This window comes from Rana temporaria, chromosome 5 (assembly GCF_905171775.1).
Source record: "Rana temporaria chromosome 5, aRanTem1.1, whole genome shotgun sequence".
In the NCBI taxonomy this organism is placed as follows: Eukaryota; Metazoa; Chordata; class Amphibia; order Anura; family Ranidae; genus Rana; species Rana temporaria.
The window spans coordinates 369,169,809-369,241,897 of NC_053493.1; the positions used below are offsets into that span (position 1 = coordinate 369,169,809).

Below are 72,089 nucleotides of genomic sequence, written 5' to 3' on the forward strand. Positions count from 1 at the left end.
TTTATTTATTTTTTTAAACGCCCCTATCCCCGGTAGCTCGCACGCAGAAGCGAACATGCATGCAAGTCCCGCCCATATATGTAAACGCCGTTCAAACCGCACATGTGAGGTAATGTCGCGTGCGTTAGAGCGTGTGCAACAATTCTAGCACTAAACCTCCTCTAACTCGAAAATAGTAACCTGTAAAAAAAAATTAAAGCGTCGCCTATGGAGAGTACCGAAGTTTGGCGCCATTCCACGAGTGTGCGCAATTTTAAAGCGTGACATGTTAGGTATCTATTTACTCGGCGTAACATAATCTTTCACATTATACAAAAAAAATTGGGCTAACTTTACTGTTTTGTTATTTTTTAATTCATGAAACCGTTTTTTTTTCCCCCCAAAAAAAGGTGTTTGAAAAATGATTGCGCAAATACTGTGCGAGAAAAAAAAGTTGCAATGACCGTCATTTTATTCCCTAGGGTGTCTGCTAAAAACAAATATATAATGTTTGGGGGTTCGGATTAATTTTCTAGCAAAAAAAATTTGATTTTTACATGAGAGAGAGAAGTGCCAAAATAGGCCCGGTTGTCAAGTGGTTAAATTATAGGTATTGGAATTTATTTTCAAATTTGGCTGTTATAGTGAACGTAACGAATATGAATGTATCCAAAGTTACAAATTATACAGCCAAATTTGAAAAAAAATTCCAATACCTATAATTTAATAGTTAGTAATAGTTAAGTTATTACTTATTATTTCAGGATTTTCGAATTTTTGGGTATTCAAATTTATGAATTTTAGAATCTTTGAATTGACGAATATTCGTCAATTTGGATATTTCCAAATTAACAATTTTTTTGTTAAAAAACGAATTCGGAACTAAATGCAATAGGCTGCACACACCTATGAAATGGACACAAATCCATTAACACCTGCCAGTCCATAGAAATACATGGGGCCAGATTCTCATACATTAACGTTGCTCCTGGGCAGCATAATGTATGTGCTGTACGCTACACCGCCGCAGGTTTACATCCTGATTCTCAGAACACTTACCTGTAAACTTGCGGCGGTGTATCGTTAATTCGCTCGGCGCAAGCCCGCCCAATTCAAATGGGGCGGGCACAATTTAAATTAGGCGCGCTCTCGCGCCGAGCATACTGCGCATGCTCCGTTGGGTAAATTACCCGACGTGCATTGCGCTAAATGACGTCGCCCCGATGTCATTTGCTTAGACGTTTACGTAAATAGCGTCCAGCGCCATTCACGGACGTCTTACGCAAACTACGTATTTTTTTTAAACTTCGACGCGGGAACGACGGCCATAGTTAACATTGGTTGCCCCTGCTAATAGCAGGGGCAATCTTACGCGTCGCGTACGCTATGGAAACAACGTAAATTCTCAGCGTCGGACGCGCGTAGGTTCGGGAATCTCGCGTACTTACCTCATTTGCATAGACGACGGGGAAAACGACGATGCGACACCTAGCGGCGGGAAAAAAAAATTACTTTTAAGATCTGACAGCGTAACAGCCTTACGCATGTCAGATCTAATGGGTATCTATGCGCAACTGATTCTAAGAATCAGTCGCATAGATACCCGGGGCCAGATGAGGAGTTACGACGGCGCTAATGGTGTTGCGCCGTCGTAACGCCTTTGAGAATCTGGCCCATGGACTATATAATCGAGTCCACTTGAAAAGCTGACAGGCGGACCTGATCAGATCACCCATGTGAAAGGGGCCCAAGACCCATGCTTGGGATCATGTCACTGGCAATAGTCCAGTGTCAGGAGCACAAAGTTACAAAGTGCAGGGAGAAAAACCCACTGAGCCGGATTCAGAAAGAAGATACGACGGCGTATCTCCTGATACGCCGTCGTATCTCTGAGTCCGGCCGTCGTATCTATGCGCCCGATTCATATGAATCAGGTTACGCATAGATATGCCTAAGATCCGACAGGTGTAAGTGACTTACACCGTCTGATCTTAGGCTGCAATTCCAGGCCGGCCGCTAGGTGGCGCTTCCGTATCTTTTACGCGTCGAATATGCAAATGAGCATTTACGCCAAATCAGAAATGAACGACCGCCCGGCGACGTCATTTGGAGCAATGCACGCTGGAAAAATTTGCGGACGGCGCATGCGCTGATCGGTGCGGGGACGCGCCTGATTTAAATTGTACACGCCCCCTAGCTGCGGAATTTGAATTCCGCCGGGGGATTTACGATACGCCGCCGCAACATTAGAGGCAAGTGCTTTCTGAATAAAGCACTTGCCTCAAAAAATTGTGGTGGCGTAACATAAATCAGATAGGTTAGCAGGTCTTTAGATCCGCGTAACCTAAATCTAAATCTAGCCCACTGACTTCCAAGGTTGCTCCATTGCTGGCCAGGTGAGGGAGATGATGTTCTTTGACCAGGGGTAGGCAACATTGGCCCTCCAGCTGTTTTGAAACTACAAGACATTGCAAGACCCTGACATTCACAGGCATGACTCCTAGAGGCAGAGGCATGATGGGATTTGTAGTTTCACCACAACTGGTGTGCCGAGGTTGTCTACCCCCGACTTACACAAATGCTGCAGAATGTCACTTGCCAGTAATGGAGATCTCTGGATACAACCAATCCTCTCCTCTGCCATGTGATCCTGAATCTCAAAAGGTGACATGGGCCTCACTGCAGCAGAGACCAATCAGCTCACCAGGTTGGCTCTACAGTGTGACAGGGCTGTGTTCATCTCAGGACTGGATTCACTCAAATTTAAAGTGGATGTAAACCCACTCTCATCCTTTCTAAACTACTGCCATAGTGCTGATCTATAAGGATATACATACCTCCTGCATGTATCCTCACCTGTCAAATGTCTCCCCTCTGTCTGTTATGAGACCCGAAAAACTGCAGATTATGTGGGTGGGTCTGTAACTCGGTGGGTGGAGTCATGTCAGTAGACTCCCCACCCACCTCTACACTCCCCTTGTCAACATGCATTTTCTTTTGTGTATTCCTTACACTAAATTCTGCTATGATCCCAAACATCCAGTCAAAATCCAGAAAAGTAACCACATAAATTCAGAAAAGGAGCGGGGTGGGAATTAAAAAATAATGCCTGTCTCTTGGCTAGTGCATGAGATATGTAAATAAACTGACGTTGCAACTGTGATCATGTGACCTCAGACACACACACACTGCAATATAACAATCAGATCACTCGAGCTTCTCCTCTGCCCAGCTCTCACTAGATACATCTAACCTAAATCAGATCACTAGTCTGTGTATATTCTGCTTTCTGTTCTGTGTTTTCACTGCAATATACATGCATTTCCTCATCACACACAACTGTGGATCACACCCCATGATGAGAAACATCCAGTCAAAACACAGTAAATGCAGCCAATCCTGGGAGAGCTGGAAAGGAGAGAGGGATGTGAATTGTGAACTCTTTACACAGGATGTGCCTCTGTCTCAAGCTAGTGCATGAGATATGTAAATAACCTGTCACTCACAGCAAGGGGGCGGAACAGGCTAAGGTTTTTCTCTGCAAATCCGTTTTATTTCACTGAACAATAAAAGAGGATTGCTCAGAGCTGGATTAACTCTGTGTGGCAAGACTGGGCACAGATGATAGGAAATCTTATACCCTACATTGTGACATCCACTTTAACTGTCTGTTTTTTTGTAAATTCACCAGCTATATATATATATATATATATATATATAAAAAAACAAACAAAAAAAAACACACCTGTATACAGAGGGCATATAAAATTGTTCTTTTATTTTATAACATGTATAAAGTACAACTTATATTGAAATACTGTGCAAACATATAAAAAAGTAGTCACAAAATGCCTCATACATTAATGATCAACATTAAACCTGCTTAAACCTGTGCATATGTCCCATGGAAAGAATGGATATTAAAGCTTTAAAATAGGGATCCTCAAACTACGGCCCTCCAGCTGTTGAAGAACTACACATACCATGAGGCTTTGTAACACACTGACATTCACAGACATGACTAGGCATGATGGGAATTGTAGTTCCTGAACAACTGGAGGGCCGTAGTTTGAAGACCCATGCTTTAAAACATCAATGATGATGATGTGGTCAGCCATTTTGTTGGAGACCTAAAGTCATGTGGCTTTAGGTAATGACTTCACCAAGAGCTAGTGGCATCAGCAAGTTGTGTGAAACTTGCAGGTCCCTCTCGCCTCGGAGGACAACTCATTATGGCTGCCTCTGAGGATTTACTACACAAAAATAGATTGTGTATTTGTCAGGGAATTAGCTCTCTCCCTGCCTTTCCAAACACTTGTGACCAAAGTGCAGCTTAAAGAACAAATATGCATACGTAAAAATGTTGACATTATAAATCAGAGATGCACTTAAAGCAACTGAAACCTGCAGCTCCTTTTCTCACGAAGTACATCAAGTTAGAAGTAGACCTATATTTATCCACCCCAGCAAAGACTTAGACATCTGAGTATAGGTCTGACTTAAACAGCAAGCTCACCTAGTGCTGAGATTTCTTTTTTGGATAGTCGCTGGCAGCTGCATTCACCCCTTTGCTTCTTAAACCTCCCAGGAGCTACAACAATATGATCTCTGCACTTCAGCCCCACACGCCTGTTCCAGCTTTGGATACAAGCCTAAAGCCGAGATAAGGGTTGGACACACAGGCACGATCCAGACATACCAGGGGTCTTTTTCTAAAGCTCACTTTAGCATGTATGTTTATACTGCAAAGCAGTACAAAGAAACCAGCTGTACCAGCATATCTTAGGAACAGCAATCAGACAAGCTTTTGAGTTGTGTCTGACTGATGTTCCCGCTTCAGATTAGCTGGTGGCTTTGTTTGGGTGCCACCGACTTAAAACTGTTGCCAGATCAAGGGAGGATGCGACACTAATGAATGTTCAATTTCCCTATTGTATTGGCAGCTACAGCGGGGAAGGCTGAGCGAGGGAGACTAGTGGGGAGATCGCCCTGTAGTCCTGAGAGTCCAAAAAACAAAAAAAAATAAAAAGAAGAAGAAATTCAACCCACCTCCTATAGCCGATATATAAAATTTTCCCTGAACTAAACCCCTAGGCTTAATTCACACTATGAACCGCATATGAATTGCACACAAGCAACCACATTGCATTCCTCTTCAATTCACATGTGGTTTAGTGCAGCGAGATTTGAGCCCATTAATTTTGAATAGGCTCAAATCGCGCCAAAAGAAGTGCGTGCAGCAATTTCGGAACCACACTGCAATCGGACCGCATGGTGGTTTTGTACCATGTAATCCGGTGCTGGCAAACGCACTGCATTTGCGACCTGCATTTGGGGCTTTGTTAAGATTGCACTGACACCTACTGCGGATCGCAAGGGCAGTGCAATTTAATTGTGCTGTGGGAAACGTGCACCGATTGGGGCATTTCCCGCACTGCATTATTGTGAACCTAGTCTTAAGTAATAAAGGATTTAGTAAACATTGAGATGGGACAGAAGTTGTTCCATTTACCCTATAACAGTGGTCTCCAAACTATGGCCCTCCGGTTGTTCAGGAACTACAATTCCCATTATGGTATGTGGTAGAAGTGCAGCACTGCTCATCTACCACATACCATTGTAGATTGACTCCAAAAGTATTGTGCTAGCTGCTGTCTTTTAGGTCTTTATATTAGCCTAAGCGCAATAGATTTTTTTTTTTTTACAATTCCCATCATGCCTAATCATGTCAGAGTTTTACAATGCCTCATAGAACTGTAGTTTCGCAACAGCTGGAGGGCTGAAGTTGGGAGATCCCTGCCCTATAAGAGGTTTTAGTTGTAAAATCCTGTACAATCAGTAACGTTATAAATGTGCATACGTGTATTTGATTGGATTATATGCACACAATTATGATACAAGTGTTATAAAGCTATGGTGCAGTAGTATATTTCTCACCCAACACCCTGTGGCCTTTACACATTTCTACAGAGCTCTGCAAACTGGAAATGCTACCAAACACTCAAATGCCATTTCTTTTTTGTTGCTATTCAAATAATAACACTGAATATCATCCAAAACCAAACGACACCCGAAGGGAAAATGGTTAACTTAAATAAAGTGAAAATATGATCTGAGTGCAAGTGAAAGTATTTTTTTTTTTTTAGACATACACTCCCAATCACTATCGACGTAAAAAAAAAAAAAAAAACACATGGCAGCAAATTGTTCTATTAAGCAAAACGGTGAGGTGCAACTCCCTTTGAATATTTCAGTTAATCTTTGTTGGAGAACCTTATAGTAAACTGCTGCAAAATGAGAACTATACCTGGCCAGAAATGTTCTGAAAAAAAAAAAAGTAAAAATCCCAAACATTTTTATGAGGAAATCGGAGACTGGCCAGTACACCCTTAAGACATGGCAGTGATGGAATACTTTGTACTTGCAAAAAACAAGGTTTAGGTTGCCTGAGAATCATTTAAAGCTTGCATACCAATTTTTATTTTAGGTATAGGTTCACTAACAAATGCCAATAAGCTTTAGTAGATATAAGGTTTTATACTATTGTCCAATAATAATAATAATAAAAAAATTGCCAACTTTTTACCAAATTTAAAAGAAAAATCCTACATTATAATGTGCATAGTTTTTTTTTTTCTTTTAATGGAATGGCATTAGCATATCTGCACTTTTGGGATACTGATACTACTACGGTGCCTTGTAAGCCCAAAGTTAACTATTGCACCTCATACAAAATTTGAACTAAAAGTAAAAAAAAAAAAAAAAAGGGAAACCTTTGTGGGATTTAAAAACGGAAAACTAATGATCAATAGAAAACAGTCACAGTTTTCTGGCATGTCACATCTTCTAGTGCAATGAACGGTAGACACGCTACAGTAAGCTCAAAAACTATTGCTGTGTCGGTCATACAAGAACTTACCTAAGGAAATATAATTTGATAAATATAAACTAACTTTTAATGTACTAGAATGGTTAGTAGATCAGGTGTTTTTTTTTCCTATCTTGAGTCGGGTACAGCACCCCAACCTAACTTAGTTAATTACAAATCAGGCACCATATAAAAATCGCCAAAACAAAGCCACTTTTACCAGGTAGTAAGCTTACACAGCTTTGTAAGCGGTACTAGTAGCAAATTGTCTTAATTTATAACACGCACACTGTCCTGGCAGCGCTACCGACAGCGCCACACAAGAAAACCTGCATTCAACCATCTTCTCCAGTGCATAACAACAACAATTACAGGAATCTGAGTCCTCGTAAAAGTCTTTCAGTCACCGCCGCTGTTGCTTCACAGACCGCATTTCCATTCGGCTAATCAGACTCGCATCCATCATGGAGTGAAGGCGACTTGCCATCATGGTTTTCACCAGTGACGTGCCACGAACTTTTCAGTAGAGTGATACAAGCTCTACTGGGTACATTCACTGGACAGGAGCTGAGGATTGAGGCAGAGCAATGTCGCTTAAGCGGCTGACTTCCATCTGCCAGGTAGGTAGCTTTTTGTTAGACAGGTGGCGCCTGGCGTGCTTGGTCAGGTGGTCGCTGCGCATAAAGCGCCGGTCGCATTTTGGACATGCAAACTTCTTTTCTCCTGTATGCGTGCGACGGTGTCGGGACAGTTCATCAGAGCGAGCAAACTTTCTTTCACAGCCTTCCCAACTACAATTGAAGGGTTTCTCTCCTGTATTTAAGAAAAACACAATAGAAAAAAAATATATATATTAAATAAATTATTCTAGTATTGCAGTTCAAACCTGATATATAAAAGCGCATATAATGACAAAAGCAAAAAAAAAAAAGACTATACTCCTGCCAGGCACTCCAATATTGCCGATATAAATAAATCTTAATGCAATGGTTAACCCTTCCCCACCAGCATAACGCACATATGCATCTGCTCCATGGGTGGGCCTTAAACGCCGGCTTTATGCATCAATCATCTGACGGTTCTGTGCTGAGCATGCGCTCTCAGCACAGAGACCGAGTGGTCATCGACAGATCCCGATCACTGCTTATGCTCAGCAACAGGTAGGCAGGGTTTCCAATTTTATATATAACATTTCAAAATCACATAATTAATGCTTCACCTTAACCCCTTGGCACCGGCTTCTGCCAGCCTTTTAAAGGTGCTCTGGAAGACTGAAGGTGGAGGCAGATTTCCTAATCATTTAACTGCTGTGATTGGCTGTTGCAGCCACATTATCAGGAGATCTGCTTTCACCTCCAGTCTTCCAGAGCTCCTTTAAGGGCCGATCTAAAATAAAAGTTTAATAGTAGAAATAGTTTTTATTAAACTGAGAAAAAAATGGGTTTTATTATAATCATTAAAAAAACTGACCAGGGTTGATTTACTAGAACTGGAGCACGCAGAATCTGGTGCAGCTGTGCATGGTAGCCAATCGACTAACTTCAAGGAAAACAAAACCTTTTTTTTTTTTAAATAACATACATGTCATACTTGCCTCCTCTGTGCAGCTGGTTTTGCACAGAGTGGTCCTCCTCTTATGGGGTCCCTCAGCGGCGCTCCTGGCTCCTCCTCTTCTCAGGTGCCCTGTTGGAGAGCCACTCTCCCTCGAGGCACTTGTGCGGGCGCGCTTCCATGTCCTGCTGCTGTGCCTATTGACACAGAGAGCAGGACTCGGCCCCCCGTGTCATTGAATTTGATTGACAGCAGCGGGAGCCAATAGCTGCACTGCTATCAATCTATCCAATCAGGACCCGAGACACTGGCTGGAGCTTGTGTGCACGTTCTCGACGCTGAAAAGACCGGGCTCAGGTGAGTAAAAAGGGGGTGGGGGTGCTGCACTACGGAAGGTTTACAAGCCCTTTCAGCTTGTAAAATTAAGCTTTGAAAAAAAAAAAAACTGGAAGCTGATTGGTTTCAATGCAGAGCTTGCACCAGATTTTGTATTCTTCAGTTTTAGTAAATTAACCCCAGTGTGTCCTTGGAATACAGCAATTTAGGAGGAGAAAAAAACATAACAGTGGGAAAACAACAGCCTGATAAGGATTAGTTACTAAAGGCAATTCAGACTTCCTACCAAGGTTAAGAAGAAACATAGGTCTACCAGTTATTCACATACCGGTGTGCGTTCGCATGTGGGCTTTCAGGTGAGAACTCTTGAAGTACGTCTTTCCACACCCAGGTTGGTTGCAAACATGGCTTCTTATGCGGGATGCATCCATAGGAGGGGGAAACTTGGCCTCTGAAGCAGAAACTCCTGGTGCTGGTGCTATCGGAGACAATCTGGAGCCGCTGGCCCACACAGTCTTTGTATTTTGCATTACCGGCTGGGGCATCACAAACATCACAGTCCCTTTAGGCACCTGAGCTCCCATGTAGAAGACTGGCTGCATGACCGCTTGGGTCTGGGCAGGAGTGCTTGCCATCACTGTTGTCACCATTGAATTGCTTGAAGAAAAGGGGACCATTTGGCATAGGACTGGCACCTGAGGCAATGCATTTGGCGTTACTGGTGTGGGCAACAACATTGGGGGTGATGGGATCTGCATTGGAATAACACAGGTGTCAGGGGAATTGGGCATGCCATTACAGGCCTGAAAAGGAACACTGCCATGGTTACTGTTTGCAAGCAAGAAGGAAGGCAGAACCTGTGTTTCAGTCTTGATGTGCTCAGGAAGAGGCACTTTATTTTCGGCAACAGAACTTTGCTGGGGAGTACCAACGCCTGTGTCATACACGTCACAATTCTTTGGTGTAAACAGACGCTGATTGCAGAACTCTGCGTCCGCAGTATGGCGGATAACACTCGTTGCCTGGGCTTTTTGCATCGGGCTCAGTGCATTGTTAGCTGAAGTAGCTAGGGTTTTGCTGGTGACCAGCTTGCTCTTCTCGATACATGGAGACACCTGGTTGATGCTTGGGGAATGTGACAGTTCAAATTCGGAAGGGCTGTACGGTGGGGTCAGGCACTGCAAACATCAAAATGAAAGGCTTGGTTAGTTCATGGCTGTACGTTATTTAATACAAATTCAAGTTTCATAAAAAATGTAAAAGACAATATGGGGGGTTCAATTAAAGAAATGCAAAAAGAAAAGAAAGAGGAAAAAAAAAAGAAGGGGTCTCTTAGCAACCAAAATCTTTAAATGGTTGTAAACCTCTGATATGAAATATGAAAAAGGCATATCCATCTATATTATGTACTTGTCTCAAACCAGAGCACCATGTGTCTTCTCTCTCTGATCAGCACAAATCACTTCTTACACCCAGGAGAAAAAAAAAAAAAAAAACACACATGACAGGGCTGGGAGCTTCAGCACACAGCCTGTGATTGACAGCCTCAGTTCTGTTCCTATGTGAAGAGAGGTGTGTCACTTCCCTCCAATCAGGGCTCTACAGAGTAACTTCAGCTCCCAGCCTCCCGCTTTTCAGAGCTGAGAGATGCTGTGTAAATCCTGCACTTTCAATGGAGGCAGAGTAGAGAGGGCTGCAGATAATGGGTACAACGTATGTAGGAGGATTTGTTTCATGTCTGTACCACCTGCAGCTAGTCAGTTCACTGGGTTTACTACCACTTTGAAGGACCACTGGTGGGGCAATATCCAGTAATGAGATGCTTTGACACATATTTCTCTCCCCCCCCCTCCCTTGTTATTCCCCGCACATGGAGTCTTTCTCTGCTATAGTCTTTGTGATATAAAAAAGTGTCAGCAAACCCCAAAAAAATTAAAATAAAAATTATTGATTCTAAATATACATTCCCTGAAAATCTTTTAATAAGCAATATTTAAGATGGGTAAAGGGGTGAAAGACCAAGTGGTCACGTGACCACTATTAAAACCTATATATTTACAGCTATTTTTAAAGCGTCAACTAACGGCATGTTTATGCAATGTGTAAAATTTGATGTTTGATATACAGTAGCTTGATGTTCCTTATATTTAAAAAAAAATGTAAATAGTGAAAGAAGACGTCTACTCTGACTATTGGCTATACATTAAAAATGCAAAGCATTGTAAAATGCATTGAAGAGTTTAAAAGGACAGACCATAACAAGACACTACATATAAAAAGACATTGCATGACAAGTCCCACTTACAAAAGCCGGTATGGCGGCAAAGTCAGCTGTGATGGTGCTGTCTTCGTTCTCGGAGAAATCAGACGCTGGGGTGATCGGCCTTAGATCAATGAAGCTTTTGGGCTCCGGTTTCCATCGGCTGCTCATGTACATAAGAGCTTCCACAGCCTCCACGTCGCTCTTCTCTGCTGTGGACTTCCAGGGAGCTCCCCCAAATCGCTGAAGACCACATATGTCCATTCTGTCCATCTAATAAAAAATAAAGAAAGAAAAAAAATCCACATTATTTACTTTCTGGTATTTACTGCAATCAAAAAAAACAGGAACTCAAACAATAAGCGCTGCACTGGATCCTTATTTATTTTTCTTAAAGGAGAAGTCCAGCCTGGGCTTTTTAGGCTGGGCTTCTCCTCTGGGTCACAGGAGTGCAATTCGTTTTGCACCCCTGTGACCCGTTTTCAGCGGAGAGCGGTCTGAAGTCCGCTCTCCTCTGACGTCACTGCCATCAGTCGGGGCAGCGCGTCATCACGACTTCCCAAGCGTCACAAGTTGCCGAAAGAAGCCGAACGTCGGTGCGCAGGCGCCGTATAGCGCCGACTCGCCGTTTGGCAACTCGTGACGCTCCTTATGCGACGGGGTGAGGTTGTTTTTGTCATCGCGTCAATCACCTGCTGAATAGGAACGCCCACTCCCGCGGGAGTCCCGACACGGAAGCCGGGGAAGAAAATAGCTGTACGAGGTATGTACAGCAAAAAAACAAATGGCATACGGTCAATGTAGAGAGTGAGCTGGATGTAATGTTAGAAAATCGTTTTTAGGGTGAACCCCCGCTTTAATGGCAAGCCGCTGAGACAGCCTCTCCCCGCCCCTCCACGGCTCAGTGCTCCAATGAGCGTGGAGAAGCAGAGAGGAAAGAGGCTGACTGACAGTCGGTCTCTTTCCTCTCGGGGATCTGTGAGAACCGAGCCAGCGGCGGTGTTCGGTGGCTCGGTTCTCAGTGCACAGACGCCGGGGACAGATGGAGCATCGGTCTGATGCTCCATCCACCGAGGCAAGTATAAACATGGGAAAAACTAAATTCCCATACTTCTCCTTTAAGATTAATAAAAAGGAATTTTTAGATTTGAAGAGGATCAACTCCCCCCACCCTTCCCAAATCTTATCTATAGCTGGGTTCTGAAGAAAAAAAAAAACCCACATCCACACCCCAGGCTGTAAGGACCCGATGCTGCTCCAGACCCAGTTCCGCGCCTGTCACACTCCCAAGGAGGCCATGTGGGTACTGTACGGTGCATGCACTACAGCACATCATTAGGAGCACCTCTGTCTCTTCCAGGTTGTTGCAGCCAACCCTGTGATGACAGGCATGCACTAGAATGCGTCAACGGATGCTGCCCCCTTCCCTCCTGATGTGTGCATGCACTATATGGTGCCCCATGGCTTCCTGGAAAGTGTGAAGCGGGTATTTAAGGAGGCAGCACCCAACAAATACATCATTCTCACCTAAATGAGAAACCAGGATCTGTTCCACGAATAAAAAATATTAAAGTGGTTGTATAGGGCCAGATTCCCGTACATCCTGCGTTGGCGTCGCGTAAGCTATTTACACTACGCCGCCACTACTTACAGGAGCAAGTGCCGTATTCTCCAAGCACTTGCTCCGTAATTTGCGGCGGCGTAGTGTAAATGGCCCGGCGTATGGCCGCGTAATTCAAAGGGGGGCGGCTTGTATTCAAATTAAGCGCGCCCCCGCGCCAATCGAACTGTGCATGCGCTGGGCGGAAAAATAGCCCAGTGCGCATGCTCCAGCTCACGACGGAAAATGTCAATGACGCCGACGTGAGCGTCATTGACGTAAAGTCCTATTCGCGGACGACTTAGTAAAACGACGTAACCGACGGAAAAATAAGACGCTGACCCGACGCCATACGGCGGACTGGCGTAAGGTTACCCCTCATATAGCAGGGGTAACCTTACGCTTACGGAAACTACGACTACGCGATGCAAATTCGTTCGGGAATCGGCGTATCAGGCTCATTTGCATAGTCAAATGAGAACTGAACGTAAACGCCACCTAGCGGCCGGCGTCGCATTACATCTAAGATCCGACGGTTTAAGTGACTTACACCTGTCGGATCTTGGCCGTATCTATGCGAAAATTATTCTAGGAATCACTCGCATAGATACCCGGGCTCAGAAACAGAGATACGACGGTGTTTCCTGAGATACACCGTCGTAACTCTTCTAAAGAATCTGGCCCATAGTCATTTTTTTACTTTTACCTACAAGTAAGCCTAGTATGAATGGGAGTTAGGGACCTTAGATTGTCTCCTTGAGGGCAGAGACTGATGTGAATGTACAATGTATATGTAAAGTGCTGCGTAAATGCAAATAAAAAAAAAAAAATTGTAAAATCACCCATTATGTGTCTGAAGAATGGGCAACCAAAATGTAGCAGAGGTCAGATGGGTAAGGAATTATTTCCAAAATATCCCTTCCATTACACGCAGGGTTCAGGGGTCAGTCACAGAGGCTGTTCCTCAAATAAGCCCTTGGCTACTACTATTGTTGTTTGTATATGGGAATGAGAGAAGGCGGACGGGGAAGGTGAAGGTCTATCTAAAAACCCAACTCCAAGTCAAATGTACCCACCCATGATGGTGCTGCAATGCCCAAAGATGCAGTATGCCAACCTCTTAATACAAACGCATGGCACAGATCGCTCACGCCAGTAGGCAGCAGTGTGTTGCGTTAGGGTGTCTGGGTGCTATGCAACCCGCTACACATATTGCTGTGCAATAACGAAACACACTGGTGTAATAAATAAATAAAATGAAATACACGGGCGAAATGAGTATTGAACAGCCCAGCTTCCTGTGTAGGAAGAAGCAGCTTATTTTTATCATGTCTGGGACTCCTGTAGGCGGGCAGCCCTTGTAACCCGAGTACACAGGAATCCCAATGATATAAAAGAAGTTCTCTCCCCCTCCCCCAGTATCTGAGATTCCTTTCATTTGGAGTGACCCTCTAAAGTACAATTCCTCCCCTCCTCTCCATGTCAACAAATGGCCAAAACCTGTGTGGACATTGAGGGGGGGGGGGAAGAAGACAGTATGTGAAAACAAAAAAAACTCACAATCACTGAAGAGTTAATGTTCTACTACAGCATTCACTCAGCTAAGCGTCTCTAACCCCCCCCCCCCCCCCTTGTGACTTGTAAGGCACAATGTATATACCGTATTTATCGGGGTATAGCGCGCTCCCGCGTATAGCGTGCACCCCTGAAGTTGCCCCGAATTCCTGTGGAAAAAATAGTTTTTGTACTTAGTTTTGGTGTCTTGCGCAACGTCCATCGGCGGCCTCGTCAGGTCCGGCGTCCGTCTGCGGCTTCGGGTGTCCTCTTCGTCGGGTCCGGCGTCCTTCCCGCTCGTTTCCCGTGCCGAGTTTGAATACTGCGCCGACATATACAGAGCGCAGTACACTCGTGCATAGTCGGGCAGGCTCGGCTACTCTCACGCTGACGTCCTGTACATCAGCGCGAGAGAAGCCGAGACTGCCCGACAATACACGAGTGTACTGCGCTCGTTATATGTCGGCGCAGTATTCAAACTCGGCGCGGGAAAGCGGGTATCGGCGTATACCGCGCACCCACGATTTTGCCCTGATTTTCAGGGCAAAAAAGTGCACGTATACGCCGATAAATACGGTATGTAGCAGCAGCAAGAAAGGGGGGGGGGCTTTAACTCCCAGCAGCAGCACATAAGCAACCAACGCATGCTTGTGCCCTGGACAGTTCCCAGTCAAGGCGTCTGATCAGGAGCTAACCACTGCGGTCACATGATTCACAAGTTGCTCCGCCTCCCAACTTAACACAAATGCACTGCATCTGAGCTCCACAGTCCAAAAATGCCATTTAATTCATTTTTTAAATTCAAAGCAAACTCCCCCATCCATCCAGGTCTGCATTCTCCACCCAAAAGGGGAATTACTACAGATGCCAGCTGATGAATCAGCTGGGGTGCCCACATTGCTGGATCCCTGGACAGGTAAGTGTCCTTGTATTATAAGTCAGCAGCTACAGTATTTGTTTATTTTATGTCCTCTTTAAAAATAGTCAGTTAATTAAGCCCCCGGTCACAGCGACGCGACTTGTCATGCGGTTTGCCAGTCTCAAGTCGCATGACAAGTCACACCCCGTTGTCCCCAATGGAAGCGGTCACATTTTGAAAGTCGTTCCTTCACTATTTTTTTCAAGTTCAGGTGTGACTTGCATAGACATCTATCTGTGCATGAAGTCGCACAGATGTCTTCCAAGTCGCACTGACTTTGAAATCCTTCTACTTAAGGTGAAGAAACAGGATTTCAATGTCGCAATCAGTGCGACATGGGGGAGGAAGTTCCGCTTTAAAAGGAATGCCGGGAGGCAAAAGGTTTGTTTATTTATTTAAGGGTTTTGCACAGAGTGGCCCCGATCCTCCTCTTCTGGGGTCCCCAGGTGGCGCTCCTCTTCTTCATTGGGTGCCCCCACGGAGAGCCGACTTCAATGGGGGGCACCCATGCGAGTCCTTCTGCTTCATCTATTGACACAGGCAGTGGGACCCACCCCCAGTGTCACAGGATTTGATTGACAGCAGCATATGGCTCCTGCTGCTATCACTATCCCAGGGATATGCAATTAGGGGACTGCCAGCTGTTGCCGAACTACAAATCCCATGAGGCATAGCAAGACTCTGACAGTCACAAGCATGACACCCAGAGGCATGATGGGACTTGTAGTTTTGCAACAGGTCCGCTAATTGCGTTACAGAGACAGCGGCTGGAGCTCGCTGGAACGATCGGGTTCAGGTAAGAAAAATACAAGCCAGCCTCCTTTCTACTGGGCTGCTCTGATATAACAGACCCCGCCCACCATTGCCAACAACACTGCGCATGCGCAACCAGGGCCGTTTGAAGGAATTTGGGGGCCCCAAGCAAAATGGGGGCCCCCCCAAGCACCCCCCCCCCGCATGCAAAGCCTACGTTAGCGCTACACTAAATGTTTTCCCTATTCTTACCTCCCCTTCTTCCCTGTAGGCTGCTGCTGTAGCGTGGCCGAGCTCCTCTTCCCCAGTCCCCTATCAGATAGTGCACTTCCTGTCAGTCTGGCCGGGAACAGGAAACTGAATCTCCTGTACCACGCCCGGTACCCGGCCGGACTGACAGGACTCCAGGTGGAAGGAAGAGGAGCTTGGCTACATCCTGGGGAGGGGAAGTTGGGGGCCCCAGGCCAGCTCGGGGCCCCAAGCAATTATTTGTTTTGCCTGTCCTGTAGCGACGGGCCTGTGAGCAACCACCCGTCCGCCACCAGAAGACAGGCCAGTGGCCATGAATGCGCAGCGCTCCCTCTATGCCAACCATTGGCAGTCAGGGCACAGAGGGGGACACAGATCTGGCATGCCAGCACACACAGGGTGGTTTATAGCCTGAAAATAAAAACACAAATCACCCCCCTATCTAATGACTAGTAAGCTGCAATGTATAGAATATTGAGCCTTGGGTTCACATTCACTTTACCACAAACTTCTTTCTCTCTGTACAAAATTGTAATAAAGCTACATAGAGTCAGCTTTGTTTTCTCTTCACAGTCAAACAATGCAAGGGCGCCATTGGTCAGACCAGGGTTTGAACCCCGCCTACACAAGCCTAGTGCAAGCCTCGTGCATCCAGGACTCGTCCCGCCCTCCTCCTTACGTAAGCCTTTGTGTTGTTCTTCTCAGCCCCAGTTACACAAAACAAGCGGCTGGCTGCAGCCAATGGGCGAAGGCCAGCGCCGCCCATTGGTTGACGGTCTCTCGCGCTCCTCACGGCCATTGGCTGGAGCCGCTCTGGGCGTTGCACGTGAAGGAAGCGTGATCAGCTGCTGCTCTGCAACACACAGGAAGCCTGAACTCTGCGAACCGCCGCGCGGCGACCTCTCACCTACTTACTGCTCCGCACATAACACACATCCACCGGGCCCCGCCCACTACACCATCCCTACCCGCCCCCCGGTGATGTCATCCCACACACTGCGCTCCAATCACAAAGAGCGGAATCATAGAAACCACCCAGGAACCGCAACCCATCTCCACTGTCTGTCTGCAGGACTACAAGTAGCAGCATGCAGGGATTTGTAGTCCTGAAGGATTTCAGGCTGATCGTAGACTTATCCAGGTCTGTCTCCATCTGCACTAAGTGGACACAGCAAGACATCCACCACCAGTGATAGAGACCCCCCCCCCCCAATCTATATAGGAGGACAGCACAGGGCTATGACCGTGTGCAATACACCTTCTGTGCCAACAGCTCCACCACAGGAACTACAAGTATCAGCAGGACCCCCCACTACAGATACCCACCTATCCATTCCATCAGATGAACTACAAGGATCAGCATACCTCACCATGAGAGTCAGGACTCCTCCCCACCCCCACTACAGATACCCACCTATCCATTCCATCAGAGGAACTACAAGTATCAGCATACCTCACCATGAGAGTCAGGACTCCCCCCCCCCCACTACAGATACCCACCTATCCATTCCATCAGAGGAACTACAAGGATCAGCATACCTCACCATGGGAGTCAGGACTGCCCCCCACCACAGATACCCACCTATACATTCCATCAGAGGAACTACAAGGATCAGCATACCTCTCCATGGGAGTCAGGACTGCCCCCCACCACAGATACCCACCTATACATTCCATCAGGGGAACTACAAGGATCAGCATACCTCACCATGAGAGTCAGGACTCCTCCCCACCCCCACTACAGATACCCACCTATCCATTCCACCAGAGGAACTACAAGGATCAGCATACCTCACCATGAGAGTCAGGACTGCCCCCCACCACAGATACCCACCTATACATTCCATCAGAGGAACTACATGTATCAGCACACCTCACCATGAGAGTCAGGACTGCCACCACTACAGATACCCACCTATCCATTCCATCAGAGGAACTACAAGGATCAGCATACCTCACCATGAGAGTCAGGACCCCCCCCCCACTACAGATACCCACCTATACATTCCATCAGAGGAACTACAGTGATCAGCATACCTCACCATGAGTCAGGACTGCCCCCCACCACAGATAACCACCTATACATTCCATCAGAGGAACTACAGTGATCAGCATACCTCACCATGAGTCAGGACTGCCACCACTACAGATACCCACCTATACATTCCATCAGAGGAACTACAAGGATCAGCATACCTCTCCATGGGAGTCAGGACTGCCCCCCACTACAGATACCCACCTATCCATTCCATCAGAGGAACTACAAGGATCAGCATACCTCACCAAGAGAGTCAGGACTGCCCCCCACTACAGATACCCACCTATACATTCCATCAGAGGAACTACAAGTATCAGCATACCTCACCATGAGAGTCAGGACTGCCACCACTACAGATACCCACCTATCCATTCCATCAGAGGAACTACAAGGATCAGCATACCTCACCATGAGAGTCAGGACTCCTCCCCACCCCCACTACAGATACCCACCTATCCATTCCATCAGAGGAACTACAAGTATCAGCATACCTCACCATGAGAGTCAGGACTCCCCCCCCCCCACTACAGATACCCACCTATCCATTCCATCAGAGGAACTACAAGGATCAGCATACCTCACCATGAGAGTCAGGACTCCTCCCCACCCCCACTACAGATACCCACCTATCCATTCCATCAGAGGAACTACAAGTATCAGCATACCTCACCATGAGAGTCAGGACTCCCCCCCCCCCACTACAGATACCCACCTATCCATTCCATCAGAGGAACTACAAGGATCAGCATACCTCACCATGGGAGTCAGGACTGCCCCCCACCACAGATACCCACCTATACATTCCATCAGAGGAACTACAAGGATCAGCATACCTCTCCATGGGAGTCAGGACTGCCCCCCACCACAGATACCCACCTATACATTCCATCAGGGGAACTACAAGGATCAGCATACCTCACCATGAGAGTCAGGACTCCTCCCCACCCCCACTACAGATACCCACCTATCCATTCCACCAGAGGAACTACAAGGATCAGCATACCTCACCATGAGAGTCAGGACTGCCCCCCACCACAGATACCCACCTATACATTCCATCAGAGGAACTACATGTATCAGCACACCTCACCATGAGAGTCAGGACTGCCACCACTACAGATACCCACCTATCCATTCCATCAGAGGAACTACAAGGATCAGCATACCTCACCATGAGAGTCAGGCCCCCCCCCCCCCCCCACTACAGATACCCACCTATACATTCCATCAGAGGAACTACAGTGATCAGCATACCTCACCATGAGTCAGGACTGCCCCCCACCACAGATAACCACCTATACATTCCATCAGAGGAACTACAGTGATCAGCATACCTCACCATGAGTCAGGACTGCCACCACTACAGATACCCACCTATACATTCCATCAGAGGAACTACAAGGATCAGCATACCTCTCCATGGGAGTCAGGACTGCCCCCCACTACAGATACCCACCTATCCATTCCATCAGAGGAACTACAAGGATCAGCATACCTCACCAAGAGAGTCAGGACTGCCCCCCACTACAGATACCCACCTATACATTCCATCAGAGGAACTACAAGTATCAGCATACCTCACCATGAGAGTCAGGACTGCCACCACTACAGATACCCACCTATCCATTCCATCAGAGGAACTACAAGGATCAGCATGTCAGACCATAAGAGTCAGGACTGGGCTGCCCCCCCCCCCCTACAGATACCCACCTATACAGTACATATATATGCCACCAGAGGAACTACAAGTATCAGCATGCCCTAACAATGATAGTCAGGACTGCCCCACCCTACAGATACCCACCTATACAGTACAGATACATCTCCCATTAGAGGAACTACAAGTATCATCATGCCTGACTATGAGAGTCAGGAATGTCCCCCTACAGATACCCACCTATACAGTTCATATTATACATCCAATTAGATGAACTACAAGTATCAGCATGTCTGACAAGGGTAGCCAGGATTACCCCCTCCCCCCAGATACTTGGATTATATGTGCTGTATAAAAGGGTATCTGGGGGGGCTACCATTGTCTGATACTTGGATTATATGAACTGTATAGGTGGGTATCAGCATGCCTGACAATAGTAGGGCACCCAACACACAGACACCCACCTATACAAAATGATAGATGACCAATCACAGGGACTACAAGTATGATCATGTCATGGCAATCATTGCTAGGGATCCGTCCCCCCTCAGTCAGATGAACTACAAGTATCAGCATGCCCTGACAACACCAGGGCACCCAGCACACATTGACCCATACATACAGTATATAGTCCAATCAGAGGAACTCCAAGTATCAGAATGGCCCCCATAGATGATATTATACATCCCATCAGAGGACCAGGTCATGGTAGTGATTGCTAGGGATGTCTCCCTATATATAGTGCCATGGACAGGCATGCAATGCTGGGCACTCACCGTGCTGTAGCCGATCATGTCCCTGTATATGTAGAATATGTAGAGTTCTCCTGCTCTCTGTAGATATGTAGATGATTGGACGGCTCTCCTGTATCGCAGTCACAGCGGTACACACACTTCTCTGCTTATCTCCTCTGCTGTCCTCAGCGCTCCAGCTGCTCCATTCAGATAGTACTAAAGCTCGCAGAACATAGCTGTGGGCGGGGAGAGCGGCGTCCAATCAGCGACAAAGGTGTGTGGCGAAGCGGCCAATCGGAGGAGAGCGAGCGCGTGATCAGCTGCTGCTAAGCGGCGTGGTAGAGCGGGAGTGAGTGCGTGGTCCCCGGCCTGGGAAGTCCCATAGTGATGCAGCATCCCCGGCATCCTCAGTCACTCCGGAGAGGAGGAGGGGGAGAGAGAGAAGGGAGGGAGTGTGTGTGACTAATTGTCACGTCTCAATCCAGCTCTCCCCCCTCCCCCTCTATCAGAGACCACAGAATGCAGAGCCAGGACTGGAGATTAGCAGCATGGTGCCCCCTCCCCACCAGCCTTTGTTCCCTCATGGGTGTCACAGGGAGGGGGACTTCTATTGGTAGAGAAATAATCAGCTGCATTGTATTCTCCTGTGTGACCTTTCACCTACTTCCCTCATCTAGGAGTCATGGAGGAGAAATCTGAACACCCCTCCTGTCTAGGTGTGCGCTATTCCATTTCTTACCAGTGGTGGGTCTGTCCCGGTTGTTGCCAGTGCTAGTTAGTTCCCGGTTGTTGCCAGTGCTAGTTAGTTCCCGGTTGTTGCCAGTGCTAGTTAGTTCCCGGTTGTTGCCAGTGCTGGGTCGGTCCCGGTTGTTGCCAGTGCTGGGTCGGTCCCGGTTGTTGCCAGTGCTAGTTCGGTCCCGATTGTTGCCAGTGCTGGGTCAGTCCCAGTTGTTGCCAGCGGCGGTTCGGTCCCGGTTGTTGCCAGCGGCGGTTCGGTCCCGGTTGTTGCCAGTGGCGGTTCGGTCCCGGTTGTCGCCAGTGCTGGGTCGGTCCCGGTTGTCGCCAGTGCTGGGTCGGTCCCGGTTGTCGCCAGTGCTGGGTTGGGTCCCCGGTTGTCGCCAGTGCTGGGTCAGTCCCGGTTGTCGCCAGTGCTGGGTCGGTCCCCGGTTGTCGCCAGTGCTGGGTCGGTCCCCGGTTGTCGCCAGTGCTGGGTCGGTCTCGGTTGTTGCCAGTGCTAGTTCGTTCCCAGTTGTTGCCAGTGCTGGGTCAGTCCCAGTTGTTGCCAGTGCTGGGTCAGTCCCAGTTGTTGCCAGTGCTGGGTCAGTCCCAGTTGTTGCCAGTGCTGGGTCAGTCCCAGTTGTTGCCAGTGCTGGGTCAGTCCCAGTTGTTGCCAGTGCTGGGTCAGTCCCAGTTGTTGCCAGTGGCGGTTCGGTCCCGGTTGTTGCCAGTGGCGGTTCGGTCCCGGTTGTCGCCAGTGCTGGGTCAGTCCCGGTTGTCGCCAGTGCTGGGTCGGTCCCCGGTTGTCGCCAGTGCTGGGTCGGTCCCCGGTTGTCGCCAGTGCTGGGTCGGTCCCGGTTGTCGCCAGTGCTGGGTCGGTCCCGGTTGTCGCCAGTGCTGGGTCGGTCCCGGTTGTCGCCAGTGCTGGGTCTGTCCCCGGTTGTCGCCAGTGCTGGGTCGGTCCCGGGTGGTTGTCGCCAGTGCTGGGTCGGTCTCGGTTGTTGCCAGTGCTGGGTCGGTCCCGGTTGTCGCCAGTGCTGGGTCGGTCCCCGGTTGTCGCCAGTGCTGGGTCGGTCCCCGGTTGTCGCCAGTGCTGGGTCGGTCCCCGGTTGTCGCCAGTGCTGGGTCGGTCCCCGGTTGTCGCCAGTGCTGGGTCGGTCCCCGGTTGTCGCCAGTGCTGGGTCGGTCCCCGGTTGTCGCCAGTGCTGGGTCGGTCTCGGTTGTTGCCAGTGCTATTTCGTTCCCGGTTGTTGCCTGTGCTGGGTCAGTCCCAGTTGTTGCCAGTGCTGGGTCAGTCCCAGTTGTTGCCAGTGCTGGGTCAGTCCCAGTTGTTGCCAGTGCTGGGTCAGTCCCAGTTGTTGCCAGCGGCGGTTCGGTCCCGGTTCTTGCCAGTGCTGGGTGGGTCCCGGTTCTTGCCAGTGCTGGGTCGGTCCCGGTTGTTGCCAATGGCGGTTCGGTCCCGGTTGTTGCCAGTGCTGGGTCGGTCCCGGTTGTTGCCAACGGCGGTACGGTCAATAGGTGGTCACTAATAAGTAGTCCAAAGTATCAGAGTTCTATAAAGTTATATACATGGATGGTAATAGTTGTTTGTCTATCAGTACTGCCTATCAGTGCCCATCGGTACTGCCTATCAGTGCAGCCTACCAGTGCCTATCAGTACAGCCTATCAGTGCTTATGAGTCTTGCCTATTACTGCCTATCAGTGCCCATCAGTACTGCCTATCAGTTCAGCATATCAGTGCCCATCAGTACTGCCCATCAGTACTGCCTGTCAGTGCAGCTTATCAGTGCCCATCAGTACTGCCCATCAGTACTGCCTGTCAGTGCCTATCAGTGCAGCTTATCAGTGCCCATCAGTACTGCCTATCAGTGCTTATGAGTCTTGCCTATCAGTGCAGCCTATAAATGCCCATCAGTGCAGCCTATCAGCACCTATCAGAGCCCATCAGTACTGATTTTCAGTGCAGCCTCATCAGTGCACATTAGTAAAGGAGAAAATGTACCTGTTTGTAAAATTTTATAACAGAAAAAAAAGAAAACCTTTTTTTGTGGGGGGTTTTTTTCCAACATTTTCAGTCTTTTTTTCCGTTTGTTTAGCAAAAAAAACCCCAAAAAAACCCCAGTGGTGATTAAATACTACACATTTCTATATGTGTGGGAAAAAAATGAAAACAAATTTTATTTGGGTACAGTGTAGCATGACTACGCAATCGTCATTCAAAGTGTGACAGCGCTGAAAGCTGAAAATTGGCCTGGGCAGGAAGGGGGTAAAACTGCCCCGTAGGCAAGCAGTTCATTAACAAACGTGTGGCATTTCAGAACAGTGGGCTCATGACCCCGGGGCTCACCCACAGGTGCTGACTGTGACAATGTTGCCCTCAGACTCGCCTTTAGCAGAGATGTTCGTGGCATGTTATGTGCCCACAGACTGAGAGGGATTGTGACTGGGATTGGTTAAAGGGGTTGTAAACCCTCAAGGTTTTTCTCCTTTATGCATTCTATGTATGAAGGTAAAAAACCATCTGAAGTGCAGCAGCCCCCCAGAACCCCCCTTATACTTACCTGAACCCGATCGTTCCAGCGACATGGATGAGCCCAGTCTCGGGTCCTCATTGGATAGATTGATAGCAGCTAGAGCCATTGGCTCCTGCTGCTGTCAATGAAATCCAGTGACACAGGAGATGGGGCCGTGGCCGAATCCTGCTGTCTCTGTCAATGGACGCAGCAGCAGGACTTGGGTGCGTGCCCGCACAGGTGCCCCCATGGAAAGCGACTCTATATGGGGACACTCAAGAAGAGGAGGAGCCAGGAGCCCCACCGGGGGACCCCAGAAAAGGAGTAGAGGGGCCACTCTGTGCAAAACCCTTGCAGAGAGGAGGTAAGTATGACATGTTTGTTATTTGAAAAATAAATAAATGAACCTTTACAATCCCTTTTAACTCTGCAGTTAACCCTTTAAACCAGGCATGTCCAAAGTCCGGCCCGGGGGCCAAATGCGGCCCCCTGTTGATTTAATATGTCCCCCCTGGGCATTTGGATATATATTGTTTGTGGCCCCCAGGGCCACAAAAGATATATACTGTATTTATTGGCGCTGCCTTGGAGGGGACAGGGAGGGGGAAGGACGAGCGCCGTCAGATTACAAGAAGCGAATCTCCTGTTTCCTCAGAGCGTCTCTATTGGAAGTCCCGTCTCCTGGGATGCCATTGGACGACTGTTCTGTCTATCATAGGAGGAAGGACTTTGTATTAAAGAGGCCACAGAGTAAACAAGAGATTCTTCTGTTTGTAATCTGTCAGGCAATCGTCCCGCCCCCTCCCTCTGCCCTCCGAGGCTGCAGATGGGCATCGTTCAGGCTGCACTGATGGCAATTGTAATGCTGCATTCATGGCACATGTGAGGCTGCATTTATGGCACAAGTGAGGCTGCATTGGTTGCAATGGTAAGGCTGCATTTATGGCACATGTGAGGCTGCATTTATGGCACATGTGAGGCTGCATTTATGGTACATGTGAGGCTGCATTTATGGTACATGTGAGGCTGCATTTATGGCACATGTGAGGTTGCAATGGTAAGGCTGCATTTATGGCACATGTGAGGTTGCAATGGTGAGGCTGCATTCATGGCAATGGTGAGGCTGCATTCATGGCAATGGTGAGGCTGCATTCATGGAAATGTTAAGCCTGTGCGTGTTATACGCCGATAAATACGGTATATCCAAATAACACGCCCAAGCTCATCCTTAGTCCTAAGCAGCGCTCTGGGATTCGTTGGGGCCACAAAAGAAATATATACAGTATATCCAAATAACATGCCAGAGCTTATCTATTCACCACAGAGAATTCTTGTTGGGCAGTGTAGTAGTGCTCAGACGAACACACTTAGAAAAATAGTCGGCCCTCGCGCATGTTCACTTAATCAAATCTGGCCCTCTTTGAAAAAAGTTTGGACACCCCTGCTTTAAACCAATAGCCACTACCACATGTTTAATGGAAACAGGCATCCTTCAGATAGAAAGATAACACAATTTAAAATGCATTAGTGTTCTTCAAAGAGGCAAGGATTCTGTTTAGAACAATTAGAACCCTGGTGCCCAATCAGCAGAGGGATGATTTCAATTTTCTTTGTATTCATATAGTCATGGCCCCTTTAGCACCTAATGGGTTATATTAATGTGAAGCTATTTGTGGCCATTACTTTGACGCAGTACACCACTCTGCAATTGTCAGTTAAAGCAACGCAGTGCCTGGTCAGGAAGGGGGTAAAACCATTTTTGAATTCATCATACCAGACCACCTTCTTCCATTGATATATATATTTTTCTATTCATATCCATATATACTGGACAAGCATTCCATAATTGGGTGTGTAACGAGACCCTTGCTCGCTCGGTTCCGCTCTCCCGACACTCCTCTGCTACTATTGGATCAGATTGCAGATTGCAACGTCTGATGGTTCGGTCATCCAAGGCTCCAGGATCCGAACTACAGCTATGTGCTGTTCGGAATCCATTAGAACAAAACACCAGGCAGGCTGTATGTAAGTTCAAACAGGAAGACCTTTATTGGAAGCACACAACACACTTTTATACAGAATTTGGAGCATCCCGCCCCCAACAACCGCTTTCCTATTGGTCAATTGTAAAGTACATTTAGTTCTCCTTCCGGTCCTCTTAGCCATGCAAATGAGGACTTGAAAATCAGTCAGCAGGGATTGGTCCGATAGCTTGAATAGAAGGACTGCTATGTGTAATGAGACAGAAGCCCCAGGGGGCAATCAATGTACACAATAGCCAGACACAGAACAATGGAGCCGTCTGGAGCCTTAAGACAGAGCAGAAGCCCCCCCCACTGTGTAACAGATTTCAAGGAGGAACACTTCCGCATTCCAAGGTCCATGACAATACTTCCCCTGGAAAACAGTCCAACAGCCACAGTGGGACCCCGAACGGGTCAACTCGAGGATGTTGGAAAAGTAGTCTTAAGGTTCCAGGTCTGTCTGCCGGGGTAACCCCTCCCGTCTCAGTGCCAGCATGTCCCGGGTCCCCAGTATCTTTTCTGGCCCATAGTCTGTCGGTAGGAGGCCCGCCCCAAGTCCCTTCCAAAACACACAGTGACAGTGGGTTCTGTCACAGGGTGCCACTAGAAGGGGCCTTCCACTTCAATAGTCCCTCACGGAGGCCTACATAATCTAATAGTGTCTAGATTAAGACAGTATGAGATCCGATATCCCTCAATTTAGAGAGTTGCTCTAATCCTTATTTTGTTTATGGAGTGTTTGTAACCTTATGCATTGCTGGTTTTCTGGCTCTGTGGATAGTTCTGCAGTATTATGATCATTTTATAGGTGAGGACCGAGTCATGTGGCAATGATTGCCATGCCCAGTTTTTGTGTCTCTGAAATGTTGGTTACTGTATACCCTGAACTGTATGTTCTTTGTATGGATATGTCAAATTCTCATCTCTTTGTATCTTTGAAAACTTATTTAATTCCAGATAAACATGTTCATTTACAATGATAAATACTACACAGGGGCAGACTGACAACTCATGGGCCCCTGGGCAATAGGAGATTATGGGGGCCCCCGGGCAATAGTAAATTATGGGGCCACCAGGCAATAGATTATGGGACCACACAGTATACACACACACACGCATTCAGTGGGGGGGCAGGGGGTGCCATGGCCCCCGGGCGCGACATTCCGTGCCTCCTCCTAATTTAAATTTCCTGTGTCACCGATCTCCGGCCACCATGTTTAGTGTATGGTGCCCTTTGATTGCGCATATGGGGGTCATATGGGGCTGGTCTGGAAGTCCCGCCTCCGCACATGACCGCCATACACCAATCACAGCGCGCCGGGAAACTCTGAACATGGCGGTGGGAGACAAGCACTGGAAGTGTGAGCCGCCGTCTTTCCCTCCACCTGTCCCTCTGCTCTGGTACACTGCGGTCAATGCACGGTCTAGCCAGCGGCCCTTATACAAGCACGTACAATAAGTACGGTAATGACAGAACACACATGGCACATGGAGAGCCCCGCCAGCCCACCCAGAGGTAGTGGCTTTGCAGAGGGGAGGGGGGTGCGACATACAGTATACATACACAGTATACACACACACAGAATATACATATGTAGCACTACCCCCGGAGGAGCTGTTGGATGTTTGGACGGCGTATTGGCTCTTGGCCTCTCCGAATTCCTAGGGGTGAATGATGCGTATTGCATATAGTGGAAGTAAAGGAATTTCCATGACAGGTGCTCTTTGCTGTGCTCTTTATTACCCAGCCGGGTAAAAACAATAACTTGTGGTGAGGAAAGTAAAGTTGAAGAAGAAGAGAGAACTGTAGATTCAGGCTTTATAATAAGGAAACAGTCCTATTCCCAAACGTAACACTTCTCTGGGCCACTCCTGCCAGAGTGGGTTTAGTGTACCCGGACAGGCCTCTCTCACTGACCTGGCAGCCGGAGTGTCACTCGGACAATTTCAGGATAAAGTCTCTGCCACAGACCCTCCTTGGTGAACTTGAGGAGAAAGTCTCTGCCAGACTCCCCTCGGTGAGCCTCAAAAAGGTACTTCTGCCACAGGCCCCCTTCTGGATTGAATTCTCGGAGGTATCCCTCCTTGGAGGAGTTACGCCTGGATCTCCTTCAACTTGTCGCCCAGGTACTGACTGACAGGTGATCAATCCCTCAGTGTCTGGTTACCTCGATCCCCGGTGATTTGTCCAGGCCCTTTTGGACCGCCAGCCTCTCAATGGCGCTCCTCAGACTGACTCCCCACCGAACAGTAAGGCCCCGTACACACAACCGGATCTATCCGCTGGGATTTATCCGCGGATCAGTTCCAGCAGATAGATCCGGTCGTATGTACGTCCGAGCGGACATTTAACAGCGGATTAAAATCCAGCCGACGGATTCCCAGCGGATAAAAATTTCTTAGCATGCTAAGAAATCTATCCGCTGGAATCCAGTCCAGCGGACTGATCCGGTCGTCTGTACAGACTCACCGGATCAGTCCGTCCGCTCCAATCCCTCGCATGCGTCGTAATGATTCGACGCATGCGTGGAAGTATTTACCTTCCAGGGTCGCACACGTCGCCGCGCCATCGTCGCGGCGACGGCGCGGCCACGTCACCGTGGATGTATTCCGCGGGGATTTCGATCTGATGGTGTGTACAGCCATCAGATCCAAATCCGCCAGAGGATTTATCCGCTGGAAACGGTCCGGCGGACCGTTTCCAGCGGATATCCTCTCGTCTGTACGAGGCCTAGTACAGCTTGGGATCTTCAAAGGTGGGAACCCAGTCACTCACTGGGTCCCCGTCGCTGTTCAGATGCTCCGGGCCAGCATGCTCCGGAAACCAGGAACACCACGTGGCACGCACGCCCTGGCCAGGTAGGCCATAACGTTGGGGCGCCGTGGTGTGGACACCCTAAAGGTGGGTGCCACACTGGACGAAGAAGACCCAGAACCAATGGCGTCTGCCCCATAAATACCCCTCCCCAGCATGCACAGCAAATTCAAACCCTCCTGATTGGCTGATGGAAAAGAGCACCCAGACCTTGACTCCACTGCTGCCATCTGCAGCACCGGGGCTGGAAGAACACCCCAGTACAACAGAATAAGCCTACAGCACAGCCAAGCTGAGACAGAGACCCAATTTTACAACTAACAATTTGGATCAGAGTTAACTACACTCTGATCTAACCTTCAATTTAAATAGCACCAGTACCAAAAAGTACATAGGCGCTACACATACACACACTGAAAAGGCACTGAAGAGCCGGGGCAGCTATAATCTTGGGATGTTTTTTTTAAAAACACAGATTTTTACATACTGTACTGTCCCTTATTGTGGCTGGCAACTCTGATGGGGCCCCCTAGTGGCATGGGGCCCTCGGGCAGTGCCAAAATGGTCAGTCCGCCCCTGATACTATATCTATGACATTGTATTCAAACTAAATAAAATTAATGCTGCGTACACACGATCAGAAATTCCGACAAGAAAACCGTGGATTTTTTCTGACGGAATGTTGGCTCAAACTTGTGTTGCATGCACACAGTCACACAAATCTTGTCGGAAATTCTGAACGCGGTGACGTACAAGACGTACGACGAGCCGAGATCAATGAAGTTTAATAGGCAGTTCGGCTCTTCTGCTTGATTCTGAGCATGTGTGTTCTTTTTGTGCGTCGGAATTGCATACAGACGAGCGGATTTTCCGATAGGAACCTTCTCCTGCTCTCAATCTTTTGTTGGTGAAAATTCCGACAGCAAAAGTCCAGTGGAGCATACACACGGTCTGAATTTCCAACCAAAAGCTCACGTCGGACTTTTCTTGTCTGAATTTCTGATCGTGTGTACGCCGGCATTAGACCTTAATTAAAAAATTCTAAGACTTAATGTAAAGTCTTAAATTATTACTTCTTGATGCAGTTCTCAATCAAGAGAAATATGCATTTCTGCCAATAGGGGACACTGCAGGTGAAAGGATCCAGTTTAGTTTTGTTTGTGGGCGCCATTTGTAACTCCCACAGTTGGGTGATTGTTGGGATATAGTAGATGATAGTTTCTGTCCTCTCAGGCCTTAATTGACAGGTAAGAATGTAAATTTGTTTGGCAAATTTCTTTATCTTTATAAACTTTAAATGATTCCTATTAATGTTCTCCACCACCATAGCATAATGTGTATCTAGAGTCTGGTCAGTAAATTGTTTTTTCTTTTCCTCCTCTCAGTAAAATGGTGAGACCAACAACTAGAGTTTGGAAACTTTTCCACAGTGCAATTTCTGCTGAGAACAAAGCTGCAGTTTGCAAATATTGTGAGAAGAAATATTATTTTCCAAATGCTACAAGGATGACAAAACACATCCTTGCATGCCAGAGGTGCCCTGAAGACATTAAATACTTTATGGAATGAAATGGCGAGGACCATAATAAAAGTGCAAGTAGCTTTTCCCTCCAGAATTCTGCTGCTTATGGATTATCACAAAGTGTTTCTTCACCAGCAGCATCTTCAAGTAAGGATGTGTTACAAACCACAGCCTCCCAAAAATATACAATCCCTTCATTTATAGACAAAATGACACCTGAAAATCAGGACAACATTCATCAAGCTCCTGCAAGGCCAATAAATTCTTTTGGCTCAGCATTGTCAATAACTGAAAATGCATATTGGCAAGAAGCTTTTACATTAACCTCCCTGGCGGTATGATTCTTTCAGAAAAAACATGCTGAAAGCGGTACCATTATTTGCAAGGAAATTTGGCGTTTTATACTGTAGGCCTGTAATTCTTAGGAATAACTCACTTAAATCTGACCAAACAAGAGTCTAGTAGGCATCCCGGGTATGTCATTTTTTAAAAAACAAAATTATAAATTATAATATAATAAATAATTATAAATAATTATAACAAATAATAATATAATTATAATAAAAATTATTCAATGATGTAATCAACTCAAAATCACTGAAATTTTCTCAGTTGCAGAATTGTTGCTGTCAAAATTTTTTTTTTTTATGGCGAATTTCCCCACAAATCGCTATCGCACAATTCTGCAAGTGATTATAATTTATTATCACTGTTTTCTAGCTGCTCTAAAACCATTTTTGACATAAAGGGACACTTTTGGTTGCTATGGACAATCTACAGTTTGCAGGCAGAAAGAAAGTTTTTTATTATATAAAAGAACATGTAGGACACTGGGCAGACCACTAGGGACAAGGGGGGTGTGTATTTTTACATACAGTACTGTAATCTATAAGATTACAGTATACTGTATGTATAGTGTTTGTTTACTTTTTTTAATTTGGCGCCGATCACCGCTCCTGTGCGTCGTAACGTCGCAAGGAACGGAGATCGGCGGCACAGGAGGACGCTGTGTGAATCGAGCGAGGTCCCGCTTGCTCACACAGCGCGTGACATCGCTGGATCCAGGAGAAGGTAAGCCAGCGCGCGCTGCAGGCTCTGCACAGCTACCCCAAGCGTGACTCGGGGTTACCGATTTTGGTAGAAAAAATCAACCCCGAGTCACGCTCGGGGTTGCCGCCAGGAGGGTTAATACGAGCCAAAGCGGGGTGTTTACCTGGTTTCATATATAGTTGAAATGTTCCTAACATATACAGTCCTTGTTATTCTATTTGTAATAAAGAAATACAATTATAAAAGCAAGTTTGGTTTATTTACTGAATAAGCTGTACTTTTATTTCGTGCATAATGCTTTTATATACACTGCATTTCACTTTCACAGTGTACCAAAATTACTTAAAATGTATAAAACGACTCCACGCTGAATTTCATTAAAGTGTTTCTGAAAATTACGAATTTTTCTGGACAAAAACATCTAAAAAAAATTTTTTCTCATGGCTTTGCGAAAATTTTACATGTCAGTCTTGCTTGAAGAAGTAGATGAAAAGTGTTGGAACCAGTGGCAGCTGGTGCTCAAAATGTTTGTCGGGGCACAAACAAACTAAAAATTTCTGAAAAAAACCCACATGAATTGCAACCTCACTGTGCCCATCAAACGCAGCCAATGTGCCATCAAACGCAGTCACAGTGTGCTCATCAAACGCTGCCAATGTGCCCATCAAAGGCAGCCACTGTGCCCATCAAACGCAGCCACTGTGCCCATCAAATGCCGCCACTGTGCCATCAAATGCTGCCACTGTGCCTATTGAATGCCGCCACTATGACCCCTTGCCCGCTTGCTGTGTGCCCGGCACTTACCCTGTATTGTTGGGGCCGCGTTGACGGCGATGAGTGGTGGTTCAATGCGTCTCCTTCTGATAGGTGTCCAATTGCGGCGCCTGTCGTTTCAGCCAATAAGGTGACCTGTAACAGACCCAAGCACCTGATTGGCGGGGAGGCGGTTCAGTGTTAGGAAAGAGAATATTAATTTGCTTTTATAAACACACCTGGATGGACTGCAAGCGCCAAGCATAGCACTCGCAGTTCACCTATTTTAAAGCCTATTAGAGCCTATGGCTCTAATCAGGTGCTTCAAACCCCTCCCCCCCTCCACTGTAATTCAGGCGCCCGGTGCCGAAAAAGGGGCCGGGTGCCTGAATAGGGGGTGGCAGCGGCAGCCATGGATAGATTCAAGCATTGCATGAATCTATCCATTGGTCATAGATGGGGTGGCTGGAGAGAGGGGGCGGCGTCCGTGCACCCACTGGTTAGAACCCTGAGTTTTTTTTTATATTCTAGTTAACTTCCAAAAGTATGGGAATAAAGTAAATGTACAGAATTTGAATAGTGACAGTGTTAATACTTGGCTGTCAACTTCTGTGCACCAAAGAATTTCCATGCTCACCATTGGTTGAGATATGAATGAGTGAATCTAAAATTAAAGCGTTATACCGTAATACAAGTCCAGCCAAGCCCAGATACAAGTTTATTCCAAAGACAGATGGTTTACAAAGCCAACACATTGCAGGATTCCAAGCTCTGAGAAGCTCATGGTGCAATATGTCAACCTCCAAGGATATTAACTTATATCAGGAGTCTCTGATGAATTTAGTAGAAATGTGCCTTACGAATTTTTTTATTTTGGATCGATTTGTTACTAATTAAATTTTGTTGCATTCGTAATGAAATTAGTTTAGTTTATTCGTTTTTAACCGGATTACATTTTTTCCAATGGATTTAAGCTATTTGAATAGAATTTGAATAAAAAATATCGAACCAATTTGAATTCCTTATGAAGAATAGCTGTTTGTTAAGGGATGGGGCGGCCTACCAGCCGCTGCATCCTTAACCACTTCCATACCTGGGCACTTACGCACCTTCCCACCCAAGCCAATTTTCAGCTTTCAGGACTGTCGCATTTTGAATGACAATTGCGCGGTCATGCTACACTGTACCCAACCAAAATTGGCGTCCTTTTTTCCCCACAAATAGAGCTTTTTTTTGGTGGTATTTGATCACCTCTGCGATTGTTTTTTTTTGCGCAACAACTAAAAAAAGACTGAAAATTTGGAAAAAAAATAAAGTTTTTATTTTTTTCTGTTAATTTTTTTGTAAATAAGTAAGTTTTCTCTTTCAATTAGGGGCACTGATATGGCGGCACTGATGGGCACCGATGAGGTGGCACTGATGGGCACCGATAAGGTAGTACTGATGGGCACCGATGTGGTGGCACTGATAGGCGGCGCTGGTATGCGGCACTGATGGGCACTCATAGGCGACACTGATGGGTACTCATGGGTGGCACTGATGGGCACTCATGGGCGGCACTGATGCGCACTCATAGGCGGCACTGGGCACTCATAGGCGGCACTGGGCACTCATAGGCGGCACATATGGGCACTCATGGGCGGCACATATGGGTGGCACTGATGGGTACTTATGGGTGGCACTGATGGGTACTTATGGGTGGCACTGATGGGCACTGATAGGTGGGCACTGGGCACAGATTGGCACTGTGGGGTGGCACTGATGGACACTGTGGGGTGGCACTGATGGACACTGAGGGGTGGCACTGATGGATCCATGTTGCCAATCAGTGCCCATTTGTGGGCACTGATTGGCATCTTTTTTTTCTGTCTTTTTTTTATTTATATTTTTTTTACTATATTTTTTTTTTTGCCCATTTTTTTTATTTTTTTATTCCCTGGTGGTCCTGTGTGGCGATCCGAGGGGGGGCTGCGCTGATAAACAATCAGCGCGAACCCCCCCTGTCAGGAGAGCCGCCGATCGGCTCTCTTCTACTCGCGTCTGTCAGACGCGAGTGAGGTAGAGCCATCAACGGCTCTTCCTGTTTACATCGTGATCAGCCGTGATTGGACAAGGCGTGGTAAAGTGTCTCCGTGAGAGACACTTTACCTAGATCGGTGTTGGGGGGTGTCAGACTGACACCCCGCAACAACGATTGCCGCGATGCGCGCCCCAATATCCTGAGGACGTCATATGACGTCCAGTCAGGATTAGGCAACCACTTTGCCGACGTCAATCTGTCATTGGCGGGCGGCAAGTGGTTAACAACCGATGACTGATCAGCTGTCAGTGGGGAATCAGAATATAAACAAACAAGTGCTGGCTTTAGAAAAAAAAAACAGCGTGGGGGTCATTAAAAATAAATAAATACAAATAAATAAAAATCTGGCACAGGGTTCCCCTTTAAATCCATACCAGACCTGAAGGGTCTTAACCCTTCACACAGAATTAGGATTGGTTGATCATTTTTCGAATCTTTCCGAAAATTTGAAATTTGTTAGAAAATGAATAAACAAAACTAAACAAATTCTGAAACGAATCAATGAAGCAAAATTAGTAACATAAAGAATCTATCCAAAACGAAAACACTAAAACAAAACACATTTTTCCGTTCAGCACAAGTCTAGAATATATCACAATATATAAAAAAAATCAATACTGTTGTGTTTGTTCAAAAATAAAACAAGGCTCTAGTACTGTATGAAGGCCAGTTCACACCAAAACATGAGCGTTTCCCGCACCAAAAAAAAACCACGCTGCCCTTACGAGACAATTAATTGTTACCCCAAATGCATCGAGCAAACGAAGCATGTTTGCGGCCTTCAAGTTGCATAATACTACAGTACTAGGTGGTTTGGTGCACCGAGATCTGAAAAAGTGGTGTTTGTCCGCTGGACTGAATGAAAAAATCACTTTGTTCACCAGGCTTTAGTTTCTGTTCTGAGCACATGTCTTTGCTGGAACTAGACATACTAGGATTTTTTGATCTATCTGATGTTCATCTGCCAAGATCTGCACAAAGTACAATCCACAAGATGTCATTTGGATCGAATCACTGAAAGAAGAAAGAACTGATTACATGTCAACTGCAGATCAAACAGAGGTTACGATGGCAGCTTCCTTGGCTGTAATGTACAGGGGGTTTATTAATGCTTTAAAGTGTAACTCCACTTTTTCAGAAAAAAATAAAAGTTTAAAGCGGGAGTTCACCCATTTCTAAAAAAAAATTTTTTCTTCCCCTAGATTCCTGCTCGTTCGGTCTAGGGGAATCGGCTATTTGTATTAAAATAGGTGCAGTACTTACCCGTTTTCGAGCTGCATCTTCTTCCGTCGCTTCCGGGTATGGTCTTCGGGAGCGGGCGTTCCTTCTTGATTGACAGTCTTCCGAGAGGCTTCCGACGGTCGCATCCATCGCGTCACTCGTAGCCGAAAGAAGCCGAACGTCGGTGCGGCTCTATACTGCGCCTGCGCACCGACGTTCGGCTTCTTTCGGAAAATCGTGACGCGATGGATGCGACCGTCGGAAGCCTCTCGGAAACCTGTCAATCAAGAAGGAACGCCCATTCCCGAAGCCCATACCCGGAAGCGACGGAGAGGATGCGTCTCGTAAACGGGTAAGTACTGCACCTATTTTTAAATAAATAGCCGATTCCCCTAGTAATAACGAGCAGGAATCTAAGGGGGAAAAGTGCCCTCTAAGGGTGAACCCCCGCTTTAACTAACAATGTACACCCTCCTCACCCCCCTGGTCCCCACGGTGCTTACCTCTCTGGGTGATGAGCTGTCAGTGGTCCAGGGATTCAAAATCCCCGCTCTTATCTCTTTCCTTGGTGCAGTGCTTCTGATGCGGATCAGGGTGTTTCTAATTGGTCAGCGCCGGCACAGATCATCACTCTGTCCTGGAAACACTGCAGAGAGGAGGAGGGAGAGGAGTTGGGATTCTAAAACCTCTTGCGGAACGGGCATTTTTCCATTTATTTAAAGTTATGGAAAATAAAGTGGAAGGAATGAAGCTGCACAGTGAGGGCTCTACTGTATTCTCTGTTATGGAGATGCAAGAAACTAAACTGTTTACTGCATTTAGAAATATTATACGGTCAACACAGGGTCTAATCTCCTTAAAGTAAGAGTGAGATGGGAAGAGGATATAGGGGAAATAACACAGGAGCAGTGGAGGAGAATCCTAGAGATGGGACCAAAGGTTTCAGTTTCACCCCCGCAGAAAGTCTCCCACCTGATGCTGATAAATAGAGCTTATTATACACCCAAGCGTCTGTTCAAGTATGGAAGAAGATTAGAAGATAAATGTCCTAGATGTCAGGGGTCTGGAGACCTTATACACATGGGGCCAGATTCACAGAGCAAGTACGCCGGCGTATCTACTGATACTCCAGCGTACTTTCAAATTTGCCGCGTCGTATCTTTAGTTTGAATCCTCAAACCAAGATACGACAGCTTCTGGCTTCGATCCGACAGGCGTACGGCTTCGTACGCCTTTGGATCTTAGATGCAATACTTCGGCGCCCGCTGGGTGGAGTTCGCGTCGTTTTCTGCGTCGGGTATGCTAATTAGCTTTTTCCGTCGATCCACGAAGGTACGCGCGGCCGTCGCATTCTCTTACGTCGTCGCTAGTCGGCTTTTTCCGGCGTATAGGTAAAGCTGCTATTTTGTGGCGTATAGATAGACTTGACATGTTAAAGTATGGCCGTCGTTCCCGCGTCAAATTTTTTATTTTATTTTTTTTGCGCAAGTCGTCCGTGAATAGGAAAGGACGTAACTCACGTCTAAGGTCAAAAAATGACGTCGGTGCGACGTCATTTCGCGCAAAGCACGGCGGGAAATCTCAAAATGGAGCATGCGCAGTTCATTCGGCGCGGGGACGCACTTCATTTAAATGAATCACGCCCCCAACCCGCCCAATTTCAAATACGCCGCCAGAAGCGATTCAGTTCGCATGCGCCGCGCTTTATAAGTTTTTCATTCATTTTTCATTCATTCAGAAAAACATTACGCCGCCGTAACTTACTGCGCGAAATCGCTGAGGATTCGAAATTCCGCCAGGTAAGATACGGCGGCGTAGCGTATCACTGAAACGCGGCGCAAGTGCAAATGTCTGTGAATCTGGCCCATGGTGTGGCGTTGTCCAAAGTTGTTTCGGTACTGAGAGGATGTGCTTAACACCCTGAGGGATATACTCGGAATGTCTGTGGAGATGGAGGCCACACTATGTGTTTTGGGGTATAGAAAAGAACGGGAAGAGAAGAGGATCACAGTTGTAATTTTGAGATGCTTGTTTCAAGCCACGAAATTAATAGCCATGAGATGGCAGGCGACAACCCCCCCGACAGTAAGAGAATGGATCAGGGTAATAAATTAGGAAAATTTGTTCTTACCTGAAATTTTCTTTTCCTGTAGTCCGTAGGCGGCACACAATGGGTTAAGCTTTCTCTTAACCCCTAAAGGAAGAAAGAGTTAAACTAGCAGTGAGACAAGTTAGATTAGTTGATTAACCATAGTGGGACCACCTGTCCCCGCCCTATAAACTGCTCCCAAGAACACAGACACATGTATTTTATGCAGCAATAGAGTAAATTTAATGGGAGGGAAAGCTGTGCCGCCTACGGACTACAGGAAAAGAAAATTTCAGGTAAGAACAAATTTTCCTATTCCTGGTCGTCCTACGGCGGCACACAATGGGATTTGCAAAGCAGTGCAAAAAAAAAAAAAGAAAAAAAGGGGGGGATCAATGATTTAAGGCCGCCTCAAGCACTCTCGAGCCAAAGGCCGATCCCTCGGACGATACTACATCTATTCTGTAGTGCTTTATGAAGGTGTTCGGTGAAGCCCACGTCGCCGCCTTACAGATTTGGTCCATTGGAATATGATACCTCTCTGCCCAGGACGCAGCTGTAGATCTTGTAGAGTGAGCTTTTAGGAGAAGAGGGGAATCTTTGCCTTCCAAAAGGTAACAGTGTTTGATAGTGTCTCTTATCCACCTCGCCAGTGAAGATTTACTTGCTTTTTTCCCCTTGTTTGGCCCTTGGAACTGTAGAAACAGGGCCTCAGACTGTCTGAACACCGAGGTTCTCTGCAAGTAAGCAGAGATGATTCTCTTTACGTCCAAAAGGTGCAGGTTATCTTCAGATCTATCTTTAAATACAGGCAACACAATTTCCTGATTGATGTTTGAGGAGGTGGAAACCTTGGGAAGGAAACCCGGCATAGTTCTTAGGACTACTGCGTCCGAAAGTAATCTGAGATAGGGCTCCTTGGATGACAGGGCCTGCAGTTCACTTATTCTTCTGGCGGACGTAATTGCTACCAGAAAAGTGCACTTGAATGTGAGGAACCTTAAGGACGAACTCTCCAGAGGCTCGAAGGGAGGTGATGTTAACCTTTTTAGTACTAAGGGCAAGCTCCAAGCTGGCAACGGTTTTTGGAAGACTGGTCTTATTTTATTAATTGCCTTGAAAAACCTGCTGACGAGAGGAGTTTTTGAAAATATTCCGTTCAGGCAGGAGTTAATAGCCGTCAGCTGGACCCTTAGGGTGTTTGGCTTTAGGCCTTTTTGGAAGCCCTCTTGTAAAAATTGTAAGAGAGATGCTACCTGCTCAGGAGAGGATGAAGTCCTGGCGCACCAGGCGGAGTAGAGGGACCATACCCTGCCATAGACTTTCAAGGTAGCAGGCTTCCTTGAAGCCATGAGGGTAGCTATAACCTCCTGCGACAGGCCTTGAGCTGTCAAGGATCTGAGTTCAAATTCCATGCCGCAAGCTGGAGTTTCTCGAGGTCCGGATGTAGCATCCCTGATTGGAGAAGAAGGTCCTTCTGGATGGGTAGTTTCCAGACCTGGTTCCTTGCCATATTCAAGGCTAGCGGAAACCATGCCCTCCTGGGCCAGAATGGTAGGATTACTACTGCTCTCACCTTCTCGTCCCGAATTTTCTGCAGTACCTTCGGGATCAGCGGAGTCGGGGGAAAGATATAGACAAAAAGTTTCCTCCAGCTTATCGAGAGAGCATCTATTGCTAGCGGACCCCCCATACTGGAAAGGGAGCAGAACCGGGGGAGCTTTTTGTTCTGGGAGTTCGCCATAGCATCCACTTCGGGCAAACCCCACTTGGAGGTGATCTTTCTGAAAACCTGAGGGTTTAGTTCCCACTCCCCTGGCAGGATCGAGTTTCTGCTGAGCCAATCCGCTCTCACATTGTCTACACCCCTGATGTGAGTGGCCGTCAGGGAAAACAGGTTCTCCTCCGCCCAGAGCATGATGCGGGCACACTCCCTCTGCATGGAGGGGCTCCGTGTTCCTCCCTGTTTGTTCAGGTAAAAGACTGACGCCAAATTGTCTGACTGTACTTGAACTGACTTGTGGAGAAGTTCGGACTTGAAATAAATGAGTGCCTTCCTGATCGCAGTAAGCTCTTTTAAGTTCGAAGACATTTGAAGCTCTCTCCGAGACCAGGCCTCTTGTACCCAGTGGTCCCCTACATGGGCACCCCAGGCTGAGCCTGAAGCATCCGAGGTGAGGACTGTCTGAATCGGAGTCCTGAGGAATCTGCCCCCCCGGAAGCGTTGAGGGTGTATCCACCAAACGAGATCCTTCCTCACTATAGGAGAAATGATGATAGTCCTGTCCAAAGAGTCTCGGCTCCTGCCCCATTGGGACAGGATGCAGTTCTGAAGCATCCTGAAGTGGGCCTTGGCCCATGGAACAGCCTCCAGGGACGAAGTCATCATACCTAGGACTTTCATTGCCTTCCTCACTGAGCAGTGATTGGATTGCAGGAGATCCTGCACTGCCTGTTGGACATTGGAAGCCCTCTGAGGAGAAAGGAACAGCTTCATCTGAAGGGTGTCTATCGTGAACCCAAGGTAGGAAATGACTGGAGTAGGGATCAGAGAGGATTTCTTTACGTTCACGATGAACCCGTGAGAGTCCAGCATTCGGAGGGTCTCGAGAAGATGCTGTCTTAACACAACTTCCGAGGGAGCTCTGACTAGCCAATCGTCCAGATAGGGTGTCACATATATCCCCTGTAGGCGAAGGGCTGCTGTCAGGACCACCACGACTTTTGTGAAGACTCGAGGTGCTGAGGTGATGCCAAATGGTAGACAGGTAAACTGATAATGGAGAATCTGATGGTTGCAAATCAGAGCTAACCGTAGATACTTCCTGTGAGATCTTAGGATAGGGATGTGCAAGTATGCGTCCTGGAGGTCGACTGACGCTAGGAAGTCTCCCTCTTCTATGTTTGCAATGGCAGATCGAATCGACTCCATTCTGAATTTGCGTTTCACGAAAAACTGGTTTAGGAAAGAGAGGTCTATTACTAACCTCCACCCCCCGGAGGCTTTGGGAACTGGAAAAATTGGGGAGTAGAGGCCTTGGAATTTCTCCCGATCTGGAACTTTTTCTAGAGCATGCTTTTTTATAAAATCCTCCACTAACTCTAGAACCACTGGGTTGGAGGGTTTGTTGAGCATGAACCTCTGTGGAGGAAAAGAACTCAGTTCTAGGGAGTACCCTCTGGAGACGATGTCTGTTACCCAGGAGTCCGATGATGTCTTTTGCCAGACCTGAGAAAAAAACCTCAGCCTGCCTCCCACAGGAGGAGAGGCGTTGGTGGCGTCAGGCTTCTTTGGGCTTGTTGAAGGGCTGCTTTTTGGCCGCGGTTGAATCCTGCTTTTTCTTATAGAACGGTCTTCTGCCCCGAAAGGAAAAATTCTTCTTTGGGGAGTATCTGGGTCTTCCATAAAAAGGTCTATTAGGCCTCCTCCTCTCTACGGGAAAAGATGCGTCCTTCTCCTCGTTGTAAGATTTGAGGATGTCTTTCAAATGAGGGCCAAACATGGATGAAGGGTGAAAAGGCATATTAACAAAACTGAACTTAGAAGATAAGTCACCCGTCCATTGCTTTATCCAAAGCGCCCTTCTAGTCGCATTAGATAAAGCGAGGGATCTGGATGAAAACTTTAGAACATCTACCGGGGCATCACATAAAAATTCAGCGGCAGATTTCATCATGTGAACATCTTTTAGCAAAGATTCTCTAGACACCCCCTCTTCTATATCTAAGGATAATTGACTCAGCCAGACCCTTAGGGCTCTAGCTACTGGAATTGAGGAGGCTGCAATTTTTGAGGTGGAGGCTGCAGCTAGATAACTCTTTTTAGCTAAGCTATCCGCCTTGCGTTCTAAAGGGTCGGATAATTTGGAGGATTCGTCGGAGGGAAACAGCGATTTTTTTACCATCCGGGCAGCCGCCAGATCCAGCTTGGGTGGATTTTCCCATTCGGACGAAACCTTAGAGTCCAACCTATAAGAAGTTTTAAAGCGGGCTCCCGCATCGGTTTTCTTGTCAGGGTTGGGCCAGTCCTTTTTGAACCAGTCAGCGAGAATGGGGTGAAACGGAAATCTCATATCTGGGACTTGAGGAAAGTAATACAATTGGTCTTTCTTCGGCCTAGCCGATACGTCTTTGGATGACTCTATAGTGTCCTTCACTGCCGACAGTAGCTTGGGAACTTTGTCCTTGGGTAATAAATACAAATCGTCATCTAGGTCCTCAAATAGTATTTCCGGATCCGAAGAGGAAGCACTACATTCCCCAGAGGAGATAGTTGCAGTGGGAGAAATACCCCTGGAACTTCTCTTCCTTTTCTTGGGCACCAGAGAGTCCTTAATTTCCTTAAATGTATTGGACATTTCCCCTTTAAACCATGATAGGAATGAATTGGTATTGTCAGACGGGTTTAAACATGATACACAGGTGTCATTTGTGTAAGACTCCGGCATGGGCTGCTCACATTTGTTGCAGAAGGTGTGTTTGGACTTTCTCTTGGCTTTACCAGAGGACGCCATCTGGGAAAGACAAGACAGAGAGAAGTCCCTTTTTTTAGAATTTCGACTGCAAAAGGCCCCCATACTGGATGTCTCCACAAAAAAACCCCCAAGATAAACAATCCCACATGCTCCTACCTCTGACCGGCCAAGGGATCTGCTGCCTAGGCTGAGTGCAGCCATAGCAGATCCCTGCCGGCCAGAAATAGTGTGGGACACTAGACCGGAAGTGACGCGGCCGCGGTATGGGGAAAAAAACCCCCAGTCTTGAGACCCCCCGTTTACAATACAGAAAGGTAATGCATCCGCCAATGTATGTGTAAAAGGAAAGAAACGGTCGCCACCGGCGCTTACTTTACCGTCCTTCCAGTCCCTGGACGCGATCTCCGGAACTCCCGGAAGCGCGTCATCAATACGCGCGGTCCACTGTGTCGTTTCCGGCCTGTGGAGCGCAAACAAACCTCTGGTATCCACGTAGCCGTTTTCAGACGGGGAAAGTATGGCGGCCTCTCGGGGAACACCTCCGCTGCCGAACCAGAGGATGATGGGGTACAGGCTGAGGGACCGGAGATAGCACCCGGTATACAGCCGCCCCTGAGCTCAAGAACCCGGAAGCACCGGGGGTGAGCACTTGCCTCACGTCTTCTTCATCCTTCCAGGTACAAAGAAAGAAAAAAATACATGTGTCTGTGTTCTTGGGAGCAGTTTATAGGGCGGGGACAGGTGGTCCCACTATGGTTAATCAACTAATCTAACTTGTCTCACTGCTAGTTTAACTCTTTCTTCCTTTAGGGGTTAAGAGAAAGCTTAACCCATTGTGTGCCGCCGTAGGACGACCAGGAAAAGACGATCTGCAAAGAAAGAGCAGTCTATATAAAAAGGGGTAATAATCTTAAGGAATTTGAGATGATGTGGAAGCCATGGCTGGAAAAAAGGGGTGTTCCCCCTTAGAGGATAAGAGGTACAGTAAAATAGAACACCTGACTAAAAAGGCGCATATATTACAACCCAGTAGAGTCATGGTTGTCTAAGAGCCGGTTCACACTGGGGCGACTCGTCAGGCGGCTCAGCCACCTGACGAGTCGCGTCCCATTCTGTGTAATAGAACCGTTCTAATAGGAGCGACGCAAGTCGCTCCAACTTAGAAAAAGGTTCTTGTACGACTTCGGGGGCGGCTCGGGGCGATTTGCATTGATTTCTATACAGAAGTCATTTTGCTAATCGCCTCTGAAGTCGTCTTCAGGACGACTTGCAGAGTCACCCCCGAAGTCGTGCCACGGAAGTGTGAACCGGCTCTTAGGCCCCTTTCACATTGAGGCGTTTTTCATGCGGTACATCGCTAAAAATAGCGCTGCTATACCGCATGAAAAAACCTGCCCTGTAGTTTTCAATGTGAAAGCCCGAAGGCTTTCACATTGAAGCGGTGCGCTAGCAGGAGCGCTCCAAAAGTCCTGCTAGCCGCATCTTTGCAATGGGAAAGCGCGGTAATACCGCAGTATTAACCCTTTTTCGGCCGCTAGCGGGGGTTAAAACCTCACCGATAGCGCCCGAATATCGAGGTAAATACGACGGTATAGCCGCGCTACAAATAGCGCGGCTATACCGTCACCGCGGCTGCACGCCTCAATGTGAAAGCAGCCTTAGTCTCTTGATTAAGCTGGAGAGGGGAGACAATCGGGCGAGTGAATTGACCCATGAAACCAAGAGTAAAGAGATTAATGGAGTAGTAAGTGGGGAGGAATAGAGGGGGAGGGAGAAATGAGAAATGGTATATTTATTTATAATACTGGAATTAGTCATAACAACACAGAGACTTCCTGGCCCGGTTGTTTCCTTTCCATTAGAAGCTTTTCCTTTTCTCTTTATTGAGTACGATATACAAGGTGCCCTTATTTGTTGTATATTCATTAGGTGTATGATGTATATAAGAATTTTTTTTTTTATGAATTGTTAATATTTGCATGAGAAAAAATAATAAAGAATGAATAATTAAAAAAAAAAAAATGATACAAACAAATAATTTTACTAATTGTGTTTTCTTATACTGTATATCTCCTTACATGACCTTTCTAGGACAGACCAAGAAAAGGAGAACATATTACTTCATCCCGCAGCACGTCGCATCTATGTGAAGGTTGTCACATCTTTTTTTTTGATGACCATGAGATAAAGGGATGTGTCTAAGGTTATGTAAAACCTAAAAAAATATCCCTTCCCCCAGCTGGTCACGAGTCAGCTTAGTGTGGAGACAGTGCAGGCTTGAAAAAGTCTGGATTTACTTTTTTGTCCTGTTACAGAGAAATTGCATGCAGCAAGTGAAACCAATCGGTAAGCTACTAATAGTACAAACATGGCTTTCCAATCTAAGCTTTGAAAGTGTCATCTCTATACCTGATCCAGTTTTGGCAAGATAGCTGTAACTTACAGTCTCAGTAGAATTAGCAGACAAGGAATTGATCCAAATGACATCTCACAGATCGTAGAAAGCTTTAATTGAAAACGTGTGCAGATCTTGAAAGGTGATTTAAAAAATCATAGTACTGGTATGTCTAGCCCCAGCAATTACATGTTCTCAGAACAGAAACTAAAGTAAGGTGGCTAGATTTTTTAAATTAAATCCCGGGACATCTTTTTTTTTTTATTTGCAAATGGTAAACATATTTCCTCAAATTATATCTATGCAGTCAGTGGTGTAGTGTGGGTTGTCAGCGCCCGGGACAACGCAAGAAATTTGCACCCCCCGCCAGACTTTTAGCACTCTCTGAATCCCTTTCACTAGTACAGTAGTACTGTCCAACTTGATTCCTACACTGACATACCTGACCACTGAACTAACCTACCTGATTCCTACACTGACCTACCTGATTCCTACACTATCCACTACACTAACCTTCCTGAATCCTACACTGACCAATACACTGACCTACCTGATTCCTATACTGATCACTACACTAAACTATCCGATTCCTACACTGACCTACCTGACCACTACACTGACCTACCTTATCTCTACACTTACCTACCTGATTACTACACTTTCCACTACACTAACCTACCTGATTCCTACACTGATCTACCTGATCCCTACATTGACCACTACACTGACCTAACTAATTCCTATACTGACCACAACACTGACCTACCTAATTCCCTTACTGACCACTACACTGACCTACCTGAGTTTTATACTCACCAACTTGTTTGATTTTGCTGGCCTCCACGATAATCCATTGGAGCAGGGCTCCCCAGCACCAGGTAATGTTCCCGACACCCAGCCGCTCCCTAGTATCCCCTGCCAAGAGCTTTTACAATAGCCGCCGTATGCTATGCACCGCCCCTCCCCTCCGCTGTTCTCACACACACACACAGACTGCCCGCACCAGAGGAATCATGGGGGAAAGGCTGTACCACAGGAGTCCCTGGGCGGGGGGCAACACAGCACATTTGGGGGGGCACAGTAATGATTTTGCACCCCCAAATGTTGCACCTGGGGCGAGAGTACCAGATGCCCCCCCCATGCCACTGTAATCTGGGGACAAACTAGCTCCAGGAACAATCCAGGGACTGTCTCCGGAAACGGGGAATGTCTGGTCACCCTAAACTACAGATGCACAGAAAAAAATGGTGGGTCTAGCTATACAGAGCATCTCCTAGCTATAGAGGGCGGAAGGGACAAAATTATTTAAAAGCAAACAATGGATGTGTAGCACCCTCTAGTATGCTAGTGTATATAGTTGTAGTGTAGGAAAATTGGCCAGGTCTGGGTTGAATCTGGGTCAGGAATGAGTGCTGACTGGATGACTCGGCAAGCACCATCTCTGGTGGCTCCCCCTGCATCTAGAACCTTGGAGAAGCTTTCAGAAGTATAGAGTGGAGCCTAGTCTCAGAGGAAAAGACATCCACATGCCAGGGTGTGCCACTCAGTTGGAGGGAACTTGTTAAGATAGGCTTCAGTATATATGAAATGTTGCCAAGGCCTTCAGGTCTCTTAAAAGGCGCCTTCCATATTTTACAGGGTAGCTATAAGGTCTTCCATGTCCCTAAGTTTATTAACTTTGGAAATCCAAAGAGACTTCAAGGGCTGAGTAGCATCTCGCTGATGGTAAGTGAGGCCTTGTATTTCTTGATGGAACTCTCCGACAGGTGCACCTGGCACGCGGCAGGGATTTCAGACACATCAACCCCCATGAGCGTTTTGATTATACAGGTCACCTCCTGCCAAAAAGGCTGGATTTTAGGGAAATGCCACACCTCCAACATGTACTCGGGACCTGAGGGAATATCAGATGAAGGGTAGTGGGGACCCTATACCATCAGGTAAGGATCTTATACAACATCCCATTTCTTGCTGAAATGGGAATCAGATCTGGATGTCCAGTTTACTGAAAAACAAAGAGGGACAATACTTAATTCACTCAGAAATCTTCCATTGCGACCCTAGATCAGGAGACATTCCATTATAGCAGTATACAGGGTAAAAAGGCAGTGAAGGGTTGGTTCCCTTTGATGGCACAAGCTCTCTAACTCTGTAAGCAGGCAGGCAGTCCTGGGGACCTAGTAAGCTTCTGAAGAAAATGGCAGAGAAGGAGGCCACTGCAGATGTTCAGGGGCAGGTTGAACATAAGGAAGAGCGCCATCTGGCCCCAAAAAGTCAGTGAAATGTAGATGGCCACTGGACAGGAAGTATTGGAACTGAGGATTATGAAACCCCAAGACAAACGTAGGGTTGTCAAAGATGTGGTTACACAGTGGGGCAACGGAAGGCTTCCCCAGAAACTTATAGGGTACTCCAAAACATAAGGTGAACACTGATACCGCGTACACACGATCATCTTTCGGCATGAAAAAAACTTTGTTTTTGAAAAACGTCATTTAAAATCATTGTGTGTGGGCTACACATCATTTTTCAGGTTCTGAAAAACGAAAAAAAAAAAAAATTGAACATGCTGCATTTTTTAACGTCGTTTTAAACGATGTCATTTTTCGGGTTGTAAAAAATGATCGCGTGTGGGCTAAAACGACGTTTTAAACTCGCGCATGCTCAGAAGCAAGTTATGAGACGGGAGCGCTCGTTCATAATGGAGTAAGCACATTCATCACGCTGTAACAGACAAAAAAGTGCGAATCGTCTTTTACTAACAAGAATCAGCTAAAGCAGCCCAAAGGCGAATAGAACTTCCCCTTTAGAGTGCCGTCGTACGTGTTGTACGTCATCACGCTTTGTTCATCATTTTTTTAAAACAATGGTGTGTGGGCAACATCGTTTTTAACCACTTCCCTACCGGCCCATAGTCAAATGACGTCCACAAAGAACCTCTGCCGTTCAGAGTGGACGTCATATGACGTCCTGGGCTTTGTGAGGGGATATCTGAATGATGCCTGCAGCTAGAGGCATCATTCAGATATCCTTCTCTTGTGCCGGCGATTCTGCACAACGTAAGAACGATCATAGTGGCGGTTCCGCCACTAGATCGTTCTTACAGGCGGCGGGAGGGGACATCCCCCCCCTCCCGCCGCCATCCGGTGCTTCTCTGGGCTCTCCCGTGCCATCGGGGGCCCGGAGAACGAATCGTCTGGCGCTCGCAGGAAGCATAGAGATGACTGGTGACCATCTGGTCACCAGTCATCTCTATGACCGTCGGAGGACCCGGGCGCGATGTGATGACGTCACGCCCGGGTCCCCGTAAGTAAACAAAGCCGCGATTGCGGCTGCTAAGCAACGGTAAACATGAGATCGGTGAATTTTTTTTCACGATCTCATGCTTTCAGGCCTGGAGGAGAGATGTGAGGTCTTATTGACCCTGCATCTCTCCATAAAGAGGACCTGTCACACACATTCCTATTACAAGGGATGTTTACATTCCTTGTAATAGGAATAAAAGTGATAATAAAAAAAAAAAAAAAAAAGTGTAAAAAAAGAAATAAATATGTAAAAAAAAAAAAAAGAAATACATTTTTTTTTTTTAACGCCCCTGTCCCCAGTAGCTTGCGCGCAGAAGCGAACGCACACGCAAGTCCCGCCGACATATGTAAACGCCGTTTAAACCACACATGTGAGGTATCGCCGCGTGCGCTAGAGTGCCAGCAACAATTCTAGCACTAGATCTTCTCTGTAAATCTAAACTGGTAACCTGTAAAAATTTTCAAAGCGTTGCCTATGGAGATTTTTAAGTACCGAAGTTTGGCGCCATTCCATGAGTGTGCGCAATTTTAAAGCGTGACATGTTAGGTATCTATTTACTCGGTGTAACATAATCTTTCATATTTTACAAAAAAATTGGGCTAACTTTACTGTTTTGTTATTTTTTTAATTCATGAAACAATTTTTTTCCAAAAAAAAGGCGTTTGAAAAATTATTGCGCAAATACCGTGCAGAATAAAAGGTTTCAATGACCGTCGTTTTATTCCCTAGGGTGTCTGCTAAAAAAACATATATAATGTTTGGGGGTTCTGCGTAATTTTCTAGCAAAAAAATGATGATTTGTACATGTAGGAAAGAAGTGCCAGAATAGGCCCGGTATGGAGGTGGGTATAAAAGCCCTGTATGGAAGAGGTTAATGATGAAGTTGGAAAAACGTAGTTTTTTGGACATGCTGAAAAACAACGTTTTTTTTCATGCTGAAAAATGATCGTGTGTACGTGGCATAAGATCTCGTGGAAGTGGGGAGGCTATACACGGCCAACTCTTTGCTGTACCCCCCTGAGTCCTCAAGTTCCAGTAATTATACGACCACAGGAAGCAGGATAGTTTTGAGAGCATTACAGCGACCAAAACAGGTGAGTCCAGAGTAAAATCGGTTAAATGTTCGTGGAATACAAATTGGCTGCATGATGTTGTTGTCAGAGTAGCAGATTAAGTCAGTTGCCCAACAGAAAGAGAATGAAGGCTGAAGGAGCCTGATGAGTAGAAATAACGAGGGCCCAGGACTTTGAAGGGTTGATCTGAAAGAATGACAAAACCCTACAAGTGCGAACAGCTTGTAACAAGTGTGGCAAAGAAGATAACGGGTCCTCCAGAAAGAAGATCAAATCATCAGCGAAAGCCACCACTTTCTGGAGGCCATCCGGGCCCGGGGCCTTCCTCGGGTTAGTGTGCCAGTGCAGTGTCAGTTTTTATTGTTTTGGTCCTCCAGAAAGAAGATCAAATCATCAGCGAAAGACACCACTTTCTGGACACTGGACAATTTGTCCTCAGTGAGATATAAGCTCTGAGGGCATCTGGAGGCATAATCTTTACATTCGTTAGAGAGTTAAGGGCAGTCACGAGATGGGGGGAGGGCAGTTCATAAAAAACTCTATAGTAAGCCTGCGTAAGGCCATCCGGGCCCGGTGCCTTCCTCGGTTTAGTGTTCCAGTGCAATGTAAGGGCTAGATTCAGATAGCCCGCCGTAACTTTGTGCGGGCGTAGCGTATCTCAGATACGCTACGCCGCCGTAACTTAGTGAGGCAGGTTCTGTATTCACAAAGAACCTGCGCCCTAAGTTACGGCGGCGTAGCGTAAATCTGCCGGCGTAAGCGCGCCTAATTCAAATTGTGAAGAGGTGGGCGTGTTTTATGTAAATAAAACATGACCCCATGTAAATGACGTTTCTAACGAACGGCGCATGCGCCGGCCGTGAACATATCCCAGTGCGCATGCTCCTAATCACGTCGCAAATAGTCAATGCTTTCGATGTGAACGTAATTTACGCTAAGCCCTATTCGCGAACGACTTACGCAAACGACGTAAAATTTGACGCTGTCCCGACGTCCATACTTAAAGGGGTGGTTCCCCCTAAAACACATTGCTAACAATAGATTCGTAAGACCCGTTACACTGCGGGTAGGCTGGCTTTTTTTTTTTTTTTTTTTTAGTACATACCGATATCTCCCCGTCTCGTTCCTTGTCGGTGGGCGTTCCTAGTTGATTGACGTTCCTCGGACGGGCGCGTACGTGACGTCACGACTTTCCGAAAGAAGCCGAACGTCGCTGCGCATGCGCCGTATAGAGCCGACTCTATACGGCGCATGCGCAGCGACGTTCGGCTTCTTTCGGAAAGTCGTGACGTCACGTACGCGCCCGTCCGAGGAACGTCAATCAACTAGTTCCGCCCACCGCCTAGGGACGAGACGGGGAGATCTCGGTATGTACGAATAAAAAAAAAAAAAAAGCCAGCCTACCCGCAGTGTAACGGGTCTTACGAATCTATTGTTAGAAATTAGTTTTAGGGGGAACCACCGCTTTAACATTGGCTATGCCTCATATAGCAGGAGTAACTTTACGCCGGAAAAAGCCTTACGCAAACGACGTAAAAAAAATCCGCCGGGCGCACATACGTTTCTGAATCGGCGTATCAAACTTATTTGCATATTCTACGCTGAAATCAACGGAAGCGCCACCTAGCGGGCATCGTAAATATGCACCCTAAGATACGACGGCGTAGGAGACTTACGCCGGTCGTATCTTAGCAACATTTAAGCGTATCTCAATTTGAGCATACGCTTAAAGTTGCGACGGCGCGGATTCAGACTTACGACGGCGTATCTACTGATACGCCCGTCGTAAGTGTTACTGAATCTAGCCCTAAGTTTTTATTTTTCAAAATAACAAACATGTTACTCTTACCTGCTCTGTGCAATGTTTTTACACAGAGCAACCCTGATCTTCTTCTGGGGTCCTCTGATAGCTTTTCTGGCCCCTCTCTCACCTGTCAACTGCCCTCATAGCAAGTCACTTCCTATTGGGGCACCCGTGCATGCTCGCTCCACACACAGAAAGCGCCCCAGTCCTACCCTCCGCTCCCTCCTCAATGGCTGTGATTGACAGCAACAGCAGCCAATGTCTCACACTACTGTGGCTGATCCAATGCTCTGGGATCAAGATCAGGCTCAGGTAAGTATAAGACGGGCTGGGGGAGGGGCTGCATGCAGAATTTTTTTTTTTATCTTAATGCATAGAATGCAGTAAGGTAAAAAGCCTTCCGCCTTTAGAACCACTAGATGGCAAAGGTAACCTTCTTAACCAGGTGATCACTATGATTGGCTGTCACAGTGATCACAAGGTTGGGAGCCCATCCCTAAGTGCCAATCGTAAGCAGTGACCGGGAGCTGTCAGTGATAGTGTGGTCACTGTATTTGAAGTGCCAGATGAGCGAGCCCTAGGGTTGCCACCCTTTCTTCAAATCAAACCTGAACACTTTTTCTTTATCATATAAACTATACATATATTTTGCTATCAAATAACATTTCTAATATATCACGTTAATAACAAGAGTCCCCCTTTACATCTGAATCCGCAGAGTAGCCCTTTTACATCAGAATCCGCAGAGTTCCCTTTCACTGTAAGGGGGGACTTTGCAGACTCTGATGTAAGGGAGAACTCTGGGGACTCTAAAGGATGCTCTGGGAATCCTGATTTAAGGGGGAACACTAAGCATTCTGATGTTCGGAGAGGACTCTGCTGTAGGTGGGAACACTGTGGCCTCTGGTGTAAAGGGGAACTCTGATGTAAGGGGTGCTCTGAGAACCCTGATTTACCTTAGTGTATTCACTCAGAGGCAGGAGAGAGAAGGGGAGAGGCTTCAGTCACAGACAGGGATGGATGGTGAGCTCACTCACACCTTGGCAGTCAGCACCTCTCTTTCAGATGTATCTGAGGCTGCTAGACTTCCAATTTCCAGCCCCCACTTTCCTTTTCTGAGGCACAGCCCCGGGCATTGGAGTGTGGGTAGACACAGAGGGTTAGAGGTGGGAGAAAGAGGTGCAGATCGCGCCCTATCTCCGCTGTGTGTGTTTTTTTTTGGGGGGAGCGTTGTTTTTTAGTGCTGGCTTTGGTCAGTGGGAAAGAGAGTGTAATAGACATTCTCAGCTTAGCCAACTGCAGCCAGCAACCCTGCTGGGAAGCCATAGTCCAGTCTGAATAATGTGTCTGGGTTTCAGGCAGTCTGAAACCCAGACGCGAACTGTCCGGGTGAATCCCGGACAGGTGGCAACCCTAGCGAGCCCCCAGCACAAAACAGCAATGCCAGGTGCACACATACAAGTGGCAGCCCAGCACTCCGTTCGCACATAGTGTCAGAGGCGCAGCGGCGGCGGGGGACTGTTTCTGTGTCCCGACTCCCGAATTAAAGCAGATGTCCCCTGAAAAAAAAATATTAAAAGCCAGCAGCTACAAATACTGCAGCTGCTGACTTTTAATACTAGGACACTTACCTGTCCTGCAGTCCAGCGCCATCTGCAGCAGAGGACGAGCGAACCAGGAAGTGAAGCGCTCCGGCTTCCCTGCCCGGTTCCCTACGGCGCATGCGCGAGTCCCGATCAGTGGGAGTGGGGGTGGAGGGTGGAGCTCCGCTTTAATGGAAGCAAGCAAACATTTATTGATAGGCACTGGTGAGGCTGCATTGATGGGCACTGGTGAGGCTGCATTGATGGGCTCTGGTTAGGCTGCATTGATGGGCGCTGGTGAGGCTGCATTGATAGGCGCTGGTGAGGCTGCATTAATGGGCGCTGGTTAGGCTGCATTGATGGGCGCTGGTGAGGCTACATTTGATGGACGATTTATTAAGGTGGGATATACATGGGCAGGGTAAAGGGGGTGGAGTCAGGGGTGGTTTCGCCTAGGGTGTCAAAAATCGTTGCACCAGCCCTGAGCACAATGATTGGCTACAACCGATGCACATTTAGGATATTCAGGTTGCGTACAGGTAAGACTTATCATACACTTACCTGTAGGTAAAAGTTACATATCCAGAATTTACTAGCACTTGAAATTCACTTGGGCTTTCATTTTTGTTCTTGGATATAGAGTTGTCTGCGACTTGTACCATACACACATATAGAGGCAAGAACAAAATGCTTTCAGAGAAGGCCGTACACCCAGATTGTGTGTGTTTTTGCAGTGACCATCTGCATACTTCAGTCTGTACAAACATGAGATTGGTAATTATATTTGCGCAGTGTGTTCCTGTATAAGCCACACATCTGTAGGTCTGGAGGGGTCCCGCGGCTTCCTGCTCAATGGGGAGCCAGTGCATGTGGGAAGAGGTGGGAGTGCGCGGTGGGTGGGGCAGGATGAATGGTTGGCTTATGTAATATTTAGTTCTAAGTGTAGAGTGTATGTGTCCTGGGACTTGTATTTTCCACACCGAGGAATGTTTCCCTCACTACTCAACTAGTTCTTCTATCACCAGCCTATAAATTCCTATCAGCCTCAAATCACTTCACTGCTGTGCAAATGGGGAGTATAACGCATGACCCTTATAGCCAGACACTATATATAACACATGACCCTTATAGCCAGACACTATATATAACACATGACCCTTATAGCCAGACACTTTATATAACGCATGACCCTTATAGCCAGACACTATATATAACACATGACCCTTATAGCCAGACACTATATATAACACATGACCCTTATAGCCAGACACTTTATATAACGCATGACCCTTATAGCCAGACACTATATATAACACATGACCCTTATAGCCAGACACTATATATAACACATGACCCTTATAGCCAGACACTATATATAACACATGACCCTTATAGCCAGACACTATATATAACACATGACCCTTATAGCCAGACACTATATATAACACATGACCCTTATAGCCAGACACTATATATAACACATGACCCTTATAGCCAGACACTATATATAACGCATGACCCTTATAGCCAGACACTATATATAACGCATGACCCTTATAGCCAGACACTTTATAACGCATGACCCTTATAGCCAGACACTTTATATAACTCATGACCCTTATAGCCAGACACTTTATAACGCATGACCCTTATAGCCAGACACTTTATATAACGCATGACCCTTATAGCCAGACACTTTATCTATATAACGCATGACCCTTATAGCCAGACACTTTATATAACGCATGACCCTTATAGCCAGACACTATATATAATGCATGACCCTTATAACCAGACACTTTATCTATATAACGCATGACCCTTATAACCAGACACTTTATATAATGCATGACCCTTATAGCCAGACACTTGGGGGCAGATCCACAGACAGAGTACGTCGGCGTATCTACTGATACGCCAGCGTACTTTCAAATTACCCGCGTCGTATCTTTAGTTTGTAGAGTGTATGTGTCCTGGGACTTGTATTTTCCACACCGAGGAATGTTTCCCTCACTACTCAACTAGTTCTTCTATCACCAGCCTATAAATTCCTATCAGCCTCAAATCACTTCACTGCTGTGCAAATGGGGAGTATAACGCATGACCCTTATAGCCAGACACTATATATAACACATGACCCTTATAGACAGACACTATATATAACACATGACCCTTATAGACAGACACTATATATAACACATGACCCTTATAGCCAGACACTATATATAACACATGACCCTTATAGACAGACACTATATATAACACATGACCCTTATAGCCAGACACTATATATAACACATGACCCTTATAGCCAGACACTTTATATAACGCATGACCCCTATAAACAGACACTTTATATAACGCATGACCCTTATAGCCAGACACTTTATATAACGCATGACCCTTATAGCCAGACACTTTATATAACGCATGACCCCTATAAACAGACACTTTATATAACGCAGGACCCTTATAGCCAGACACTTTATATAACGCATGACCCTTATAGCCAGACACTTTATCTATATAACGCATGACCCTTATAGCCAGACACTTTATATAACGCATGACCCTTATAGCCAGACACTTTATCTATATAACGCATGACCCTTATAACCAGACACTTTATATAACGCATGACCCTTATAGCCAGACACTTTATATAACGCATGACCCTTATAGCCAGACACTTTATCTATATAACGCATGACCCTTATAGCCAGACACTTTATATAACGCATGACCCTTATAACCAGACACTTTATATAACGCATGACCCTTATAGCCAGACACTTTATATAACGCATGACCCTCATAGCCAGACACTTTATATAACGCATGACACTATATATACCGCATGACACTATATATAACGCATGACCCTTATAGCCAGACATTTTATATAACGCATGACCCTTATAACCAGACACTTTATATAACGCATGACCCTTATAGCCAGACACTTTATCTATATAACGCATGACCCTTATAACCAGACACTTTATCTATATAACGCATGACCCTTATAGCCAGACACTTTATCTATATAACGCATGACCCTTATAGCCAGACACTTTATATAACGCATGACCCTTATAGCCAGACACTTTATACAACGCATGACCCTTATAGCCAGACACTTTATATAACGCATGACCCTTATAACCAGACACTATATATAACGCATGACCCTTATATAGCCAGACACTTTATATAACGCATGACCCTTATAGCCAGACACTTTATATAACGCATGACACTATATATAACGCATGACCCTTATAGCCAGACACTTTATTTATATAACGCATGACCCTTATAGCTAAATCCCCCGGCGGAATTCAAATTCCGCGCTAGGGGGAGTGTACTATTTAAATCAGGCGCGTTCCCGCGCCAATTTAAAAGCGCATGTGCCGTCCGGGGAATTTCCCGGCGTGCATTGCTCCCACTGACGTCGCTAGGACGTGAGTGGTTTCGCCGCTTACGTAAACGACGTCCATCCGTATTCTAGAACGACTTACGCAAACGACGTTAAAAAATTCAAATTCGACGCGGGAACGCCGGCTATAATTAACATTGGCTGCGCCTGATAAAAGCAGGGGTAAGTATACGACGGGTACGCCGCTACGGAAACGTCGTAAGAAGACTGCGTCGGGTCCGCGTACGTTCGTGAATTTGCGTATCTCGCTGATTTACATATTATTCAAGGTAAATCAGCGGGAACGCCCCCGGCGCCATTTTTAAATTGAAAAAAAGATCCGACAGTGTAACACAGTTACACCTGTCAGATCTTAGCCCTATCTATGCATATCTGATTCTATGAATCAGGCGCATAGATAGGACCAGTGTAAGTCAGAGATACGATGGTGTATCTGTAGATACACCGTCGTATCTCTTTGTGAATCTGGCCCTATATCTATATAACGCATGACCCTTATAACCAGACACTTTATAACGCATGACCCTTATAGCCAGACACTATATATAACGCATGACCCTTATAGCCAGACACTTTATATAACGCATGACCCTTATAACAGACACTTTATATAACGCATGACCCTTATAACAGACACTTTATATAACGCATGACCCTTATAGCCAGACACTTTATATAACGCATGACCCTTATAGCCAGACACTTTATATAACGCATGACCCTTATAGCCAGACACTTTATATAACGCATGACCCTTATAACCAGACACTTTATATAACGCATGACCCTTATAGCCAGACACTTTATATAACGCATGACCCTTATAGCCAGACACTTTATCTATATAACGCATGACCCTTATAACCAGACACTTTATATAACGCATGACCCTTATAGCCAGACACTTTATATAACGCATGACCCTTATAGCCAGACACTTTATATAACGCATGACCCTTATAGCCAGACACTTTATATAACGCATGACCCTTATAGCCAGACACTTTATATAACGCATGACACTTATAACCAGACACTTTATCTATATAACGCATGACCCTTATAGCCAGACACTTTATCTATATAACGCATGACCCTTTTAGCCAGACACTTTATCTATATAACGCATGACCCTTATAGCCAGACACTTTATATAACGCATGACCCTTATAACCAGACACTTTATATAACGCATGACCCTTTTAACTAGACACAAGGGCCCAGATTCACAAAGCACTTACGCCGACGTATAACAAGTTACGCCGACGTAAGTGCAAATGTGCGCCGTCGTATCTGTGCGCCAGACCCACAAACTAATATGTGCCTAAAAACAGGCTACACCCCGCCGACGTATCTTGCTTACGCCGGCGTAGGGTGGGCGCACATTTAGGCTAGGAGCATGGTGACGCTCCCATTGATTAGCCATTCAAACATGCAAATGAGGGAAATACGGCGATTCACGAACGTGCTTGTGCCCGACGCTTGCTACGCGAGATGCGCGTAATTTGTACGTCCGGCCTTAAAGTTATTCCCCATAAAGGAGGTGCAACCCAGCAACAGACATACCCAGGTTTGCACCAGGGAACACAAGCCGGCGTATTGTGCGTTGGACGTGTGTCTGGCTGGGCGTACGTTATGTTCACGGCGTACGCAGTGATCCGGTGTAGCTTAGGCAGTTTTGCCGGCGTGGTTGTGAACAGGCGCATAGGGGTGCGTCCACGTCACGGTGCATGCCCAGTTTATAATACGTACCTGTCTGGCGCGCGGCCCATCATTTGCATGGGGTCACGCCTCATTTGCATGGGCTCACGCCCACTTCCACCTACGCCGGCGTACGCCTTCGAAACCCACGCCACGCTGGCGCAGCGTTGGGAGCACTGGCTTGCTGAATGCAATGCTTGCCTCTCTGCGTTGCGTTGGGGTAGCGTATAGTGTTTACTCTACGGCGGTGTAATGTGCGCCTTACTTTCTGTGAATCTGGGCCTTTATGTGTATTATCATGCAGTGTATGTCCTTCCTGGGACAGATACACATTTCAGCTTTGAAGTGCACCTACAGCCTCTGAAATGTCACAGATTCCATGTAAAATGGCAAATCTCCTTAAGGCTGGGTTCACACTACTACACTACTTTCATCCTACTTTGCTCTGTGTTCAATGTTTCCCTATGAGAGCGTCTTGTAGCGTCCTACACAAGTCGGTCCGACTTTGAAAATGCTCCCTGTACTACTTTTGGTCCTACATTGATCCTACTTCAGGCCCATTGAATATCATTGAAGTCGGACCAAAGTAGTATCCTGTTCATGAAAGTAGGATGGATGTAGGACCAATGTAGGATAAATGTAGGACCAATGTAGCAGAGCAAAGTAGGATGAAAGTAGTGTAGTAGTGTGAACCCAGCCTAAGGCTGGGTTCACACTTGTCCTACAACGGTCCTACATTGGGAGCTCATGTAGCATGACGTGTGAAAATCAATGTTTCCCTATGAGAGCTGTCTTAACTGGTCCGACACAAGTCGGTCCGACTTTGAAACTACTCCCTGTACTACTTTGGTCCTACTTTGATCCTACATCAGCCCATTGAATATCATTAAAGTAGGATCAAAGTAGGAGCCTTGTCCTAACCATCCGACTTTTGACATCCGACTTGTGATTACAGCAGCAGTAAAAGGAATTTATCTCACTCTGGGATTGTTTTGATTGGTCAAAGAACAAGTCAGACTATCACAAAGTCGGATCAAAGTAGTATCCTGTTCATAAAAAAAAGGATGGATGTAGGACCAATGTAGGACCAATGTAGGACCAATGTAGGATCAGTGTAGGACCAATGTAGCAGAGCAAAGTAGGATCAAAGTAGTGTAGTAGTGTGAACCCAGCCTCAGGCCAGGTTCACACTTGTCCTACAACGGTCCTACATTGGGAGCTCATGTAGCATGACGTGTGAAAATCAATGTTTCCCTATGAGGCTGGGTTCACACTACTACACTACTTTCATCCTACTTTGCTCTGTGTTCAAGGTTTCCCTATGAGAGCGTCTTGTAGCGTCCTACACAAGTCGGTCAGACTTTGAAAATGCTCCCTGTACTACTTTTGGTCCTACATTGATCCTACTTCAGGCCCATTGAATATCATTGAAGTCGGACCAAAGTAGTATCCTGTTCATGAAAGTAGGATGGATGTAGGACCAATGTAGGATAAATGTAGGACCAATGTAGGAGAGCAAAGTAGGATGAAAGTAGTGTAGTAGTGTGAACCCAGCCTACTACACTACTTTCATCCTACTTTGCTCTGCTACATTGGTCCTACACTGATCCTACATTGGTCCTACATTGGTCCTACATCTATCCTACTTTCATGAACAGGATACTACTTTGATCCGACTCTGTGATAGTCTGACTTGTTCTTTGACCAATCAAAACAATCCCAGAGTGAGATAAATTCCTTTTACTGCTGCTGTAATCACAAGTCGGATGTCAAAAGTTGGATGGTTAGGACAAGGCTCCTACTTTGGTCCGACTTCAATGATATTCAATGGGCCTGAAGTAGGATCAATGTAGGACCAAAAGTAGTACAGGGAGCATTTTCAAAGTCGGACCGACTTGTGTCGGACCAGTTAAGACAGCTCTCATAGGGAAACATTGATTTTCACACGTCATGCTACATGAGCTCCCAATGTAGGACCGTTTGTCGGACAAGTGTGAACCCAGCCTAAAGCGGAGTTCCACCCAAAAATGGAACTTCCGCTTTAAGAACTGGTGACCCCCCTGACGTGCCACATTTGGAGCCGGAAGGAAGTTCACCTCTTCCCCCTCCCTCCCTGCAATCTTCTGGGACACATCACAGGTCTCAGAAGATTGGCCAGCCATTCACAACGCGCAGCATTTGGTGATCTAGTCCGTAAGTCTGTTGTTTTTCAATAGAATATGCTCTCCTGCAGAATGTATCAGTTACAGAGATGAGACAAACCATTTACCACTGACAGGGTGATTAAAATGATCAGCTTTTAGTTATTGATGTAAAACCTTTATCCCTAAAAGAAAAAAGCACCACTAAAACGACTGGTGCTTTAGCGCTGTTTTTTGCGGCCCTGCAGTGTGAAAGGGATCTTAGGGGGGCTGGGGGGGGGGGGGGGCTGCACACAAAAGGTCTTTTACCTTCATGCATGGAGTGCATGAAGGTAACAAACTTTGAGCCTTTATAATCGCTTTAGCCCCGGTTCACACTGGAGCACATATTGCTGCGACTCATGTTGCAGAGAGATTATAAAAATGTTTAATTGCGACTTGCATAGGCTTCTTTTAAATGAAGTGACAAGCCGCAATAAGGGGATGTGCGGCTGAAGTATCGCAATTTCAAAGCCGCACCGGTGTGAATGGCGATTTCAACTTACTGATGGGTCTGCTGGGAGCTGTAGGTGTACATTTTAGCTTAAATCTTCATGCAGGTGTATCTAAAGCTATGTTTTTATTGTTTTTGGATAGAGTGATGAGGGGCTAGAACCTCCGTTTTTTTTTATTGCTTCGTGTCTTTATAGGGAGGTTCACTTCTCTATTTCTGCTGGTGACCATTTTAAGTGAAAGTGAGGAAATCCCACATTTTGAGTTGTCACCAGAACCAGAATAAAGGATAAATCTTCCGAAGGGGACACTTGTTTCTGTGAAAAAAACAAAATGTAACTATTTGTTACTCTACTCAAATGGCCAGATTCATGAACAATGGTGCAGATTTGCACCGGCGTGGTGCATCATTTTTAGACTACACCGGTCCAGCGCGGAGAGGCAGTTAGGTGATTCAAGAAACTTTTTTTGTCTACGATGCCCCAGCGGGGCGGATTTTAGACGGCGTAAGGCGGGGTAAGGCCAACTGGGAGTCACCCTATGCTAATGAAGTGCCGACCGTGGCGCAGGGGTCACGCCGGGGCGCATCTTAGACCGCACATGCTCAGTGACATCCAGGGGTAAATGCCCCAATCTGCACATGCTCAGAACTGCGCCCCGGCGTGATCCCTAAGCTACGCCGACCCACTCACAAAGCCCAGTCCATGAATCAGCCCAGACTTCCGCCCTGCAGGTGCAAATGTACTGAAGCTTTTTTTTTTCTAAGCTAGGTCGTTTGCATTGTGGTGGGGCAGTTATGGCTGATGAGGAATCCTCAGGTGGGCGGATGACCAATTTCAGCCCAGAGGAGAGGGCTGTAATTATTGAGGGCCTCTCCCAACATGGGGACCGCCTCTATGTGTTGTCCAGCAAGTGTTGTTGCTCAGTTCGTTTGTAACGCTGCTGCTTTAGCTGCTCTCCAGCTGACCTCCGCAAGTTTGGTGCAAAGTTACCCCTGCTTTTATGAGGTGTAACTTTGCACCGGAAATTTCAGCTCCGCTCACCGGGAGTAGCCTGTGCCGGTCAAGCTTAAGTTGATGTGGACAAAAAAGTGTAGCGCTCTGATACAAAAAAAGGTATGAAAATAAAATCAAAACCATGCGTGGTCAATATACAACAATGTGAAATGCACATGTATATGAAGCCACAAATGTCATAACCATATATATAAAAATGTCCAAAATGAACCAAGTGAAGAGTGAATAAAACAATGTTCAAAATTGAAGAGTGAGATGAAATCTTCCACAAATGAGTGAATGAATGTGAATTTCCAAATGAAGAAATATCCCATCACCAGTGTGAATGCAGGCTTACCGGAACGTGTGGACTCTGCGAAATGTATATTTCCAGAGTCAATCAGGATTGGTATGGACTGGAAACCACGGTGTGGAGTTGCTTCAGGAAGGGGTCAGCGAATGATCTTGGTGCAATAACCTAGGGAGAACTGGAAGGTCTCTCACTCAGGGGATGCAGGAGATGGTCATCCGTGTTTAAAATTCGCATGAAAACGTGGAAAAGAAAAGAGGGGACGCCATAGTGTAATACCATCAAAAATCAGTTTTAGGTTTAATTAAAGGTTGCACTTACATGTCAAATGAGAATAAAGCGCACTTCAATATAATGATGGCAACATTGGAGTCTTCCCTGACGCGTTTCGTGTGAGTACACGTTGTCAAAAGGGTATCCCTCTCATGTGGCCAACAGACAAATTTATAGTGAGCCCCCAAAAACATACAACTCACCATCTGGGAGGAGTCACTCAGAACTGGAACACTTCCGGGTGAAAATCGGATCTGAACAGAATGTAGGCTTGGAATAGCATTCTGAACGTGCAGTAAGCACTTAGATAGTGAAAAAACAACAATAAAAGGAAACTAGCAGAACGTGTATGATAGAGGAGCGCTTGGAACAAGAGCTTCCTGGATGTGGCAAGATGGCGGCGGGGCGTGCGCTCCAAGCCTCGTCTTGACACAATGTTCTGATAGGATGTCAAGAACGAGGAGGAGCTCCGGACAGACGCTTCCTGGTAACAGCAAGATGGCGCCGGAGCGTGCGCTCCAAGCCTCGTTCTGACTACGTGCTCTGAACAGGATGCTGGAAACGAGGAGGCGCTCCGGACGGGCACATCCTGGTTACAGCAAGATGGCGCCGGGGCGTGCGCTCCAAGCCTCGTTCTGACTGCGTACCCTGAACAAAATGTTCCGCAGCACATAACAGCAAGCCGAGAGAGAATGGGATCGTCAAAAAGGGGGGCGGAACAAAATGCAAATGAATGCGGTTCACCCCTCTCTGTGGTGACCGCTGTACGTTTCATATATACAAAATCTAATAACTCTAGACTGGTCTGCATAATGCAACACCGTAAATATAAAAAAATATAGATACAGTGGCAAGCAGAGTGGCCGAGTAATTAATTGGTAGCTGAAGCTCCAAATGATTGTTGGAAGTGTGACTCCAAAAACACATCATGAAGCCGAGCTGCATTAATGAACAAAGGGTCAATGTTGGAATAACCTAAAAAGGAAATTCTGAATGGGGATTATAAAAACATAAATAAAAATGATGTATATTAAAAAAACAACGGTAGAGGGGGACTACCTATTGGCCACGGCAGATGTGGCTTCCCTCTACACCTGCATTCCTCATCATCTGGGTATTGCTGCTGTTAAGCATTTTCTTGATCGTGAACCCACTCTTGCCTCATTTCAATGTGATTACATCTTAGAGTTGTTGGAGTTCGCAACCAAACGAAATTATTTTTGGTTCAATCAGTGTTATTACCTCCAACAACGAGGAGTAGCCATGGGGGCCAAGTTCGCACCTAGTTTAGCGAACTTGTTCATGGCCAAGTGGGAGGAGGATGTCATCTTTGCACAGGTCCACCCGTCTTTGGTCCTGTGGGCCAGATATATAGATGACATCCTCCTCCTATGGAATGGCAGCCCAGAATCGTTAGAGTCGTTTTTTAAGACTCTCAACCAGAATGATAGAGGCATCTCATTATCTTTTGAGTATAGTTTCACCAAAATTAACTTTTTAGATCTGGAGATTGGGCTTGTTGATCGCAAGTTCAGCTTCCAGACTTATTTCAAACCAACTGATAGGAATGGTTTCATTCCCATTGGCAGTTGCCATCACAGTTCATGGCTCCAGTCGGTTCCTCGTAGCCAGTTTTTAAGACTACGTAGGAACTGTACTGACGCAGAGTCTTATTTACGCCAGGCCACGATGCTCAAACAGAGGTTTGTTGATAAAGGCTACTCAGGTGATGTACTAGATCTGGAGTTACAGAGAGTTCTCTCATTGGACAGATCATCTCTTGTTGTGGCTAAACCCAAACGGGCACATGATGATAGTTTTAAATATGCCATGATCACATCCTATTCCACCCAACATAGACAGGTGAAGAACATCATAGACAAACATTGGGACATCCTCAGGAAAGATAGTGTCCTCAGACCTGTACTCCCAGAACGAGCAAAATTGGTCTTTAGGGGTGTACCCTCGTTACAGAGTCGGATTGCGCCTAATATCATTAACCCTCCACCAAAGATTTCTTTCTTTCAGGATCTTATTGTTTTTTTTCCATGCAGGAAATGTAAGGTGTGCCTACACAATTCATTAAAGGGACGTAAAATTACACACTTTACATCCACTGTGACCAACAAACAGTATGAGATCAAGCATTTTTGTACTTGCGAAACAAATTACATTGTTTATCTCATTACTTGTACATGCGGCAAGCAGTATGTCGGCCGCACGATTCGCACTTATTCGATACGTGTGGGCGAACATATTGCTTTTATCAAAGGTGGAGATACGAACCATACGGTTCCTCGCCACTTTAGACAGTGTCACGACAGAAACCCCTCTGGTACACAATTTACAATTATAGACCGGTACATACCTCCATGGAGAGGAGGGGCTAAAACAAGAGGTGTTTCCCAATTAGAAACATTTTGGATATATGAACTCCAATCTTACCATCCCTTCGGCTTGAACGTCGAATGGGATATCAATTCATTCATTGATAAGGCATGAACTATCAGGTTTTTATTTTTGGAGCAACTTTGTGTACAATTAATTTATTATTATTATTTATTTATTTTTGTCATTCAAGACATTGCTCATTCACTTGACACTTTTTAAATAATTTTTATATTCATTGTTAAATGTATAGCCGATATGTTGGATTATATCATCTGTAAATGTATGTTGTGTCTGTGTATCCAACTCATCATCTGGACGACTCACTCAGCATCGTTTTTCAGACACAATCCGATTTTTTAATATTTTTGCAGGTTGCAGAAACAATTTTTCTCTGAGGTCTTTCACTACTCATAGATTCCATATTCTGCAACATTCATGACAGTTGATTTCTGTCACTGTCTTTTTTAATATTAAAGGCCATGTTTTATATACATGTTATTCACATGTTTTTTTAATATACATCATTTTTATTTATGTTTTTATAATCCCCATTCAGAATTTCCTTTTTAGGTTATTCCAACATTGACCCTTTGTTCATTAATGCAGCTCGGCTTCATGATGTGTTTTTGGAGTCACACTTCCAACAATCATTTGGAGCTTCAGCTACCAATTAATTACTCGGCCACTCTGCTTGCCACTGTATCTATATTTTTTTATATTTACGGTGTTGCATTATGCAGACCAGTCTAGAGTTATTAGATTTTGTATATATGAAACGTACAGCGGTCACCACAGAGAGGGGTGAACCGCATTCATTTGCATTTTGTTCCGCCCCCCTTTTTGACGATCCCATTCTCTCTCGGCTTGCTGTTATGTGCTGCGGAACATTTTGTTCAGGGTACGCAGTCAGAACGAGGCTTGGAGCGCACGCCCCGGCGCCATCTTGCTGTAACCAGGATGTGCCCGTCCGGAGCGCCTCCTCGTTTCCAGCATCCTGTTCAGAGCACGTAGTCAGAACGAGGCTTGGAGCGCACGCTCCGACGCCATCTTGCTGTTACCAGGAAGCGTCTGTCCGGAGCTCCTCCTCGTTCTTGACATCCTATCAGAACATTGTGTCAAGACGAGGCTTGGAGCGCACGCCCCGCCGCCATCTTGCCACATCCAGGAAGCTCTTGTTCCAAGCGCTCCTCTATCATACACGTTCTGCTAGTTTCCTTTTATTGTTGTTTTTTCACTATCTAAGTGCTTACTGCACGTTCAGAATGCTATTCCAAGCCTACATTCTGTTCAGATCCGATTTTCACCCGGAAGTGTTCCAGTTCTGAGTGACTCCTCCCAGATGGTGAGTTGTATGTTTTTGGGGGCTCACTATAAATTTGTCGGTTGGCCACATGAGAGGGATACCCTTTTGACAACGTGTACTCACACGAAACGCGTCAGGGAAGACTCCAATGTTGCCATCATTATATTGAAGTGCGCTTTATTCTCATTTGACATGTAAGTGCAACCTTTAATTAAACCTAAAACTGATTTTTGATGGTATTACACTATGGCGTCCCCTCTTTTCTTTTCCACGTTTTCATGCGAATTTTAAACACGGATGACCATCTCCTGCATCCCCTGAGCGAGAGACCTTCCAGTTCTCCCTAGGTTATTGCACCAAGATCATTCGCTGACCCCTTCCTGAAGCAACTCCACACCGTGGTTTCCAGTCCATACCAATCCTGATTGACTCTGGAAATATACATTTCGCAGAGTCCACACGTTCCGGTAAGCCTGCATTCACACTGGTGATGGGATATTTCTTCATTTGGAAATTCACATTCATTCACTCATTTGTGGAAGATTTCATCTCACTCTTCAATTTTGAACATTGTTTTATTCACTCTTCACTTGGTTCATTTTGGACATTTTTATATATATGGTTATGACATTTGTGGCTTCATATACATGTGCATTTCACATTGTTGTATATTGACCACGCATGGTTTTGATTTTATTTTCATACCTTTTTTTGTATCAGAGCGCTACACTTTTTTGTCCACATTTTGTTTTTTGCTTCTTGTTTTTCAGTAGCTGTGTATAGCAGCTTGATACATGTATACTTAGCAGCGCAATAATTTACACTATACTATTTGCTTTTTTGAAAATCTCTCATTATTGCAGCAGCTTATCAGTCCAACCAGGTGACTTTCTGGACATGGATGTCTTTGATTATAGAGCATCCCGGACTGTTAACATAGAAGGAGTCTTTTCCACCACTGGGAACGACTCTGAATTAGGAGGCCTCTTTTTAAGACTTAAAAATGTTATGACATCAGAGTTGCACATTTTATGGGATATAGTTTTTTTAGAACAATATATTGCCGAGAGTATGGTCCCACGCAGCCTACGGTGGAATGTTAACCCCCAACAGGGCGAATTAGATCTTAATTCCTGGTTTAAATATTTCAATGAGGCCGGTACCAACTTTCTAGGCTTTCTAGTCTCAAAGAAAAGGTCCAGACTTTCAGCCTTTGACAAAGAGATCAAAGAGCTTAAAGACAAATTACAGACTCATAAAAATTCCCTTGAATACAGTTCCTTATCAACTAACCTGCAGAGTCACCTTGAAAAGGAGGACCGCGATCAAAGGATAAAAAAACATAAAAAATATTCAAGGGACGTAGGAGACTACAAGAATAGTTGTGTCTTTGGATGGCAAAAAGCTGCTGTGCCCACTCCAACAATGGACACCACCCCAGCAGCTGAAGTAGATTCACCATCGCTCCCTGTTCCATCTATGGTCTCAGGGGGTTTAGCGGCCCAATTCGGTTCCAACCGCATTGCACCAATGGGCCCCAATATCAGTATAGGCTCATTACCTTTACCACCTGGCCATTCACAATCCAGTCTTCATACTCCTGACACTCATAACAGAGGTAGAGTCAACAGTAGAGGCAAAAGGGGTGGACGAGGCCATTCTCGGGGGAACTTTTCACAAAACGCACCCCGTTCTCATCATCGTTATGACAGTTATGCTTCACCTGACCCTTATAGGGAGCACCATGAACCATACTATCATTATCCTCCCCAACATTATGCACCTTCCATTCCAACCCGTAATAGATTCTCACCTTTGAGAAATCAAAGTGGTTAGATTTCCGAACCCTATGGGAGGAATGATTATCAAAACACACCACAGCCATATGCCCATTCAAATGCACATGGCAATCAGGGTTTTCACGAGGACCGGTCTTCAAAAAAGAAAAAAGGTCCAAATCTAAGAGAGGGTGCAGAGGGGGCCGTCGAATCCAGACGAAGAAAGAGAAGGAGGGTTTAAGAGGCCTTGGTGTATTCAATCTTAGCACTAAGACACTTACCAACGCCGAACAATCAGTACTCGATAAGGGTCTCAAGTTTGCTCCCCCCAAACAACTCAGTAAATTTGGGACCTTTATTGACATAAACAAATACATACGTAAAATCAACATTCAAAGGTATTTGATTTCTAATACACGCAATCATGAAGAACGGGCAGCAACGTCCGGCACGGTGCATTCTGGATTAGCTAATCCATCTCTTTTTAATCCCACCGTGGCGGTAGCACCAGCCGTTAAGATTTTCAAGGACTGTGTGTTAAGGGATTTATCTAAATTGTCCATTAAATCACCCCATTTACCTTCGGTTTGCAGTTCGGGCCTTCGGTCCCTCTGCGACCGAAAAGACTTGGTTATACGCCCCGCTGACAAAGGCGGGGGTATTGTGATTTTGGACAAGTCAGACTATGAATCTGAGATGTACCGTATTCTAAGCGAACCCGGTACCTATAAGGAAATTCCCAATAATCCCACCCATACATACAAAACTCAGTTATTAAGCCTTGTCAATAAGGGTTATGAGTTAAAGATTTTGAATGACAAAGAAAGAACATTTTTAGTACCCAAAGTTCCACGCATACCAACAATATATTACCTGCCCAAAATTCACAAGCATCCCACCGTTCCCCCCGGTCGGCCCATTGTGAGCGGCATCGACTCGGTCACGTCCCGCATAGGCCGTTACATCGATCATTATTTACAACCACTTGTTCAAAAAACTCCATCTTACTTGAAAGATACTGGTGACACCATACGTCTACTAGAAAAAACAACGGTAGAGGGGGACTACCTATTGGCCACGGCAGATGTGGCTTCCCTCTACACCTGCATTCCTCATCATCTGGGTATTGCTGCTGTTAAGCATTTTCTTGATCGTGAACCCACTCTTGCCTCATTTCAATGTGATTACATCTTAGAGTTGTTGGAGTTCGCAACCAAACGAAATTATTTTTGGTTCAATCAGTGTTATTACCTCCAACAACGAGGAGTAGCCATGGGGGCCAAGTTCGCACCTAGTTTAGCGAACTTGTTCATGGCCAAGTGGGAGGAGGATGTCATCTTTGCACAGGTCCATCCGTCTTTGGTCCTGTGGGCCAGATATATAGATGACATCCTCCTCCTATGGAATGGCAGCCCAGAATCGTTGGAGTCGTATTTTAAGACTCTCAACCAGAATGATAGAGGCATCTCATTATCTTTTGAGTATAGTTTCACCAAAATTAACTTTTTAGATCTGGAGATTGGGCTTGTTGATCGCAAGTTCAGCTTCCAGACTTATTTCAAACCAACTGATAGGAATGGTTTCATTCCCATTGGCAGTTGCCATCACAGTTCATGGCTCCAGTCGGTTCCTCGTAGCCAGTTTTTAAGACTACGTAGGAACTGTACTGACGCAGAGTCTTATTTACGCCAGGCCACGATGCTCAAACAGAGGTTTGTTGATAAAGGCTACTCAGGTGATGTACTAGATCTGGAGTTACAGAGAGTTCTCTCATTGGACAGATCATCTCTTGTTGTGGCTAAACCCAAACGGGCACATGATGATAGTTTTAAATATGCCATGATCACATCCTATTCCACCCAACATAGACAGGTGAAGAACATCATAGACAAACATTGGGACATCCTCAGGAACGATAGTGTCCTCAGACCTGTACTCCCGGAACGAGCCAAATTGGTCTTTAGGGGTGTACCCTCGTTACAGAGTCGGATTGCGCCTAATATCATTAACCCTCCACCAAAGATTTCTTTCTTTCAGGATCTTATTGTTTTTTTTCCATGCAGGAAATGTAAGGTGTGCCTACACAATTCATTAAAGGGACGTAAAATTACACACTTTACATCCACTGTGACCAACAAACAGTATGAGATCAAGCATTTTTGTACTTGCGAAACAAATTACATTGTTTATCTCATTACTTGTACATGCGGCAAGCAGTATGTCGGCCGCACGATTCGCACTTATTCGATACGTGTGGGCGAACATTTATCAAAGGTGGAGATACGAACCATACGGTTCCTCGCCACTTTAGACAGTGTCACGACAGAAACCCCTCTGGTACACAATTTACAATTATAGACCGGTACATACCTCCATGGAGAGGAGGGGCTAAAACAAGAGGTGTTTCCCAATTAGAAACATTTTGGATATATGAACTCCAATCTTACCATCCCTTCGGCTTGAACGTCGAATGGGATATCAATTCATTCATTGATAAGGCATGAACTATCAGGTTTTTATTTTTGGAGCAACTTTGTGTACAATTAATTTATTTTTTTTTTTTTTTTTGGCATTCAAGACATTGCTCATTCACTTGACACTTTTTAAATAATTTTTATATTCATTGTTAAATGTATAGCCGATATGTTGGATTATATCATCTGTAAATGTATGTTGTGTCTGTGTATCCAACTCATCATCTGGACGACTCACTCAGCATCGTTTTTCAGACACAATCCGATTTTTTAATATTTTTGCAGGTTGCAGAAACAATTTTTCTCTGAGGTCTTTCACTACTCATAGATTCCATATTCTGCAACATTCATGACAGTTGATTTCTGTCACTGTCTTTTTTAATATTAAAGGCCATGTTTTATATACATGTTATTCATATGTTTTTTTAATATACATCATTTTTATTTATGTTTTTATAATCCCCATTCAGAATTTCCTTTTTAGGTTATTCCAACATTGACCCTTTGTTCATTAATGCAGCTCGGCTTCATGATGTGTTTTTGGAGTCACACTTCCAACAATCATTTGGAGCTTCAGCTACCAATTAATTACTCGGCCACTCTGCTTGCCACTGTATCTATATTTTTTTATATTTACGGTGTTGCATTATGCAGACCAGTCTAGAGTTATTAGATTTTGTATATATGAAACGTACAGCGGTCACCACAGAGAGGGGTGAACCGCATTCATTTGCATTTTGTTCCGCCCCCCTTTTTGACGATCCCATTCTCTCTCGGCTTGCTGTTATGTGCTGCGGAACATTTTGTTCAGGGTACGCAGTCAGAACGAGGCTTGGAGCGCATGCCCCGGCGCCATCTTGCTGTAACCAGGATGTGCCCGTCCGGAGCGCCTCCTCGTTTCCAGCATCCTGTTCAGAGCACGTAGTCAGAACGAGGCTTGGAGCGCACGCTCCGGCGCCATCTTGCTGTTACCAGGAAGCGTCTGTCCGGAGCTCCTCCTCGTTCTTGACATCCTATCAGAACATTGTGTCAAGACGAGGCTTGGAGCGCACGCCCCACCGCCATCTTGCCACATCCAGGAAGCTCTTGTTCCAAGCGCTCCTCTATCATACACGTTCTGCTAGTTTCCTTTTATTGTTGTTTTTTCACTATCTAAGTGCTTACTGCACGTTCAGAATGCTATTCCAAGCCTACATTCTTTTTTTTTCAAAATTTTTATTTGTGAAGAAGCAGAAGGGTCGGCTCAGGCCGGTCCACAGCATATCCATACATTCCAGCAGAGTCAACAATATCACTACATAGATATGAACATGTACATAAACAGAGGTTGATAACAGGGGGACACGCCTGTCAGGTGTCGTATTTGGTGTTCATCAGCAAATGGTCTCTGTCAGGCTCTCGTCCCCTAACAAGGGACCAGGGGCCTAAACCTGAGGGCCGTCATAGGTCTCCTATATTCCATTTGGGCTAAGCCCTTCAGGTCTCTGCTGTCTTTCACTGTCCAGTGGATGTGGCTACACATCTATGAATGTGGAGCGAGAATCAGGGCCCAGGGGAGCCGACTCCCTCCTCCATTTTCCGCTTTTTAATCAAGAGAGTGGGGTAGGTACCCAGTAGGTATAGAGGGGGAAAGAGAGAGAGAGTTAGGGGGGATGGGGGGGGGGGGGGAGGGAGGGGGGGGGATGCTGCGCAGGCATGGGCATCCCAAGGCGCCCTTCACGGGCGTTAGTTATCTCGTGAGTGCCCGAGGTTCGATGTTTCATCAGTGTTTCTAGTTTGACCGAGGTCAGACCGTCCCTCTGAGGGACTGTCCTTCCTCCGAATATTTAAATACATTCCAAATCTGCCAGGTCTTGGTGTAAGCTTCCTGTCTCTGTTGGCCAGTAAGGACCAGGTCCTCCATGTAACTGATCTCGTCCACCTTCTTAAGCCAAAGCGCCATCGTTGGCGGATGAGTGGATTTCCAGTGGAGGGGTACGCACGCCCTTGCCGCATCCAGGAGATGGCGAATAATTGATTTTTTATATGCTCCGGCTGGCATGTCCGTCGCATGGAGCAAAAAGTAAGCCGGGTCATCCGGTACTGTGCTCTCTGTGAATTTCTGGATTATGCGGCGCACCCCTTCCCAGAACTCCCTAATCCGTGGACAGGACCAGAAGACATGAAGGATGGTACCCCTGTCTTGTTTGCATCTCCAACAGGTGGGGTCAGAGGTTGGGAAAATTTTACTCAGTAGGTCTGGGGTTTTATACCACCGCATGAGGATCTTATAATTCGTCTCCTGTGTTCTGGAGCAGATGGAGGATTTGTGGGTGAATCTGAGTATGTTTTGTTTTTTGGGAGGTGAGAATTGAACATTTAGATCTCTTTCCCACTTAGCGAGGGCTGGGACCTGGTAGCCATCAGGGGGGGTGTTTAGCAGGGAGTATAGCAAAGACAGAGTGTGTGGGAGCGGTCCAGTCTCAGTGCAAAGGTCTTCTAGGACCGTTTGGGTGGCCTGTGAGTCTTCGCGAGGGGAGGTAAGGCTGCCTAAGAAATGGTTCAGTTGATTCGCTCTTAGAAAGTCAAGTTTAAACTGCCCGACGGGGTCTGCGAGCTCTACCGCCGTCTTCCATTTTCCCCGATCACTGAAGTGTGACGCCTGGAAGAGTCCGGTTTTGCTAAGGTCTAGAAATTTACGGTCTCGAAGACCCGGATCAAACTTGGGATGTCCGATCACCGGGCGCAGAGGGGAGTCTTGGCTGGATAGGGAGAATTGTGTGAAGAGACGTGCACATGTACTAGTCGTATGCCCTATCAACGGGTGTTTAGTGAGTTGTGAGGGCAGGTCTGCCATGCACCAAGGGGCTCTGCGTAGCGGTATCACGGATTGT

The 72,089-nt window shown here is 46.2% G+C and overlaps 1 protein-coding gene across 1 annotated transcript; it reads right to left on the reverse strand.

The window, feature by feature from the left end:
• Positions 1-7,081: 7,081 nt before the first annotated feature.
• On the reverse strand, positions 7,082-20,853 carry KLF10 (Kruppel like factor 10). Its single transcript, XM_040354814.1, has 4 exons — positions 20,541-20,853; positions 11,040-11,267; positions 9,063-9,912; positions 7,082-7,660 (listed from the first exon to the last, which is right to left on the reverse strand). The coding sequence occupies exons 1-4, from the start codon at positions 20,556-20,558 to the stop codon at positions 7,401-7,403; spliced, it is 1,356 nt and encodes a 451-aa protein (XP_040210748.1). The 5' UTR covers positions 20,559-20,853; the 3' UTR covers positions 7,082-7,400.
• Positions 20,854-72,089: the final 51,236 nt, after the last annotated feature.

Coding starts and splice junctions, on each gene's coding strand:
- KLF10 (XM_040354814.1), bottom strand. Junction 9,913..11,039: donor TTGCCGCCATACCGGCTTTT/GTAAGTGGGACT, acceptor TGATGTTTGCAG/TGCCTGACCCCACCGTACAG. Junction 7,661..9,062: donor CCACATGCGAACGCACACCG/GTATGTGAATAA, acceptor TCTTAAATACAG/GAGAGAAACCCTTCAATTGT.